General features: G+C 43.2%; 1 long non-coding RNA gene across 1 annotated transcript; it reads left to right on the top strand.

Moving 5' to 3' along the window:
• Positions 1-13671: 13671 nt before the first annotated feature.
• LOC117513385 lies at positions 13672-41921 on the top strand. Its single transcript, XR_004561601.1, has 3 exons — positions 13672-13682; positions 19665-19673; positions 41770-41921. It is a non-coding gene; the product is annotated as an uncharacterized LOC117513385 (long non-coding RNA).
• The last annotated feature ends 30168 nt before the right edge of the window (positions 41922-72089 follow it).

Genomic DNA, 72089 nt, shown 5'->3' with positions numbered 1-72089 from the left:
AGTGACCAATGGGGAGCTGGTCTCGGGCAACCAAAGGAGGTGTGGCGAGTTGTAGCTCTGCCCGTTATGGCGCCAAACATGGCCAGGTGTAAGAGTAGCTTCAGTGTGTCACACATATATATTATGGGTCTGATGCTGTTTTGGTAATATATGCCGCACACCCTGCAGACGTGTAATATTTTTCGTTACACTCTTATTTCTTATGAGCGCTACAGGGGAAGCGAGGTGCTAAGGCCCTTAATCTTTTCTATGCCTCTCCAGAAGGAGAAGGAACAAATCAATAGCGCCAGAAAAAAAGCATTTTTATATATGCAGTTATTAGGTCAAAGCTACAGTACGTCACACTTCATTTTTGCGACAGCTGAGGCCTCCAGCGGGGCAGGAACTCTCCCATCGCGGCTCCCACAGGGACATTATGAGAATCATAAATAATACGTGCTAATGAGATATGAATTGATTACATGGGGGAAAGCTTGACGCTCTCAATCCATCACCCTAAATGATGTTTAACAATAGATTACCAGCCAATAATTCCTCCAATATGAGATTAAATAAAATAGCAGGGCAGTTTTCAGCAGACGACCGCCACCTCCCTCCCCTCCCGCTTTCCAACGGGTGGAAATAAATCTGCTCAATTACTGTACCACCAATCCGTTTTTCAACGCTAAGGACATTATTATTTCATTTAGAGCTTGTTCATGCATCATGGATTATTTAATTTTACTCCGTCAATACGGAGAAGTGCAGTATTTTATTTTATCCACTGGGGTTTATGGTTTTAATGGCGTTTACTCGGCTCGGCTTGTAAACGCGAAGAAGCGGCGCGGTTTTAAAAAGCGTCTATATTCATATTCATACATTTGGTTCTCAGGGAGATACATACGTTCGCTCCACGCTGTCCTCGGGCACCTGACAGACAATGAGAAAATGGTTCGCTTTCAAACCTGTGATCAATTGAAACCACATTAGCTGTTCCTATAAGATGATTTGGAACATCACTTCAATCCCAAAGAACAATGAAAATTGGATAACACACATGCTCACTGGGCTCTAACTTAGCTGCAAATCATGTTAAGGTTTTCAGTGAAAGCAAAGTTGTGATTGGTTATTTCTCCTTAACTGCATCAGTTTGTACCTCTGAGGGTTTGCTTGTGATGATCGGTGTTAATGTGCGCTCTTATCGCTTTTCTGTGGCTCAAAGACACAAAAACAACACAAAGAGCGCCAGCGCTCGCGACAAAATTCCAAATGAAAGGTTTTGATCATGTTGGAAAGGGGAAAAATGCAGAAAGATGCAGAGGGAAAAAAAGTTCAAAAACAGGTTTTAGTGGGATTTATCAACTCGCCGTCTTCAGTACAATTCATTGACTCTTCTGTCATCAAAGCTGCTTCTGTCCCACAATGCAACAGCTGAACAAACTGCTACATCACAATAATTTAAGCAACATTTGTCTGTCAGTTTGTTTGTTGACTCTTCCCATGTTCCTGGTCCAGTTTCCACCAAATTGGTGGGTGGATTAAGGTGAACGTCAAAAATACCCTTCAAGGGTTTCTTTCAGCAAAGGTCAATCAATGACGTCGAAAGTCAAAACCTCAGATTTTCACTCTTGATTTCCACCAAAAATGGCACACAAATGGAAGTGAGTTCTGGAATTGCCCAGCAACCTCAAATTTGCCAAAGAACAATCATTGGGGCCAAGGTCATGTATGCCTGTGTGTTGGCTGACATGTTCATTGCCAGACCAACTTTGGTGGAAATATTTCCACCAAAGTCTAAGGTTGACCCAGAGATTTTGCCAAAAGAATACATTTTGCTAAAAACCACGATTAAGGAATTTGACTTTCAACCGGATTTGGGCCAAATGTGGCACACGCTTTGGTGGTGTCCAGAAGATCGCTGGCAAGGTCATGCAGTGGTCAGTCATTTGGGTGAAGGTCAAGGTCATTGTGGTGAAATGGCAGATTGTCATAATCCTTATCGTGTTCACACCCACAGATGCTATTACCTAGTATATGAAATCTGTTTAAAAACTTTAGTATGATGTAGCACGTTCTCAAAATATGATTCAAAGACCTCATTGTCTTCGGGAATTTGTAACAATAATTTCATTTGTGGGTTCTCAAGAATGTAGTTTGAATTGGACTGGAGGCCGTACTAACAATAGTTGCCACTGTGCTGTGTGGAGTTTAGCTCTTCTTTTTTTAAATAGAGACTTGCAGAAAACATTTATTGCACCAGATATTGCTGAAAGCTAACTTTCATCCGTATAGTCGCTGGGCGCAACATCAGGAGCCACTAAACAAGCACCAGTTATAACTGTACTAAAAATAATTTAAATACAATAAAATCAATAAAAAATGACTCCATATCAACAAAATGACTATACAAAATAATAACATTGCACAGCACCTTCATGAACATTAACATCACATTACCTCAGTTTAAATATCACATTTGCAGAATAACTGCAGTTGCAGAGGCACATCAAGATCAAAGCACGGAAAGAATTATTTTGAAATATCAGGAGTTGAGGACAAGGTGTGCGCCACATTTTTACCCTGTGCTGACTCCTGACGTCACTGGGCAGAGTGTGGGTGGGGCCGAGGTGGCTGGGAGTCCACTGAGCTCTGGAAAAATAAACAGGACTTTTCTTGACTTTTGCCAAGTGGTGCATCGCTCAGAGAGCAGTTATATTTGTTTCTGCCCCTTTTTTACCCACTAATCTGAAAAATGATCTGATCCATGACTAAAAACTGTGACCAAATCTGACCTGTGAAATTTGTGATCTGTTGCACGCTTAGAATTTGGAGATCAATGGGAATAGCCACTCAACTACAGCCACGATCAGACACCCCTTCTGCACATTTATCGCATAAAACATCTCAAGCACAGTTCTATGAATTTGCACCATTTCACCTCAAGGGTTGACTCATCATTCGCGGCTTTGCAGCGTCCCTCTTAATCCTGTCTTTGAAATGCCCGTTCACTCCTCTTCACCCTCCATCTGCTTGCTCCCTGCTTGGCCTCCTGTGGGTAAGGAGTTGAGTGGGCTTGTCTCTGGGCTGAAGTTGAGGCAGAATTAGGAAGAGGTGGCTGTCACAGTGTCTGATTAATGACCCATCGGTGGCGTGTCCAGCCACATTAGGGCTCCATGTATCTACCAGCTTCCACATGGGGCGAGGGGCTTTGTTCTGGGAGGAAATGGTGTCAGTGGCCCAGAGCCGTTTGCCTATAAAAAGATAAAGATTTACTGTCATCAAAAGCCAGATTAAAGCTCACAATGGCAACATTGATTTTTTTTTTTTCTTTCCAATCCAAAAATTCACATTTTGGGAAAAGCCATTCCAGGACTAGAGAGAGATATCATCAGCTTATTTGGAAAGGATAATATGGAATCTTTGCCCAGAATGAACTTTGAAAGAAGTAAATTGTAAATATTGATTTCTGAAATGAAGTGTCAATCTTGGTCCTGCCAAGATTATTCCCATCATGTGGCTCAACCCCCAGCAACGATGAATTCAAAACTGCTGACAAAGTGGAGTGTATAGGATTTCTGTTAAAAGCAGTCGGCAGTGCTTTACCGCTTGGCCGGCCTGAGCCCCTGCCGGTAATGGCTGTTCAATTTTATCAGATAACGGTGGAGATCTCATCAGAGGCGAAAAATGAAATGAACTGTGACTCCGAATCAGGATCCCTGCTCTTATCCCAGCAAAAATCATCCGCGCGAGGCCCAGGGCTTTCCATTATTTCAGGTCACTTCATTACAGCCCTGCACACAGGACCCAATTGCTCCAAACAAAGCAGGCCCTTCCTGTCTCACCCAGGGGTCGAATGTGAGGGGCCGTTTGATAGGCTCTTGACGTGTCCGGGGTTATCCCATTACCACTTAAGAGGGTTGCTGAAAGGCAGCAAATCTCACCCACTTGTTTGTTATCCTTTCTCACCCTTTTGTATCATGAGAGGTTTTATTGCTCACCTGATTTCTCACGGCGAAAAATAATTCATCTTTTCCAGCTGTGGTTTCAAAGTGGATTTTGTTTTTGTTTTTTTCCCCCATCTTTGTTGACCCTTGTTCCATTTACTGTCATACGGACGACGATAAGGTGAACAGATACACGGTGGCAGGTGGAATCAAATCCTCACGAAACCAAGCCAAGTTGTTTTTGCAAAGTTTGCTATTAAAATGAGTAAGAGTTGAGGTGTGGGTAATTAAATCACGAGTAACGCCTGATTACAGCCGCTTATAATCTATTTGTCGTCAATGCGTGTGTACGTACGTGTGTGTATTTTTCTTTCGTGCAATAATGAATGAAATAAGCTGTTATCGCCAAGGAATTTGTAGGTTTGTGAGTAATTACAGTTTTTGTTCCAGCCTCCATAGGCTCCATATTGATCTGCAGGAGGACGGTGGTCGATACACATGGGGTGGGGGGGCATCTGAGAGCTACATGGGAGAAAAATGACATTGGTCCAAACAAGGAGATTTGTAACGGAGCGATAAGACAAGCGAAAAGGTGCGGAAATCATGATTGAGGGCTCTCAGTGTTCGGATGACTTCTTTGATAACATTCTTCATCGAAAATGTTGTTGTGAGCTCAAACTTTTCACTTTTTATTCCATTTAAACAATTCAGTAAGAAGTTCTGTGAGCACAGATTAAATTAAAACAACAAGGAGAACAACACCAGCCCCCCCCACCAGTATCCTGTATATGAAGGTTGCAATTTAAAACAAAATGTGTACAGAATGTTTTTGTGACAAAAAACTCCCAATGAGTGAAATCATTTTCTTTAAATACAAACCAACTCTTTCAAGCACAGTTTTAAGACTCATTCATGCTCCACTGTTAGCTTGCATCAGTTAGCAACAACACTGCTAGCTTTAACGTTAAATAAACACTACATAGGTATTTTCCACTTAATTCTGAGTTGCTATTATACTTTAGAGAACCATGGATTATTTTCTTTGACAATTTAGTGTTTGTTAGTTAGAATATCTACAATTATCTTTCATTTGCTAACTGCTAGATTGTTAGCGTTAACATTAAAGGAAAACTAAGTAACTTTGGTCAGTTTTTTTGCTATTTCATCTGTTTTTTGATTGTATTCTTCTCTATTCGCCCAACTGAGGTTTCAAATCACACCAAATCTCGCAAAACTTCAGAGAGTTCACCGCTCTGTGAGATCTCAGTAACATTGAGAAATGCGCTGCACTTTAACCGCTGCACACGGACAACAGGACTTGCGGATTTGAAGTGTTTACTTAACTTTCATTTTGCAGATTTTGCACACTGCATAAGTCATGTCAAGCTCCTTCTTACACAGCAAATAATAAAAATCCAAAATGCACCCAAACATTTTCCTTCAGCAAAGACGGTGCTGGCTGAATTAGCTCTTCATCCGCCATGCTAAGCTTCAGCTCATGAATGTTTGAAGCACACCGGAACCCCCCGCCCCTCGTGGAGACGCTGTAGTACGGAAGCCGTTGCCTGACAAACAGTACACGCAGCAGGTAAGCAAGGAAATGTTTAATAAAATGCTTTTAAAAAATCGATTCTTGGACATTTTGGATCGATTCAGAATCGTAATAAATAAGAATCGCGATTCAGACGTGAATCTATTTTTTCCGACACTCCTAATAAACTTCTTTGCATATTGTGCCTAAAACTCTTGTGAATATATTATTTGGGTTTTTAGATGTTGTTATAGTGTTTGTTTTATGTAAACATGTGAGAAGCTGGGGTTGTCTCTCCGTTATTTTCAGTGGGAATCCCTGTGAGTCATTGTGGTGGAAATTGATGTTTGCTCTTTAACGTCCTGCTTATTATCCTTTACAGCACTGTTTGACCCGTTTGTTCCCGAGTAATATATATAAAATGTCTGAAATATGTTTCGTGTTTATTATATTCCAAGCAGATTAAATGTAGCAGACACTGATTATTTGGAATATTTGTTTTAGTAAGTTTTCAGGGTCTCATGCATGCAGTCTCTTATTAACATAATGAAAAGCATAAAAATTTACATTTTGTAGGATAATGTTCATTTGCAGTTGTCGTCATGTGGATTCTCTATGCTGTTTTGACTGCAGTGACTCTCCGGCGCACAAGGGATTATGGGATATCTCAATAGGGTGAATGGAGCTCCCCCTACAGCTTTTGCTTTTTTCTGGTGTCGCAGACCAAACGGTCCCCCCTAAAAATCGGTCCGCCCTGCCTTCACTGCGCATGCGTCATTAGCCGTAGTTCACTGATTATCACCTTGTTTCTGCTTCAAACTGCCTCCACTCATCATCTATCTCAGCGACACATATCTGAAGCTTTTGTACAACAATCATTTCCACATAAATTCAGCCTTATTTCATCATAAAAGTGGCTAAACGAGCTGTTTATTGCGCGTCATTTCAAAGCGTCAAGGAATTTCGCAGAGTGAGTCACAGTCAGTGATTAAGACTGAAGGTCAGCAACCAGGATCAATCAAAGATGAGTGATCAACTGTATGAAATAGGATCACAGATTGAGTGATTGGGATGAAAGATCAACATCAATAGTCAGGATCAAAGCAATCAGCAATCACAGTCAAATTCAGTGATCAAGAATGAAGGTCAGTGATCAGGATCAAAGATGAGTGATCAACCAGATTAAACAAGATGACAGATTTTTAATCAGGATGAAACAGGATCACAGATTGAGTGATTGAGATGAAAGATCAACATCAATAGTCAGGATCAAAGCAATCAGCAATCACAGTCAAATTCAGTGATCAAGAATGAAGGTCAGCGATCAGGATCAAAGATGAGTGATCAACCAGATTAAACAAGATGACAGATTTTTAATCAGGATGAAACAGGATCACAGATTGAGTGATTGGGATGAAAGATCAACATCAATAGTCAGGATCAAAGCAATCAGCAATCACAGTCAAATTCAGTGATCAAGAATGAAGGTCAGTGATCAGGATCAAAGATGAGTGATCAACCAGATTAAACAAGATGACAGATTTTTAATCAGGATGAAACGGGATCACAGTTTGAGTGATTAGGATCAAAAGACCATCAATCAGGATGAAACAAGGTCACAGATTGGGTGATCAGGATTAAACCAGTTCTCACAACCACACAATAAGCCAGGAAGTGCAAGGATCGTAAAGACTTGGGCATTGAGGTATTAATGCCAAACACCTCTGTTCAGAGTCTTGACTCCACAAAGTATTCCCAGGCATCTCCTGAACTTATAGACTGAGGATCCAGAGACATGAACGACAAGACGCCAAAGACTTGAATATCCACAAACATTTCTTTGACTTGTTAGCTGACATTCGCCACATTTATCCATAGCCACTAAACAACTATTTGTGACATTTTAGAGAAAGTTTTAGATGGCCACAGTTTTGATAATATAGACAAAACTAGAGTTCTGGGAGTCCGCTGGTGAAAATGGGAATATTTACAGTAGAGAATAGCACACAATCTTGGCTAATATAACTAAGGCAAAGCCTTGGACTGAACATTGATGTAGGTTGATGTAAATATATTGTGTCAATTGTATGTGATACACCATAGTTCAAAATTGCTTGTGTGTATGAAGGTCTTGAGATGAAGGTACTTTAAATAGACTGACAAGATTTGTTAATGATAAACTATTGTAGGCTTTAATGGTACATACATGTGGGTTCATTTAAGGTCTTCATGAAAATATCAAGTAGAACATCAAGAACAGAAAGTTCTGTATTCTCGAGATCGACAGATTTATTGGATGATCAGTGTAATTTACAACAACTGTAAATAATGTTTCTGTGTCGGCTGTCAGTTGTCCAGGTGGTTTCCATAGTAGAGAAGCTTGAATCTTCGACTGGACTGGGTTGCTTGACGAGAGGACATTTCGCTTCAAATCGCAGAAGCTTCCTCAGCTAAAATTTTTGCTCTGGAAGTCTGACTTCTGTCTGACTCTTGTAGAGACGAATGAACAGAAGCCAACAAAAGCTGGCGTTTTAAACCTAACCAGACCCCTCCTACTGAGAGGCAGACTGCTATAGGCTAGTGACTAAACAATAGCTCTAATTAGCAACTATTTTGCTCTAGTTAGCACTCTCCTAATGACAGGGCAGCTGTCCCTCCTAATGATGGGATGGATGCCTTTCTTGATGGCTCCCTTGATGACTCTCCTGATGAGGTGAATGACTCATTACCATGAACAAAAGACTGAAACTCCTTTGACCTGAGTACCCCATTGTAAACAGGGGACAAAGCCGGTCTCAGACCCCCTCCCCGGTTAAGACTGGGTTTCAAACGTTTCACAAAGAATGCCTCCTTGACCCCTCTCTCAAACCATTTCTTCTCTCTGGCTAATATTTTAACTTCCTTGTCCTCAAACGTGTGGTTAGTGTCTTTAAGGTGGAGATGAACTGCAGACTGAGGTCCACTGGCGCCCTCTCTGCGGTGCTGGTATAGCCTTTTGTGTAAAGGTTGCTTAGTCTCACCTATGTAGTGTTCGTTACAGTTTTCCTGACATCTGATATAATGCACTACATTGCTCTGTTTGTAACTAGGGATCATGTCCTTAGGGTGAACTAATTTCTGTCTCAAGGTGTTAATCGCTTTAAAGTAAACTGGGATTTTGTGCTGTCTGAAGATCCTCTGTAGTTTCCCCCCTATTCCTGCTAAATAAGGGAGAGACACTCCTCTTCTTCTTGTCTCTGTCTCCTGTCTATCTGGTCTCTTTGTACTCTGGGACTTCTGCACTTTGTCCAGGGACCATCGTGGGTACCCACATACTGTGAAGGCTTTCCGGACACGTTGTTGTGGGGCTAAAGAACAACAACGTGTCCGGAAAGTCCCAGAGTACAAAGAGACCAGATAGACAGGAGACGGAGACAAGAAGAGGAGTGTGTCTCCCTTATTTAGCAGGAATAGGGGGGAAACTACAGAGGATCTTCAGACAGCACAAAATCCCAGTTTACTTTAAACCGATTAACACCTTGAGACAGAAATTAGTTCACCCCAAGGACATGATCCCTAGTTACAAACAGAGCAATGTAGTGTATTCTATCAGATGTCAGGAAAACTGTAACAAACACTACATAGGTGAGACTAAGCAACCTTTACACAAAAGACTATACCAGCACCGCAGAGAGGGCGCCAGTGGACCTCAGTCTGCAGTTCATCTCCACCTTAAAGACACTAACCACACGTTTGAGGACAAGGAAGTTAAAATATTAGCCAGAGAGAAGAAATGGTTTGAGAGAGGGGTCAAGGAGGCATTCTTTGTGAAACGTTTGAAACCCAGCCTTAACCGGGGAGGGGGTCTGAGACACACTTTGTCCCCTGTTTACAAGTAAGTAAGTTTTACCCAAGTTACCCAAGTAAAGCTGTGGAGATTTTCAATACTTTAATGACACAAGTTATGGATAAACATGCTCCTATAAGAAAGCGAGCTGTAAGAAATATCTCTGCTCCATGGTTAGATCAAGAACTTAAGGAATATATGGCCGAAAGAGATAAAACCAAAAAGGAAGCACTGGAAAGTAATAATCTAGTATAGTGGAATAAATATCGTAAACTAAGAAATTATGTGACTAAATTGAATAAAAGGAAAAAACGTTTATATTACCAGAGTAAGATTGGAGATGCAAAATGTGATCCTGCAAAAGTGTGGGGAATATTAAATGAGATATTAGGGAAGAAAAAAATAACAGCTACATATTTAGAATCAAATGGTGTTTATTTAACTACGCCAAAAGATATTGCAAATTATTTGAGTCAGTTTTTTAAAGATAAAATTGAGAAATTAAGAAATGACATGGGACCAGTACACGACGAAAATATTTCTTATAAATTAATAAGGAAGTATATTATGAGGGAGAAAGAAAGCAAATTTAAGTTTAATAAAGTCACACAAAATCAAATTAAAGAATTGCTCCTAAAAAGTAAGGATAAACCAGCTGGTATTGATAACCTTGAAACTAAATTAATAAAAATGGTGGCTCATATAATTGACTTACCAGTTTCTCACATAATAAAAAAGTATAAACGTTTAACTAAAGGTATTTTCCCACACAGTGGAAAACTGCAAAAATAACTCAAACTACAAGGAACCATTATCAGGTAAAAATAGTAGACCAATACGTTTATTACCTATGTTAAGTAAAATTATGGAAAAGGTGGCATATGACCAAATCCAATTATATTTTTCAGTTAATGGGTAAATACTATTTATCAGCATGCATATAAAAAGGGTTATTCCACTTCAACTGCACTCACTCAAATAACAGATTATTGGCTACATGAAATTGATAATCAAAATCTCATAGGTACTGTATTTTTAGATTTAAGTGCAGCTTTTGATGTGTTGGATCACAATATTTTATTGAATAAATTGAGCTGCTATGGATTTGAGTCATCGGCTTTAAAATGGATTAAAAGTTATTTAAGTAATCGAGACTATAAAGTTTTTTTTTCCAATGGTAGCTATTCTGAGATTGAGGTAATGAGTTGTGGAGTGCCCCAGGGCAGTTGTCTGGGACCCCTGTTATTTTCTATATTCACCAGTGATTTTTCATTTGTATTAAAACATGCAACTATGGTGATATACGAGGTCTGTCAATAAAGTAACGGTCCTTTTTATTTTTTTCAAAAACTATATGGATTTCATTCATATGTTTTTACGTCAGACATGCTTGAACCCTCGTGCACATGCGTGAGTTTTTCCACGCCTGTCGGTGACGTCATTCGCCTGTGAGCACTCCTTGTGGGAGGAGTCGTCCAGCCCCTCGTCGGAATTCCTTTGTCTGAGAAGTTGCTGAGAGACTGGCGCGTTGTTTGATCAAATTTTTTTCTAAACCTGTGAGACACATCGAAGTGGACACGGTTCGAAAAATTAAGCTGGTTTTCAGTGAAAATTTTAACGGCTGATGAGAGATTTTGAGGTGATTCTGTCGCTTTAAGGACTTCCCACGGTGCGAGACGTCGCGCAGCGCTCTCAGCCGCCGTCGTCAGCCTGTTCAAGCTGAAAACCTCTACATTTCAGGCTCTATTGATCCAGGACGTCGTGAGAGAACAGAGAAGTTTCAGAAGAAGTCGGTTTCAGCATTTTATCCGGATATTCCACTGTTAAAGGAGATTTTTTTTAATGAAAGACGTGCGGACGGGTCCGCGCGTCGGGACGCAGCCGCCGCGGTGTGGCGGCACAGGAAAAACACCTCCGTGTTGATAACCATTTGTAAAATCCAGGCGGCTTTTGATGGCTTTCAGTGGAGTGAGTATATCAGAAATTGTTTAACAGCAGGACATGTTCCAACTTGTCCTTAAGGCTTCCAACGGAGGTGTTTTTCCTGTGGCGGAGCATCGCAGCGGCTGCGAGCCGACGCGCGGACCCGTCCACACGTCTTTCATTAAAAAAAATCTCCTTTAACAGTGGAATATCCGGATAAAATGCTGAAACCGACTTCTTCTGAAACTTCTCTGTTCTCTCACGACGTCCTGGATCAATAGAGCCTGAAATGTGGAGGTTTTCAGCTTGAAACAGGCTGACGACGGCGGCTGAGAGCGCTGAGCGACGTCTCGCACCGTGGGAAGTCCTTAAAGCGACAGAATCACCTCAAAATCTCTCATCAGCCGTTAAAATTTTCACTGAAAACCAGCTTAATTTTTCGAACCGTGTCCACTTCGATGTGTCTCACAGGTTTAGAAAAAATTTTGATCAAACAACGTGCCAGTCTCTCAGCAACTTCTCAGACAAAGGAATTCGACGAGGGGCTGGACGACTCCTCCCACAAGGAATGCTCACAGGCGAATGACGTCACCGACAGGCGTGGAAAAACTCACGCATGCGCACGAGGGTTCAAGCATGTCTGACGTAAAAACATATGAATGAAATCCATATAGTTTTTGAAAAAAATAAAAAGGACCGTTACTTTACTGACAGCCTTGCAGATGACACAACATTGTATGCATCTGCACCAACTGTAGAACAACTCAGTAACATCTTAAATGACGAGTTGGCAGTAGTGGCACAGTGGATTCAAAATAATAAGTTAGTAATTAATGCAGAGAAAACTAAATGTATGTTACTTGGATCACAATATATGTTAAAAATAAATAAACAAAAATTACATTTAAAGTTAAAGGAAACTAAAGTTGAACAGAAAGAAGAAACAAAATTATTAGGTGTAATAGTAGACTTTAAATTATCGTGGACTAGTCACATAAATTATATGTTGCAGAAAATGGGTCGCAGTATGGGTATGATCAGACACTGCAGAAAATGTATTCCACAGCATTTAACCAAACAGTTAGTTCAATCATTAGTGCTCTCCCAGATGGACTATGCTTCTGTGGTTTGGTCAAATACAATTGAAAATAATTTGCACAGGTTACAGGTTGCCCAGAACAAAGCGGCACGAATTGTGTTGAGTTGTCCATATAGAACCAGTGTAACATCAATGCACAGTGAACTGGCCTGGCTAATGGTAAAATGCAGACTGAAATATTTTTGTTAACATTTATTAGAAATGTTATTATAACCAATAGTCCAGAAATTATTTTTAGTAAATTGTTATTTTTCTCTGATGTTCATAATTATGTAACTCGTCAAAGCAGCAACACAAGAGGTTTGCTCCCTGTGTGTAGAACGGGTCAAATGCAATGCACTGTTGTTTATCGTGCCATGGTCGCCTGGAATGCACTGCCTACTTTTTTGGCGTCAGAAACAAACAAAAAGTTGTTTCAGAAGAAGTTAAAACTTTTCCTATTCACACAATGATCTAATGTATATATATGTTTTTTTTTTTTTTTTTTACTGTTATGAACTTCTAATTATGATTATAATGTTTATGTGTATGTATGTGCATGTATGTGTGTGTGTATGTATATATATATATATATATATATATATATATTTATATATGTGTGTATGTATATTTATATTTATTTTTAATTTTATATTTTTTTGTACATTTTTCAAATGAGCTGTACTTTTTCTTGCATGTTACGTTATTCAGATTTGATTTTAATGGAAGTGGAAATTCATGAGTTTAGAGTTAACAATGGGCTTTCATACTTAAGGAGAGTATGTGTGTGTGTGTGTGTGTATGTGTATGTATTGAAAAATGAATGTAATGAATTTTAAAGGACCCCAGGAAGAATAGCTACTGATTTTCAGTGGGTAATGGGGATCTTAATAAACTAACTAACTAACAATGGGGTACTCAGGTCAAAGGAGTTTCAGTCTTTTGTTCATGGTAATGAGTCATTCACGTCATCAGGAGAGTCATCAAGGGAGCCATCAAGAAAGGCATCCATCCCATCATTAGGAGGGGCAGCTGTCCTGTCATTAGGAGGGTGCTAACTACAGCACAATAGTTGCTAATTAGAGCTATTGTTTAGTCACTAGCCTATAGCAGTCTGCCTCTCAGTAGGAGGGGTCTGGTTAGGTTTAAAACTCCAGCTTTTGTTGGCTTCTGTTCATTCGTCTCTACAAGAGTCAGACAGAAGTCAGACTTCCAGAGCAAGAATTTTAGCTGAGGAAGCTTCTGCGATTTGAAGCGAAACGTCCTCGCGTCAAGCAACCCAGTCCAGTCGAAGATTCAAGCTTCTCTACAACTGTAAATAATATATTTATGTCGCTGACATTAATGAACTAAGCTCATCACCATGTCATTTAGGTCCTTCAGACTTTTTTCATTAAAATGGTTCTGGGGAGCATTAGCATGGTTAAACCCTTCAGCTTCTGGGGAGCTTCGCCTCTCAGACCCCCACAGCCTGGGCCCTCTTCAACTCCACCCGCCATTTTAAACATTTTAAACCTCATTCGATGTTTGGTATGAACTACGAATAAAACAAGTCCTGAGCGTGTCCCTTGTTTCACTCACGATCCCCACAGCAGATTGGAGTTGGATTTGGCACAAATTTTATGCCGGATGTCCTTTCTGACTCAACTCCACATTACATGGATAACAGACAGGGGTGGCCTAGAACCGTAAACCATCCACACTGGAAACAAGCGCACTTAACCACTTGGCCACCACCCCTGCCCCAAGCTAAGAATGAACCCAACATTAAAAATGCAAATAGATCATTTAGTTATGTAAAACTGATTTTAGGATCTATGTTTGGTCGTCACACTTTCAGTTTACTTGATCCTCTCCAGAGTTCTTTTATTTTTCATCTTTTTAAACAGTTCAATGACTTTTCAACAGACCTACAGTACTTATCTGATCTTCCGGAGCTGTCTGAGTGGATTATTTACCCGTGTTTGATCATCTCAGCAGACGCTGCTTTAAATGTCACAGACACATTGCATTTTTTTAAATCTTGTTTTTCAGTGACACATCATTCAAACACACTGTAGACGCCGACCTGCCGAGAGAAGTTTTGACTCTGTGATGCTCTGAGATATGTTCAGTCAATACAAAATGGATGAATGCAGCTTTGTGAAATACGCCGGCGACTGACTAAAAGAGACAGAGAGTTCCCCCAGAGTGTGTGGAATGCTGTCTGGAGAATGTTAACTCCACTTCAGAGGAAGTCATTTGTTTCCATGAAAATAATAAAATCCATTGCACTTTTCTATGTGCTACTGTACGGCACAGTTCCAACATATTTTTGCTCAAGAGCACCGTGTCTGTGAGATCAAAGAGATCAATGTTAATTTGATGGTAGAGGTGATGTTCAGGTGAATTAGGCTTTCTGGATATGAATTAAATCCAGCGGGGCAGCTGTTGGGGTGGTGCCACGGGAACCAGTGGATGAAACTCGTGATTCAATCATTCAGATGTTCTAAGCCGGATGGTTGGGGTCCTGCAAGTGCACAGTGGAGTTGGGGGTCGAGTTCACTAAGTGGAATATTTCATTGGATGGATCACATCTATTAATATGTGCGAGCTTCAAATGTCTGGATCTAAGTTGGATACACTAATGAGTGTCTGTGTTGAAAGAGTTAAGGATGCAGGTGTGGGATGAATTCATGGTGTTATCATGTCTGAATGGGAGTGTACTTGCTTTGAGATGCATGCTTGAGCCTTAGAATTCACTAAGAGACCAACTTTGGGAGCGGTTGGAGATGCATCTGGATTGGACTAAGCTATGGGAAATGTCCTACCTCAATCCCTGATCTGGCATCAGTACAATCATGAACTTACGAACACTGAGACTCTAATCTTCAACCCATCAATGGGTGCTTGACACACTGTTGAATCGTGACCAGGAAAGCATGCCACTTGGAAAAAATGTCATGGCTGACGTTCCCTCACAATGCAAGGGATACTCCTCATCTGAGTCTCCCTAAGTACAGTAACCATCCCTTTGACAAAGTCATTCCAGCAGTACCCAAGGATCCTGCAAAGAGACATAGCACCTCAGGCATCCACTTGTTGCCTCAGGTCACTGGTCAGCATCCAAGTCTCACAACCATGCAGTGACACAGGAAGCCCCAGGACCTTAAAGATCAAGAATGTCATTCTCCTGCAGATGTATCAGCTTAGCCAAACACCTCTGTCCCGTGATCTCATGACTCAATAAACAATTCCTAGGAGTGGTTTAATGTCAAAGCCGAGGACCCTGAGACATGAACATCATCACTGTTGAGAATGAGTGAATGTTTCTATGAGTTCAACACCTGGCTGAGTCCAGGAAGTCATGAAAGCCTGGAGTGCATTTACATATTGCATTCATGGGCAAATAAGTTTACATTGATGAGTCACATTCCCCCTATATACTCACACACACAAACAAACACACATACACACTGGTGTTAGTATGCTGCTATGCAAGGTACTCAGCAGCACACTGGGAGCAACTTGGGGATTAAGGACTTTGTCCAAGGGCCCTGTGTGATTTTCCAGACTGACAAAGATCCTCTGGTCAAAAATCCTCTGGTTTAACCACTTGACCACCACCAATATGAAAAGGACCAAGATTTTATTCATATATCTACCTCAGAAAAGATACAGTTCAAACAAATCATTGGAAGTGTAATATTACTGTAAAGTTCCAAACTCAACTGTAGGATGTCTCCTATGTTTGTTTTGGAATCATTCATCCATTCATCCATTTTCAGAAACCACTGTTTTCAGTTAAGGGTTACTCAGGTGGGGTGGTGGTGGGGCACTGGAGCATGGTCAATGGGCAAAAGGCATCGTACACCCTCACCTGGCTGCCAGTCTATCACAGGGCAAACATATAGACAAACACATTCACACCTACTGTTAATTCAGAGTTTCCAATTCACCAAATCTACATGTTTTCTAATCATGTTAAATGATTTCATCATGAAAAGTACTGCTGGCGTGGTGGATTAGTGGTTAGCACTGTTCCCTCACAGCTTTGTGAGATCACTTCCCACCTGGTCTTCTCTAAGTGGAGTTTGCATGTTCTCCCTGTGTTCCTGTGGTTTCTTTCCGGGTGCTCCACTTCCTCCAACAACCAAAGACGTGCAGGTTTGATGAACTTAGTGACTCTAAATTAAACGTAGGTGTGCGTGCATGTGTTTGTTTGTCCATCTGTGGCCCTGCGACAGACTGGTGTCCTGTCCAGGATGAACCCCACCTCATGCCCTATCACTGCTGCAATAGGCTCCAGCCCACCCGTCACAAATACTGGCCAATGATAAGGAAGTCCGCAACTCAGAGCAGAATAAGCGGCAGAAATATACTTTTAAAACTCACATTCTGGCTCTGTTTCTTGGATTAATGTAATTTTTATGTACTTCCAGCACATTTAAACAGTTAGTACACATCTAAGTTTTAATTAATTCCAAAGTAAAGCTCAGGTACTTTGTTGAAGAGTTTGGTTTGAACTTCGTTATAGTCATTAAGTTGCTCGAGGTGGAGGGTTGTTGTATTGTCCATGTGCTCCGGCGTTGTCACACTGGAAGAACAATGCCCACAGAGATTCCTCCGTTTGAGAGACACATGCCATGTGGAAGTCCCTGAAGAGGTCGGTTTTCACTTCCTAAAATTGGCCTCGGGTCTGCTATCTCCTTGGGTGCTCTGGCCTGATCGAACAGAGGACATTTACAACAAAAAGAAAATGGCTTTATTTCCCCCCTTTTATCTTATCCTCTCAGAGAGTAACGCAAAGTTGACTTTAATAGAAAGAAAAAAAAAAGAAAAGTCTTGAAACAAAGTTGAAGCCTTTGGTTACGTTTCAGAGCACAGGGCAATTTAAAAGCATGAAATGTGGAATTAGAGAGGATTTGATACATTTCAAATTGAGCAGAGAGGGACACCATCAGTGGCATTGCACCTTCAGGCATTACTTAAGTAATGTCTTGTGGCATGTTTGAAGCATTGGAACCAAGGGCATAGAAATGAGGGATTTATGCAGACGCCACGGAACTTTTATCTGGCTTCTTCAGTCTGAGTGCACGCTCCGCTGAGGAAAAAAACAAGCCGGAATACAAGTAGATTCAGATCATAGCGAGTATGTGTTTGAGCTATCTGGATATTCACTTTAAACAACATCTAAATCAAGCTGTTCTCAACGGACCTCATCCACTCCTTATCGAAACACAGGCGGTGCCAGATAACTTGATTTGCTTAAGGAATGGAGGAGATATTAACAGCACTTGACTACGGCTGCGGCCCCTTCTGTTGTTCGCATTAAACCCATCCAGCACTTCATTATACCTTCACTCTCTGGAGAGTCTCCGAGTACAGTCCCTCTTTATCTCCTCTTTCCTCCCGTATTTTGCTCCCTCGTTCTGTCTCTTTGTCTCTCCGCCTGGCGATACAAGTATCCCGGTAGCAGACAAGAGCATCATCAACATGCGTGGTGTGCCGGTGTCATGCAGATAGCCCCGATGTTGGTAATAGAGGGAACAGCGATCGATTGGGAGCAGGAGATGGCTGCGGCCGAGGAGCCCGTGTTTGGCTAGGCCTAATCCTGATGACTAATGTTGCTGTCATAATAGCGCGGATAGTTTAATGCGGACACTTACCTCTGTGATGAATGGCGTGTTGCTGACAGAAGGCCAAGCAGCCGTCACGACTTTTGAAATATTAATATCATTGCAGATGCAAAAACTGTGTTACAGAACGGCGCCGAATGATCAGCGAAAGCCATCGAGGATGAAGTTGGACTTCATCCCTTGATTGTTTGATTTTAGACATTTGGAAAGTCCTTCGCCAAAGTTACAAATCTAAGAACAGATTTCTCAGTGATTATGTATTTGTGCATCACACTCGAAGCTCTGATGACGCTGTTAAGAAATGAACCCAAACGGAGCAATTGTGGATGTTTCTTCTGCTTCCTGTTTCCCTTCTGCAGTTGGCATTAATCAAAATCCAAAGTCCAAGCATGTGCCCTGTAAAATGCAATGAGTCAACTGATAGACGTGTCCATGACCTCCAGTTTGGAGCACAATAACTCAAAAACAACAAATGCATCCTTCCAGATAAAAATTCAGCGTAATAATGACAAATTCATGAACACCTGTAAACTTTGATGGCAAATAAAAGTATATAAAGTACATAAAACCACCACTGCTGAGAATAGAACAATAAAGCCTAAAACCTATTTCCACTGTGTTCCTCTGCAGGGAGACAAATAAATAGAAAATAAATCAAGACACACAACAAACAAAACAAACAAAACTAGGACTGCAAACAGTCATATACAGGCCTTCGTTCCGCGCGACCGCCTACCCAGGCCAGTGGGTGCCCTTGAGACCAAATGTGGGCATGTGCATGCAGGGGTAACCACTCATCACACAGTTAAAATTTTAAACAAATAACACAATGCATCAAGGATTTATGACATGTTGATTGTTCATCCACTAGGGGGCGCTCAGTGTACAAACAGAGGGGCTGGGTGTGTTCAGGGGCCAACCGTCATCATACATGTGAAGTTTCAAGTCAATCAGGCAAAGCATGAAGGAGTTATCATGACTTGATGTTCCATAGCAAAGGGTCAAAATGGCGGCGCCATAGCGGCCACACCTTTCAACATAAAGAAAAGCTTTCGATAACTTTTGGTCAGTATCGTCTGTGGGTGATGTGGAAGAAATTTTAAGTGCACTGGACAAAATCCCTAGGAGGAGTTCGTTCAAATACAACATGTGGAAATCATGCCAAAATGAGAAGAAAATTCAAAATGGCCGACTTCCTGTTTGGAGTAGACCCATGGTGCAAGAGACTTTTTTGTACATCTATGCAAGTCACACATGTACCAATTTTCATCTCCCTACTCCAAAAAAAACCCCTATGGGGAGGGGTTTTTGAAAGTTTCAAGGGGGTGTTATTGAGGCATTTTGCCCCGCCCATGGGCGACGCCCCTATGAATTGTAAGAGGTTGTCATGCTCAACCTGAGTATCAATTTTCATGATGATGTGCCAAAATTAAAGCCGTCAAAAGGAAGAACGTAATTTCATGGCGAATGGGCAATATTCGGCACACCGCCACACGGACGCCATTACTCATAACTTCATGGCGTTCATTGCGTTTGTTCACCAACTTGTTCTGCATGTTTTAGAAGTGGAATGAAGTTGATTGGGTTAAGTATGTGACATCAGGACCTCTTAAAGTAAAAATAGGACATTTCCCACCACCACCGGGGGGCGCTATGGCGGAGGTGGGAACGTAAGATATGTAGACGTTCAGGGCGGAGCTCTCATCGTGTCCAGCTAGTTTGAAGGATCTACGATGAAGTATGTGAGCGTGACAGCCGTTCGAAGTGAAATGGCGTGCTCCGAAAAGCTCGCCAAAGTTTGACGACCCCTAGCAGCCACGCCCTTTGACTTAATTAGAATCTTTTGATAACTTTTGATCACCATTGTGTTGTGATGATGTTGACCAAATTTGAAGACGATCGGATGAAATCCCTAGGACGAGTTCATTCAAATGTAAGTAGTGGAAATGGTCAAAAATGGCAAAAATTTGCTCAAAATCGAAACTTAAAATCAAAATGGCCGACTTCATGTCGATATTTCACGATGACAGTAAGAGACTTTTTTGTGCGTCCTGTCATGGTAAATATGTGTACCGAATTTCGTGAGGCTACGACGAAAAAAGCCCAATGCTGAGGGGTTTTTGAAAATTTCTAGGGGGCGCTATTTCGCGATTTTGCTATGACCTTGTGCGCGACCCCCAAAATATCAAATTTAGGATGTAACCGGACCACGCTGCAAAGTTTGGTGAGTTTTTGAGCATGGGAAAGGGCCGAAATTTGGATTTTAAAAGTGTAAAGAATAATAAATAATAATAATAACTAGGACTGCAAGCAGTCATATACGGGCCCTCGTTCCGCGCGACCGCCTACCCAGGCCAGTGGGTGCCCTTGTGACCACATGTGGGCATGTGCATGCAGGGGTAACCACTCATCACACAGTTAAAATTTTAAACAAATCACACAATGCATCAAGGAGTTATGACATGTTGATTGTTCATCCACTAGGGGGCGCTCAGTGTACAAACAGAGGGGCTGGGTGTGTTCAGGGGCCAACCGTCATCATACATGTGAAGTTTCAAGTCAATCAGGCAAAGCATGAAGGAGTTATCATGATTTGATGTTCTATGGCAAAGGGTCAAAATGGCGGCACCATAGCGGCCACACCCTTCAACAGAGAAAAGCTTTCGATAACTTTTGTTCAGTATCATCTTTGGATGCTGTCAAAGAAATTTGAAGTGCATTGGACAAAATCCCTGGGAGGAGTTCGTTCAAATACAACGTTGAAATCACGCCAAAATGAGAAGAAAATTCAAAATGGCTGACTTCCTGTTTGGAGTAGACTCATGGTGCAAGAGACTTTTTTGTACGTCTATGAAAGTCCCACATGTGTACCAATTTTCATCTCCCTACTCCAAAAAACCCCTATGTGGAGGGGTTTTTGAAAGTTTCAAGGGGGCGCTATTGAGGCATTTTGCCCCGCCCATGGGCGATGCCCCTATGAATTGTAAGAGGTTGTCATGCTCAACCTGTGCATCAATTTTCATGATGATGTGACAAAATTAAAACCGTCAAAATGAAGAACGTAATTTCATGGCGAATGGGCAATATTCGGCACGCCGCCACACGGACGCCGTTAGTCGTAACTTCACGTCGTTCATCGCCTACGTTCACCAATTTATTCTGCATGTTTTAGAAGTGGAATGAAGTTGATTGGGTTAAGTATGTGACATCAGGACCTCTTAAAGTAAAAATAGGACATTTCCCGCCACCACCGGGAAGCGCTATGGCGCAGGTGGGAACTTAAGATATGTAGACGTTCAGGGCGGAGCTCTCATCATGTCCAGCAAGTTTGAAGGATCTACGATTAAGTATGTGGGCGTGACAGCCGTTCGAAGTGAAATGGCGTGCTCCGAAAAGCTCGCCAAAGTTTGACGACCCCTAGCAGCCACGCCTTTTGACTTAATTAGAATATTTTGATAAGTTTTGATCACCATTGTGTTGTGATGATTTTGACCAAATTTGAAGACGATCGGATAAAATCCCTAGTACAAGTTCGTTCAAATGTAAGTAGTGGAAATGGCCAAAAATGGCAAAAATTTGCTCAAAATCGAAACTTAAAATCAAAATGGCCGACTTCCTGTCGATATTTCACCATGACAGTAAGAGACTTTTTCGTGCGTCCTGGCATGGTAAATATGTGTACCGAATTTCGTGAGGCTACGACGAAAAAAGCCCAATGCGGAGGGGTTTTTGAAAATTTCTAGGGGGCGCATTTTTCGCGATTTTTCTGCGACCATGTGCAATGCCCCCAACATATCGAATTTCGGATCCGGCCGGACGACTTTGGAAAGTTTGGTGAGTTTTTGAGCATGGGAAGAGGCCGAAATTTCGATTTCAAGAGTGAGAATAATAATAATAATAATAATAAATAATAATAATAAACAGCACAATTACAGTAGGGTCCTCGTAGGACGTTGCCTACTCGGGCCCTAATAATAAGAAATAATAATAATAATAACTAGGACTGCAAGCAGTCATATACGGGCCCTCGTTCCGCGCAACCGCCTACCCAGGCCAGTGGGTGCCCTTGTGACCACATGTGGGCATGTGCATGCAGGGGTAACCACTCTTCACACAGTTAAAATTTTAAACAAATCACACAATGCATCAAGGAGTTATGACATGTTGATTGTTCATCCACTAGGGGGCGCTCGGTGTACAAACAGAGGGGCTGGGTGTGTTCAGGGGCCAACCGTCATCATACATGTGATGTTTCAAGTCAATCAGTCAAAGCATGAAGGAGTTATCATGACTTGATGTTCCATGGCAAAGGGTCAAAATGGCGGTACCATAGCGGCCACACCCTTCAACATAGAGAAAAGCTTTTGATAACTTTTGGTCAGTATCATCTTTGGATGCTGTCAAAGAAACTTGAAGTGCATTGGACAAAATCCCTAGGAGGAGTTCGTTCAAATACAACATGTGGAAATCATTTCAAAATGGGAAGAAAATGCAAAATGGCCGACTTCCTGTTTGGAGTAGACCCATGGTGCAAGAGACTTTTTTGTACATCTATGCAAGTCACACGTGTACCAATTTTCATCTCCCTACTCCAAAAAACCCCTATGGGGAGGGGTTTTGGATAGTTTCAAGGGGGCGCTATTGAGGCATTTTGCCCCGCCCACGGGCGATGCCCCTATGAATTGTAAGAGGTTGTCGTGCTTGACCTGTGTTTCAATTTTCATGATGATATGACAAAATTAATGCCATCAAAAAGAAGAACGTAATTTCAGGGTGAATGGGCAATATTCGGCACACCGCAACACGGATGCCGTTACTCATAACTTCACGGCGATCATCGCATGATGGTCTAGTGGTTAAGGTGTTGGGGGTGGGCTTGAGTCCAGAAGATTATGGGTTCAAATCCTCGCCTGACTGGAAAATCACTCAGGGTCCTTGGGCAAGGCCTTTAATCCCCTATTGCTCCCGGTGTGTAGTGAGCGCCTTGTATGGCAGCACCCTGACATCGGGGTGATTGTGAGGCATAATTGTAAAGCGCTTTGAGCGTCTGATGCAGATGGAAAAGCGCTATATAAATGCAGTCCATTTACCCTACCTAGCTGACCTAATTAAACCTTATGTACCGGCCCGGGTTTGTGTTCTCAGGGTGCAGGACTACTTTATGTCCCTAAGGTGAATAAAACGTCTGCGGGTCACAGAGCTTTCTCTTATCGTGCCCCTGTTCTGTGGAATGATCTCTCTGCATCAATAAAACAGTCAGATTCTGTAGAGACTTTCAAGTCCAGACTTAAGACGCACTTATTTTCCCTTTTGTATGGCTAGCATACTGTCATAGTATAGTTCTACACTTTTTACTTTTTTAATTCATCTTATTAGGAAACAGAGCATGCCGCAGCCTCAACTTTACCTAAATTCTGCGTCTTTTAGTGAAGCTTAGGGCTAGTGGCCGGCAATCACCTTAGTATTTCTTCTGTTTTTCTTGTTATTTAATGCTGACAAATTATACAGTATTTCTTGTGTGAAGCACCTTGAGGCAACTCTGTTGTGATTTGGCGCTATATAAATGAAAATAAATTGAAAAAAATTGAAAAATTGAAAAAAAAAATTAAAGTTTTCAACATGCTTAAAATCGTGGTGCTAAAATTCTGGCAACAGTTGAGCTCTGCTACTGCTGTGTCACCTTTGCTAATATGTCATTACTACTCAGTTATTGCTCAGAGTTGATTGTTCGAATCACCTCCTCTGGATCTCTTTTAATGCCACACTGGTGACAAGTGACACAATCACAGAGTTATGTTGAGTTTTTATAGGCTACGTCACAAACTCCACCAAGCTGCGCTGCGCTACTAAAACACCTGCCCTCCAATGGCGAGAGCTGAACAACGTCTTATCGTAAGCCGGGGGGCCGTCGCCCTCTGCTGATCGTAGATTTGGACCCCTGGAGTGAACCTTCTCCTGCTCTTTTCCTCTTTCACTTACTTCTTTGAACAGAACTCGTGTAAAAGTTGCAAATAATAAACTTCTACTTTAAGCCTAAAAATGAAACAATCAGTGAGACACTGACATCACAATCTTCCAGGATTTCTAAAAATCAAGGTTTTCCTATTTGTTTTATTCTGTCTTACAAATTGAAGTAAGTGCTGCAGCTCATAACTTTCTCATTTCTTTTAATCCTTAAGGCAACAAGGTTATTGTGAAATGTGTTTTTGTAGCACAAAAGACTTTTATCGAATAATTGCAAATCTTGTTTCTTTCAGAAAGCAGCCTTTATTTTATGGAAAAGTGAGTTGATTATGCAAAATATCAATGTATTTGAATGCAAGCTGGAATAAAAGCACAATAAACGCAGCTTTAAATCAGCACTGAGATGGAGAGCAGCAATTATATCGGCGATATTGTGTTCAGTGATAATTGTCTGCAGCATGGTCATGGATACACCTCCAAGAAGGTCTGTAACCATGAGCAGCCAGCGTATGAAGATCTCAGCTGCTTGTTGTGATAGAGCACATGGTTTGGTGACCTAAAATGGCGACGTGTAAAAACCTCCCTGTCTTGTCACAGCGTGCATCACGCTCTCCAAGGAATGCAAAGAATTACAAAAAGTATCAAAGTTCATGATGGGAGAAAAGGTCATTTTTAAGCATCTTGAAAATCCAACCTTGGTTAGAACAAGACCGCAGCACGATGACGGAATTCCCAGCATGCAGTGCATGTTTGGCATTGCTCTGGACTCGCCGGTGCCTGTCTTGTGTTATCTAATGTTTGCACAAATGTTAAAGCTGTACGACCTTTCACATTTCACAAAACTCACAATGTTTAGTTTCTTCTGAAATATTTTTTATTTTTGGAAGATGTTGCAAAATTACAGCTTGTTTTAATGAAGCAAACATATTTATCTGGTGGGAATTCCATAGTGAGTATTGTTTTTTTCTCTGAACGTTGTTGTGCAGACAAACTGCAGGAGAAAGCACATGTTCGCGTGTGTGATGTTTGGAGATGACCTTTGACCTGAGCCACTTCCTTTCCCGAGGTGTACATGCTGACATCCATAAAATGTCTTATAAATGAATGAATAAATAAATGAATGAATTTAATCACTTCTGAGGTGTTATTTGCTTCCTAAATAGCACTTTTACCCCCTCTGAAGTGTTTATTTCTCACTAACCTTTGCAAAAGTTGTGAGAAGTCTATTAGATTTATGCAGAAATAAGGTGTTTTGGCACATTTTCCACCATCTTGGGTCCTTCCCAGAAGAAAAACCTGTCCAATTTTAAATAACATATCAAATGATGCAGATCTGTTTAGGTGTCATATAAAACAAATAATTAATGTTTTCCATTCATGCAATGGAAAGAATATTTCTATTTGTAAAATGATACAATGTAGCATTCAGTGACATGCAGCCAAATATTCTTAGCGTTGTACGCATAAACATTCATTATTTGTGTGCTAACAGATTACACAGTCGATCACTCAGTCAAATGAATGTATTGATTATGGATCCTAGACATAACTATATTATATAATAAAGGTTAGTGGTTAGTTATAGGTTCAGCTTAATTTTTTAGTGGTTTATTTGCTTAATGCTATCACAATGAACAAATTAATTTTTTTTAACATAATATTGATATGTGATGAGTTGGGTAGCCCCATCTAGTGAGAGGCTGGGAAACGCTAACCCAAACCTTAACCATAACCCAAACACAGATAAATGTTTCATGATGACGCAGAAGGGAAGCAGTGGGGAGGTGATGGTCTAGTGGATAAGCGTAGGGCTTGAGACCACAGGATCCTCAGTTCAAACCCTCGTCTGGCCAGAAAATCACTAAGAGCCCTTGGACAAGGTCCTAATCCCCAAGTTGGTCCCAGTGTGTAATGAGTGCCATGGCAGCACCCTGACATCGGTGTGTGAGTGTATGTGTGTGAATGTGAGGCATCAATGTAAAGCATTTTGAGCTTTTGATCTAGATGGACAAGTGCTATGTAAATGCAGTCTATAGTTCTGTGTGTTGTCAGAAAGAAATGACAGCCGTTAATAAGCGTGTTTCCCTGCGCATCGCTAAATGACGCAAAGGGGCAACGGAACAGATAGTTACAGAAACGGAAAGGAGCAAACCAGCCAAACTAACTAAGTAAACCATCTGCCACAGTCTGGGTCTGGTTCACCATGTTCTCTAACTCTTCCTGGGATATCTTGAGGCATTTCCAAGAAAAACTGGGAAATAATAATTCCTCCATCATGTCCTGGATCTCCCCCAGGACCTCGTCCCAGTTGGACGTGCTTGGAATACGTCCCTAAAGGGACAAATTGAACTGAATACACGCCATTTGAAATTTGGTTTGAACAGGCATCAAACACGGGATGGATCAAAACCAGGAAAACCAAGTCAACACAAGAAAACATCCGCGTTTAAGAGCAAATCAAAAAATCGAAAATCTCACAAATAAGTGAAAATATGGGAAAAAAAGAGCTCAGGTTGAAAAATGTGTAAGTTCCCCTTTAAGCAAAGTGTAATATTAAAATGATTTGGTTCCGCAGAGCAGCGGCGGTTTGAACGATGACATCCCTCATCTGTCTCCACACTAATCCATTTACTTCACGTTGAGATGGTTTGATACTCTAAACTGTTTTCTGGCCACGCTGGGACGTGTGTACAGAAACTTAAATTGATTTGATTCCCAACTCCCTTATCTGGAAATGTTTAGGAACAGAGTAGTTTTTTTTATGATTTATTACTTCAAAGCCATAAAGTCTCTTGTTGACACAAAACCAAAGAACTCACTTACTCGTTATCCTGCTCCGTCTATCTCCAAGGCCGCCACCGCCGCCGCCACCGCTCGGCCCGCCGCTACACTTCCTTCCTTGACTCAAAAAGGCATTCTGATTTTGTTGACAGAGGCTGTAAGGGGAAATAATGGAAAAGATAAAAACTCCAATTATGATTTTTTTTCTGGAAAAACATTCCTCCTGTATGACAGATTGTACGATAAACGGCGTATTTGGAAGTCGCTGAAGATGCTGTGATTACTTCAGGTGCAAATAGGCTGACCTTTTTTTTTTGTAGGATGCAGTTGAATGGTCTCTTGATGCATCAATGTTTTTCGATGCATGAAATGATATGAAGTGCATGTCTAGATATTTCCTTTGTCTTAATTTTAAATGTTATCTTGCATTCACTGCGGAGCCCTTTACCAGCTCTGTCTGCAGCCGGGCACATTGTTTCTGCTGAGACCTAAAGAGCAATGTATCCAAGCTGGAATGGACTAACACAACCATTTGACCTTGGGTGGCTTATTTGCTCCGGTGAGACAGCCTAAATATTTACCTGTCATTGTTGATGATACTCCAGGCTTCGATGCCCTTAATGGTTTTGATGGAGAAGAAGGGCCTTTGCAGCACCGGGGTGATGGAATTGCAAAATTAAGAGCAGTGAATTGGGCTATATCTTTAGGACACTGCAGGCTTAATTCTGTGTCTTATAATACAACTGCCTTAATCTGTAAAAGACTGGAGCCAGATAGAAGTGCAGCAGAGAATTCCAATGGAAAACAATGTGTCAACCGTTGGAGTTTAACCTTGACAAGGTCTGTGCAGTGGACGTGCAATCTGGCAAAGCGTAGACGTGCAGGTCCGGGCTTACAGATGGAACTGATCAGAAGTCACTTTTCCAGCACAGCAGCACTCCTTACAGTGCGTTCCTCTGCCAAGTCATGGCGGCTCCAGACGTTGTTTTTGTTGGTGGGGAAAAATGGGGTGTGATTATTTAGTGTTGATGGTGATGTAATTTGCAGCAAATATGCAAAAATGCATTTTGAAGCAAATGCCACGCACCCACGAGATGCTTGTAATTAACTGACGCGTGCTGTGGTAATCCCTCAGAAGATCGTCTCTTGATCGATTCCCAGATGCGTTGGTGGACGGTGAAAATCAACACTGTGCGTGGGTTCGTTTAACGTGGGAATGTCGTTGCACGTTGACAAACACACAGTACTTGCAGATCCTTAGTCTGGTTTGATAGATGGAAAATGCTAGACCAGTGGTCAGGGCCGGCTCAAGCCTTTATGGGGCCTTAAGCAGAATTTCATTTGGGAGCCCCCCTACCATCACCTCAGCACCAGATGCCTCATTATTCCATAGGCTACACTGTTATGTGTGTAATGTACCCACAATCATTAGCATTATTTGTAATTATCTCACATCATACAGGTGTCATTCTTGTTTTTAACCTTAAAGGGGTAGAAAACTCATAAATATGTTTTAATTAACTTCTACATACAGAGTGATGTATAAGTATGGCTCATTAATTTAACTATTTGAAAGTAACATCAGCAGGCAGGAGACTGCATTTATAGTAAACACGTTAAATAGTTTAATTTCTTTCAGATGTGCAAAATGTTCAATAACCAAATACAAAATAGAATCAAATGACATTCACATTATCTTACAGAAAAAGTTGTAATCAAAATTAAATACTTAAATAATCAATCAATCAATTTTTTTTATATAGCGCCAAATCACAACAAACAGTTGCCCCAAGGCGCTTTATATTGTAATTATGTAAAACCCCAACGGTCAAAACGACCCCCTGTGAGCAAGCACTTGGCTACAGTGGGAAGGAAAAACTCCCTTTTAACAGGAAGAAACCTCCAGCAGAACCAGGCTCAGGGAGGGGCAGTCTTCTGCTGGGACTGGTTGGGGCTGAGGGAGAGAACCAGGAAAAAGACATGCTGTGGAGGGGGACAGAGATCGATCACTAATGATTAAATGCAGAGTGGTGCATACAGAGCAAAAAGAGAAAGAAACACTCAGTGCATCATGGGAACCCCCCAGCAGTCTAAGTCTATAGCAGCATAACTAAGGGATGGTTCAGGGTCACCTGATCCAGCCCTAACTATAAGCTTTAGCAAAAAGGAAAGTTTTAAGCCTATACAATAAATACAATACTTAAAAAATCTCCAAAGTGAACACAGAAATCCACAACATAACAGCAATGTGTGCATAGCAATGCACAAACATTGCACTGGGGGCTATTGCTTTAACTTTGGCCTGCAAACCATTGAGAGCTGAGCTACGTTTCCCACCTTTTGCACCAAATTAATCTGAGGAGTTGATCTTCACTGCTGTTTAACTCTACGTTTTTCTTCGTAAGGAAGACTATCAAATGGCTTCGCCAAAATCCGGTCCACAACATTCAAATTGTCTGCCGTTATGTGCAGCTTGCTACCTAGCTAGCTCGCTAGCTGGGACTGGCGCGAGGCTCGTGTGAAGTTTGTCCGCCTGTGAGCGCTTTGTGACGGTGGAGGAGCTCAGCAGCACCCGCTGCTCGGTAGGGACAGAAACTGAGATAGAAGACAGAAAGAGTGATAGAAGTCAGTCTCCAAACACAAGCAGCCACAAAAAAACACCAGAAATAGAAGCTCAATTTGTCGCTAGTCGTTTTTAACAAAGAAAATGCCGCTAAGAGGATTAGGAAAGTCTGCGGTTCAACTCAGAACAGAATGAAAATTAAAAGATGCTCCCACGGATGTTTACACCAAAAGATCGCTGATTCGCTCATTTCGCTGTCAATCAAAAAGGGATTCAGCCTCAGACAGATCATCCAATCATCATGCAGAAGCTGAGCGTCCGGGCCAGCCGAGGCCCGCCCACTGCCCCATAGACCCCCAGACACTCTGAGCGTCCGATGGGCGGGACAAAGCCCAGCATTTATCCAATGACTCGTCTCGTTTTGCTGCACTCTTTGTGTCACTATTGAACTCTGTGGACGCTCACACTGTTTAAAGCACTGTGAAGCTGCGGGTTTGAGTGAGAGGAAAGCTGCGTTGTTCCCAGTGATAAGAAGCTGATTCTGAACAAAAATTGAGCGCGTTGTAGCGCATATTTAGTCAATGACATGTACACAAAACAGTATATATTTGAACACTTATTTTTTTTTTACATTTTGCAGTCTTAGAGCAATCGCCTCTGACTTTAAGACACCTAAAGCACTTTACACTAAACGAACAGAGCATTTCGCAAATAATGACAACAAAAATTGTAATATTGGACATGCAAACCTACCTTTATCTTGTTGTTTTTTCTCATCTTCCAACTTCTTTTTTCTTTTCTCCGCTCCAGAGGGATAATTTCTTTTCTGAGACATGACTTACACTCACTTCATTCCTCACGATTAGTCATCGACCTCCTGACCCAGCGGTGCATCTAAATTTGCCCAACGGTGGCAGCAGCCAACAGGAGGCATCAATTAATCTAGTATTGGTATTTTGTCAAAATGAATTAATTTTTTTCGAGTGTAATACAATTTCGTTTAAATTATTCAATATTATTTTAATTTCATGTATATATTTACTTTTTTATCACAACGTCTCGGTGCTCTGGAATACTTTGGACGCCTACTGTCCTTGGGGTCTGAGGACCTACAGCAGCCTTCATCCACCATCACAGCCGTTGGGTTACAAGCCATCACCTCCTCCACCTGATCCACCATTGAGGACTTCTTGTTTCACCTGAGCCCTGTTAGCTGTTGCCTGTTCAGGGTATTGCCTGTTGGGCCGTCATGATTGTCACAGTTGCCCCTTGTGTTTCACCTCAACAGGCAATACCCTACTTGATATGTTACCCAGGTGTCACAACGCAGATGAGAGTGGCATTGGTGGCCACCAGACCTAGGCTTTGTCAAGTCACTTCTGGTGGGTGCCACATCCACCAGACCACAGCACTGTCCCCTGTCCCAGACAGCAACCAACCAGATAGACAAGCAATCCTTCCTTGCCACTTGAAACTATCTATCTGCTGTAGTCAGGTGAAACACGAGCATCCCCTTGGTCTTCTCCAACACTGAGGCACCTGCATGCTGGATCGTGCATACATAAACGTGTCACATGGCCAAAGTGTGGTACCCAATGATCCTCTGAAGAGAAGACATTTAGTCTTCCCCTTTGGTCCTTAGTGTCCAAGTCTCAGTCATACAGTAAGAATGGAAGCACCAAGACCATTTGAGCTGGACCTTTGTTTTCCTGCAAAGATATCTGCATCACCAAAGGCTTCTGTCCACCTCCCGGTAGACTTCATACATTCTTCTTAGCCATCTCCTGCTCTCCAAAGACACAAACGTGAGCGTCACTGCAGAGGTCAGTGACTGTCTCCACGAGTTCCAACACTTTTGCCACTTCTGAAGGCCGACTACAGGAAGTCATTGAAATCCTTATCTGGGATTGACCTGGAGCTTAGGTTTGATCCAGGCCCATCACAACCCCAAACACTTCGATTCCTTGGTCAGCTTCCCCAGCCTTTGGAAATGAAAGAAACATTTCATGCTATATGTAAAATGAGATGTTGAGAGAGAAGGAAGAAGTGTCTTTTTTGGCTACATTCCCATAAAATCCTTTTCACAAGCTTGTGTAGACTATTGACTGCATTTTTTTGAATTTTAGAATGTAATCACTGTCAGGAAGAAGTAATGTTTGATTCACTGATGTGCACAAACACTCTTTCTCTCACAGGCCCCATATGCTACATACCCATGTACAATGTAATCACGAAGAAACAATCAGTGTGTGGAAATCTCCTGTCACTGTCAGCCTCGCCTGATCCTATTCCAGCATCCAGTAACCATCCAGCAGGTGGCAGACATGTCTTTCTCAAAGTAAAGTTGCTTTTTTAGCTGATCTGGTGTATCGAGGTTCACCAGATGTGAAAGGGTTTGTCTTCATTATATGCCGTTTTAACTTAGTGAGTTATGCCATATTAGTCTTTATTGTTTTTGAGTTATTGCGTTAAGAACCTGGAGGACTGGACAAAGGAGGGTGCATGTCTAAGCTTTAACAAAGCCAAGGAAGAGATACAACTAACAGCATCAGCCACCATTCTGACAGGACATTTTGGTATTTGGGAAAATATACAGGTAGAACAATAAAAACAAATGTCACAGTCAGGAAATAGTCTTCTCTCCTATAGGTGGCGCTATCCTCCACTCTTTATGAATTAAAAAACTGGCAACCTCCCGTTTTCATTTTCACCAGGTTCTGGTTTGCGGACCAGTTTGTTTGTCAAGGAAGAGATCTGTTTTCAATCACGGAATCATACCAAAGGAAACAGAATCAGGAATAAATGTATCTATCTTGTGAGTTACATGAGTTACGTGAGTTATGTGAGTTATGTGAGTTACGTGAGTTATGTGAGTTACGTGAGTTACGTTGCTCGGTTGATTCTGGTTGAGTGCAGAAGCAATATTGTTGTGAAAGTGTAGTGACACGGACCCACAACAGGGGCGTTAATGAACGGACAATGGATAAGCCAAAAAGTAACAATTTAATGTTGTGAATTGCACAACGGAATACAGACAATAACAATTGAGGAGTACAGTCAATCATACACAAGGTGACGTTTGGGCAGGCTCGAGGATAGAAGACGTCTATCCAGAGAAGAGCTGGATCCCACACGGCTTCCACCGCCAGCGGATCTGAAGAACACCGGAGCCGCCAAGTCCCGAGTCCCAGGTGGCCACCGTCTCCAGCTGTCAGACCTGGTACTGCTGGCAGAAACAGAAACAGTTAATGGTGGGTGTGTGAAGACACACCCAGTAATCCTTATTTGCTCAGTTCCTCCGGGAGGGAGAACCTCCACCTCCAGAAACAGAATGACCCATGCAGCTCCTGTCAGTCACTTCCCTGGAAGGAATGAGAGGCGAAGACATCGCACTCACACTATCCGCCAATCCAGCTTCAGACCGTATCCACAGGAAAACGGCTGCAAAAAGAGTTCAGACTATCTGTCAGCGTTAAATACAGCAGAGAAATTACCTTGAGTGGTAGCTGATTTCTCTGCGAGGAGGTGGAGTTGCAGTCCGGCCTTTATAGTGATGGTGATGAGTGACAGCTGGTGCAGATGATAAGTGACAGCTGTCACTCCCAGTGGCTCCGGCGCCCTCTCGTGCTTGAAGCCCGCACTCCAAGCAGGGCGCCATCTGGTGGTGGTGGGCCAGCAGTACCTCCTCTTCAGTGGCCCACACAACAGGACCCCCCCTCAACGGGTGCCTCCTGGCGCCCGACCAGGCTTGTCCGGGTGCCGGGCGTAGAAGTCGGCCAGGAGGGCCGGGTCCAGGATGAAGCTCCTCTTCACCCAGGAACGTTCTTTGGGTCCGTATCCCTCCCAGTCCACTAAGTACTGGAACCCCTGGCCCTTCCGACAGACGTCCAGGAGCCGGCGCACAGTCCAAGCCGGCTCCCCGTCAATGATCCGGGCAGGTGGCGGCACCGGTCCAGGGGCACAGAGCGGAGAGGTATGGCAGGGTTTGAGGCGTGACACATGAAAAACCGGATTGGACTGAGGACTTTAGTGATGGTGAAGGGTCCTATGAATCTGTCCTTTAGTTTCTGGGATTCCACTTGCAGGGGGATGTCCTTTGTAGATAGCCAAACCGCCTACCCGGGTTGATACGTAGGGGCCGGGGCACGCCGGTGGTCTGCATGGGCCTTAGCCCTCGTCCGGGCTTTGAGCAGGGCAGAGCCGGCGGTACACCACAGCCGACAGCACCTCCTCAGATGGGCCTGGACCGAGGGCACCCCGACCTCTCCCTCCACTAGCGGAAACAATGGGGGCTGGTATCCCAAACATACCTCAAACGGGGAGAGGCCGGTGGCAGATGAAACTTGGCTATTATGAGCGTACTCGATCCAGGCCAGATGGTTGCTCCAGGCCGTTGGGTGCGTGGAGGTCACGCAGCGGAGGGCCTGCTCCAGTTCCTGGTTCGTCCGCTCTGCCTGCCCATTCGTCTGTGGGTGGTACCCAGACGAAAGACTTATGGTGGCCCCCAGTTCCCTGCAGAAACTCCTCCAGACCTGGGAGGAGAACTGAGGACCACGATCTGAGACAATGTCCAATGGAATCCCATGCAGACGCACGACGTGGTGGACCAGGAGGTCTGCAGTCTCCTAGGCTGTCAGGAGCTTCGGGAGGGCCACGAAGTGGGCCGCCTTGGAGAACCGGTCCACTATCGTGAGGATGGCAGTCATGCCCTGGGACGGCGGGAGGCCCGTGACGAAGTCCAGGCCGATGTGAGACCAGGGGCGATGAGGCACGGGCAGAGGCTAGAGGAGGCCTTGGGTCTTGTGGTGGTCGGCTTTGCCCTTGGCGCAGGTGGTGCAGGCCTGGATGTACTCCCGGACGTCGGCTTCCAGAGACGCACACCAGAAGCGCTGCCGGACCACTGCCACGGTTCTTCGCACCTCCGGGTGGCAGGAGAGCTTGGAACTATGACAGAAGTCCAGGACTGCAGCCCTGGCCTCTGGTGGGACGTACATCTTGTTCTTCGGTCCAGTCCCCGGGTCCGGGTTCCGTGTCAGGGCCTCCCGAACGGTCTTCTCCACATCCCAGGTGAGGGTGGCCATGACAGTGGACTCGGGGATGATGGTTTCTGTTGGGTCTGACAGCTCGGTCCTGACTTCCTCCTCGTGCACCCGGGACAGGGCGTCAGACCATTGGTTCTTCGTCCCGGGGCGGTATGTGATCTGAAAGTCAAAACGCCCGAAGAACAGTGACCAGCGGGCTTGCCTGGGGTTCAGACGCTTGGCGGTCCGAATGTACTCCAGGTTCCGATGGTCTGTGAAAACCGTGAATGGTACCGAAGCTCCCTCCAACAGGTGTCTCCACTCCTCCAGAGCCTCCTTCACCGCAAGAAGTTCCCGATTGCCGACGTCATAGTTCCTTTCAGCCGGGGTCAACCTGTGGGAAAAGAAGGCACACGGGTGGAGAACCTTGTTGGACTCCCCGCTCTGGGATAGCACGGCTCCTATCCCTGAGTCAGAGGCGTCCACTTCAACTATAAACTGGCGAGTAGGATCGGGCTGCACCAGGACTGGTGCAGTCGAGAACCGGCGTTTCAACTCCCTAAACGCGGCTTCGCACAGATCCGACCAGGTGAAGGGGACTTTTGTGGAGGTCAGGGCTGTCAGGGGGCTAACTACCTGACTGTAGCCTTTGATGAACCTCCGGTAAAAATGAGCAAAACCGAGGAACTGCTGTAGTTTCCTACGGTTTGTTGGTTGGGGCCAATCTCTCACCGCCGCAACCTTGGCTGGATCAGGGGCGACGGTGTTGGAGGAGATTATAAATCCCAGGAAGGACAAAGAAGTACGGTGGAACTCGCACTTCTAGCCCTTCACAAACAGCCGGTTCTCCAACAACCGCTGCAGGACCTGACGTACATGCGTAACATGAGTCTCAGGATCCGGGGAAAAGATGAGTATATCGTCTAGATATACGAAGACAAACCGATGCAGGAAGTCCCGCAAGACGTCATTAACCAAGGCCTGGAATGTCGCGGGCGCATTGATGAGGCCGAACGGCATGACCAGGTACTCAAAGTGACCTAACGGGGTGTTAAATGCCGTCTTCCACTCATCTCCCTTCCGGATCCGAACCAGGTGGTACGCATTCCTAAGATCCAGTTTTGTGAAAATTTGGGCTCCATGCAGGGGTGTGAACACTGAATCCAACAGAGGCAAAGGGTATCGATTGCGAACCGTGATCTCGTTCAGCCCTCTGTAATCAATGCATGGACGGAGTCCGCCGTCTTTCTTGCCCACAAAAAAGAAACCTGCACCCATCGGGGAGGTGGAGTTCCGGATCAGCCCGGCAGCTAATGAGTCCCAGATGTAGGTCTCCATTGATTCTCGCTCAGGATGTGAGAGGTTGTACAGCCTGCTGGACGGGTACTCAATGCCCGGGATCAAATCAATGGCGCAATCGTACGGTCGGTGCGGGGGAATAGTGAGTGCCAGATCTTTGCTGAAGACATCAGCAAGATCATGGTACTCCTCCGGTACCGCCGTCAGATTGGGGGGAATCTTGACCTCCTCACTAGCCGTCACACCAGGCGGAACCGAGGATCCGAGACATTCCCGGTGGCATGTTTCGCTCCACTGGGCCACAACCCCAGACGGCCAGTCAATCCGGGGATTGTGCTTTATCATCCAAGGATAACCCAAAATCACACGGGAGGTAGAAGGTGTTACGTAAAACACAATCTCCTCCCTGTGATTACCAGACACCACCAATGTCACTGGTGTCTGGTGTGTGATTAGTGGAAGAAGGGTGCCATCTAGTGCCCGTACCTTCAAAGGTGAAGGTAGAGCCACTAGAGGGAGCCCGACCTCCCTTGCCCATCTGCTGTCCAGCAGATTCCCTTCCGACCCCGTGTCTACCAGTGCTGGGGCGTGAAGGGTCAGATCCCCACTCAGGATCGTAACTGGGATGCGTGCTGATTTACGGGGTTTCCCCGCGTGCGTGTTATGGCCCACCCTTAGCCCAGTTTCTAAGGGCGGGCGTTGTTGTTTAACCGCTTTGGGGCAGTTCCTCTGTAGATGCTCACTCGAGCCACAGAACACAGAAAACACTCCCCGCTGGCCAGCCTCCATTGTCTGTTATTAGATTTAACTTTGGCCCTGCTCGTGTCCATAGCTTCGTCAGCAGGGGGAGCTGTTGCCACACGAGAGTCACGGGCTGTGGAGCGTGGGGAAGGCGGCACCCTTTTGGACCCGGAAGGAAGAGGGACGGCTCGTACCTGGCCACGCCCCCCGCCCTGCTCCCGACCCTCTAATCCAGGGGTGGGCATCGAGGGCCGAGACACTGCAGGTTTTCCATGTAACCAATCACCTCAGCAGGTGGGTTGCTGATGAGCTTCTGCTCTGAACATAAACACCTGGTTGTCAATGAAATCACCTGCTGAGACACCTGATCATTAATGAAATCACCTGCTGAGGCGATTGGTTGCACGGAAAACCTGCAGTGTCTCGGCCCTTTATGGCACATGATTGCCCACCCCTGCTCTAATCGGTTATCTAATCATATAACCAGATCAACAAGCCCATCGAAATCCCACGGTTGGTCCTTAGCCAGTAGATGCTCCTTCAGGACCGGAGACAGTCCATTTACGATGGCGGTGCGGAGCACAATGTTGTTCCAGCTGGACCTCGCTGCCGCGATGTGGAAGTCAACTGCATACTCCGCTGCACTCCGACGCCCCTGTCTGATTGACAGCAGCAAGTTTGACGCAGATTCGCCTCTATGGGGGTGATCAAAAACCTGTTTGAACTCCCTCACAAACCCAGTATACGTTGTTAGGAGCTGTGAATTCTGCTCCCAGAGCGCCGTAGCCCAGGCGCGTGCCTCTCCTCGAAGCAAATTTATTACGTAAGCCAGGACTCGTCTGACTCGTACATGACGGGACGCTGTGAAAAGACGAGCGAGCACTGCATCAAGAAGTCGGCGCACATCTCGACACAGCCTCCGTACGGCTCCGGAGGGCTTATGTATGCTTCAGGGGATGCTGGGGGGGTTCGTTGAACAACCAGCGGAACGTCTGTCTCAGGCCTCCGGTCAGCAGGAGGAAGTGCTGCAGCAGCGCCCTGAGCATGCGCTTCCACCTGGGCGGTGAGAGCCTCCATCCTCCGATTGAGAACAATGTTCTGCTCAGTGACTAAGTCCACCCGAGCAGTGAAAGCGGTTAAGATTTGCTGCAGCTCACCTAACACGCCTCCTGCTGACGCCTGTTCACCTCGCTCTTCCATTGGCTGTTCAAGCGATGGTTGACGCCCCTCGGGATCCATGACGCTGGCCGAGAAATCCTGTTGTGAAAGTGTAGTGACACGGACCCACAACAGGGGGCGTTAATGAATGGACAATGGATAAGCCAAAAAGTAACAATTTAATGTTGTGAATTGCACAACGGAATACAGACAATAACAATTGAGGAGTACAGTCAATCATACACAAGGTGACGTGTTTGCAGGCTCGAGGATAGAAGACGTCTGTCCAGAGAAGAGCCGGATCCCACACGGCTTTCACCGCCAGCGGATCTGAAGAACACCGGAGCCGCCAAGTCCCGAGTCCCAGGTGGCCACCGTCTCCAGCTGTCAGACCTGGTACTGCTGGCAGAAACAGAAACAGTTAATGGTGGGTGTGTGAAGACACACCCAGTAATCCTTCCTTGCTCAGTTCCTCCGGGAGGGAGAACCTTCACCTCCAGAAACAGAATGACCCGTGCAGCTCCTGTCAGTCACTTCCCTGGTTGGAGTGAGAGGCGAAGACATCGCACTCACACTATCCGCCAATCCAGCTTCAGACCGTATCCACAGGAAAACGGCTGCAAAAAGAGTTCAGACTATTTGTCAGCGTTAAATACAGCAGAGAAATTACCTTGAGTGGTAGCTGATTTCTCTGCGAGGAGGTGGAGTTGCAGTCCGGCCTTTATAGTGATGGTGATGAGTGACAGCTGGTGCAGATGATAAGTGACAGCTGTCACTCCCAGTGGCTCCGACACCCTCTCGTGCTTGAAGCCCGCACTCCAAGCAGGGCGCCATCTGGTGGTGGTGGGCCAGCAGTACCTCCTCTTCAGCGGCCCACACAACAAATATCTCAGAACTGTTCTGGAAACTGGAGATCGAGATCAGTGAGAGAATGGTGGATGTGAGGAACTGAATGTAAGAGTGTTCATGGACTACGATATGATTCAAGTTTTTATTTTTTTTAATGGAATTATTTGATTCAGTGTAATTTGGCCCAAGTTGATTTGGTGTGATGAAATCCAACATGTGTCATTGCTTAATGTGGAAATAAATTAGAATAAGACAAAACTGGTTTTGCTTACATTTAAGTACGTATTTCATGAAAAAACAGGGACATTCTTCTGGTTTTTACTACTGTGCTGCAGCACGTTGGTGCTACTTCTGCTCACCACTAGGAGCAGCACAGCATAGACAAAGACCCGAAGAAGAAGCCAGCCATTGTTAGAGTAACATAAATTACACAGCATAACATGTTTGCTTTAAACGGCTCTGACAGCGTTAATAAACTAACTGGAACATGAAGTTCAAACAGCGACATTTATACAGCCTCACGCTATCCAGTGTTGATTTTGTTTTCAACTTGCACAGATAATAAATGAATAAATGAATATATTTATTCAGGAGAGACCAATTATGCAGTACACAATATTTTAAAATTGTCACTATGAATCTCTTTCGTGGGTTCCTTACACACTCAGTTATTACAAAAGCATACAACATTAAAATGAACTGATATCAGTATAAAATAAAATAAGTAGAATAAAATTGATGCAGGCAATACTATTTGCCTTTCAGGTTGCATTTAAAATCAATTAATTAAGAAGTAAAATTATGTATGCAGAGCAATTTGTACGCTTTAGAAATCTAGAAATGTTCCTGTGACAAGTCTGGAGCCTCGGGCCGACCTTTGACAAGAGTTTGAAGACGCGGACATAGCAGCGAAACAAGCTTAACTGATTTATAATATTATTAACCGATTTATAATAGTATTTTTTCTATACTCGCTTACTACTGCGTGGGCATGAACTCCGAACCTCGTTCTCGCTTGGCTGCCAAACCCAGGTAGCCTGATTACACGAGTTACACGAGTCATGTAGGTTTATGTAGGTAGGTCAGTTTCAGGAGATTGTGTGCAACAAGTCCTCAAAATCTTGTCTGATTTGTTTCACTTCTTCTTCTGTGGTTAAAACACAGGGCTAATTTGCAGTTAGCATGCTGTATGCTAATGCAATAAGTTTGTCTTGGTGCTTCTTATGAACATGGAGACTTCAATGTTCCACCTTTTAAAGTCATCTAAACGGCACTGATCGCTCATTTTTATGTTGCAGTTTGACATATGTACCATGTTGGTTGGTTTAGCGGTGGCAGCCAATCAATCCCACAATGCACCACACAGATTCATTCATTCATTCATCTTCTACCGCTTAGTCCAATTAAGGGTCGCAGGGGGCTGGAGCCTATCCCAGCAGTCATAGGGCGTGAGGTGGGGTACACCCAGGACAGGATGCCAGTCTGTCGCAGGGCCACAAACAGACAAACAAACACAGACACACCCACACACACACACCTATGGACAATTTAAAGATACCAATCCACCTAACCTGTATGTCTTTGGATGTGGGAGGAAACCAGAGCACCCGGAGGAAACCCACGCAAACACGGGGAGAACATGCAAACGCCACACAGAAAGGCCACGGGAATTGAACCCACGACCTTCTCGCTGTGAGGCAACAGTGCTAACCACTAAGCCACCGTGGTGCCCTCACCACACAGATTGAGATGTGCAATTCATTTAAGAGTTGTATCCTGATTTGAATGGTAAATGTCAATCTGGTGGGGTTATGGTTGGGGTGACTGAAATTCTTGTGGGAGCTGAAGCCACATGTCCCCCTCAGACTCACCGATGTATCGAATCCCCTTTGGTGACGGTAAGACGTTGGGGCGCTCTCACAGTCGCACAATGACCTACTTGGGCGGCCTAACAGCTAACAAGCGAATGCCAGGTGATGCCCAACATTGAAAAGAAACGTTCCTCAGGTTCCAGCTAACCTCCTTCTCCGCCTCTTCCTCGTCACTCAGCAGACTCTTGGCGCTTTGAGTCTCATAGCGACGCACCAGAGGGATTGCTGATCCCCATTTCAGATAGCGGCCCTCAGTCTCTTATCATTTACAGCTGTCCGGCAGCAAACAACAAAACCAAACAAAACAAAAATTGATAGAAATAGATGAAAGTGAAGGGGGGGTGGGGGGGGGGGGGGGGTGGAGTAGCTCAACACAAATCCCTTCACTCCCGTCAAGGTTTTACTCCCACAACACCTCTGTGGCCTCTTTACTGCGATAACCATCAAAATCATAACTGTTTACACTGCTGTCACTTCCTTATCCTCAAAGCCACAAGTTTTCAATTCCAAGATTGATTTGTTTCAGGTTTGCGTTTATCTTTTTTTTTCCCCACAAAGGAGGACTGAAAAGAGCTCAGGCGTTTTCATTCAACTTTTGATTGCTCTTTAAGTCCAAGCTGCTTTTTCTGGAACCGGGCGGAACAGGGTGGACCTACCAAACCGCTACAGTCCTAGCCCCAGACGCACAGTAATGCGCAGGCGAGTCAGTGTACCATCTGGCTAACACAATACGGCAACGTAATGCATTTTTAACCCTCCCTAATTGGCGAAGTCATTTCATTATTATAAATATTAGGTATGTGTAATGGGGAACACTAATTCCTTTGACTAGACTAAAGATTCCCGCCTTCAAATAAGCATGCTAATCTAATTAGAAAGCTAGTGGAGCCGAACGACTACATTTTCTCATACTTAGCGTTGGAGAGCCACAGCTTTGTGGAGCAGATGTGCTGTGAAATTAATTTCCTCTGGTGTAACCGGAGACGTTCTCCTCGCCCTCTCTGTTATGAAATTTCCATTTCACAGATGATAACCTATTATCACTTTATTCAAGGGAAACGTGCTAATGGCCGGGAGGGAGACTGAATTATTCATATTTGCTCATTTCTATTCGGAGGCGCGGCCGTGCTCTTTTCATGCACTGAGAGAGGGCTAATGTAAACATGACCAGAATCCTTGTAAATTGGCTTGTAGAGGAGGCTGTTAGCATAGCGCCTGGGGACTGATGCTAGACAGGGATAACAGCTGATATCTGTAAAGTACAGGCTGTGCGTGTGTGGGAGAAAGAGGAATAGAGGATAAGTGTGTGGTGGGCAGAGTGAACCAACGAGTGCAGGGTGTGTGCACCTGAGAAAATGCTGTCAACGCGCACGCTAGCAGGTGCTAATAGAAGCTAACTGGACCAGGAAGCGCTTAGCTTTGCCGCTAAGTGTGCATTGGAGGAATGTGAAACCGGCTGGGAACTTTCCACTAGTCCTCGTATTAAGAAGAGCATGTTGAAGTTGTTTTTACATTTACGATAAGATAGATGTTGCACTAAAGTAAGTTAGGTAATGTTACAAAAGTGTGACAATAAAAAAAATGTAATGATGGTGAATTACCATTATTTATTGATTTTTGCAGCAATCTGCTCTGATCAGACTGATACCGTCAGATCTCAGGAGCTAAACAGTGCAGGACCTGGTTAGTACTTGGATGGGAGACCTCTTTGGAACACCAGTGGCTGTGTGTGTTTGTCCAGCTAAAACTGGAGTTGCATCAAGAAGGGCATCAATGTAAAACTTGTGCAAATATCAATGTGGATCTGGTAGTGGTCCTGCCCATTCGGCTGACGTGAATGAGACAAAGTTGCATGCCAGGTTTTACAACTTTAGATGCTTCAGCTAAAGCATTGGTTGAGTTTCGTTCATTAAAAATATTTTGGTCATATTTGCTTTTTGCAGTTGTTTGGGGATTTTGGTCTCTATCATCCACCGGGTGCAGAGCAGCGCACAGCACAACGCGACTTCCACTCAGTGCAACAACAACCTTTAAATAGTTCTTTTGCACTCATACTTGCACCCACAGGGGCATTGTTTTTAAAATTAGGTGTGGTCAAGTACACAGCAGGTGTGTATCATCCATCACAATAACGTGTTTGTGTCTTAGACCACAAAAAACAGATCTGGCACTCGAGACCTCTTTTACAAAGGTGACCTGGTCAAGAAAGGCAGCAGGACACATCATAATAGACAAGTTAACAGCATCAAGAAAACATTAATAACAAATACGAGGTCTGTGAGAAAAGTATCCGACCTTATTATTTAAAAAAAAAAAAACATATGGATTTGAATCACGTGTGTTTACATCAGCCAAGCTTGAACCCTCGTGGGCATGCGTGAGTTTTTTCACACCTGTCGGTGACGTCATTCACCTGTGAGCACGCCTTGTGGAAGGAGTGGTCCAGCCCCCTCGTCGGAATTCCTTTGTCTGAGAAGTTGCTGAGAGACTGGCGCTGTGCTTGATCAAAATTTTTTCAAAAACTGTGAGGCACATCCGAGTGGACACCATTCGAGAAATTCAGCTGGTTTTTGGTGAAAATTTTAACGGCTGATGAGAGATTTTGGATTGTTTCTATCGCTGTAAGGACTTCCCACGGAGCGGGACGTCGCGCAGCACTCAGAGGCGACGTCGTCATCCTGTTTCAAGAACCTCCAAATTTAAGCCTCTGTTGACCCAGGACGTCGTGAGAGAACAGAGAACTTTCAGAAGAGGTCGGAATCAGCAGTTTATCCGGACATTCCACTGTTAAAGGAGATTTTTTTTACTGAAAGACGTGAGGACGGATTGGCGCGAACTTCTGAAAGTTCTCTGTTCTCTCATGACGTCCTGGGTCAACAGAGGCTTAAATTTGGAGGTTTTCAGCTTGAAACAGGATGACGACGTCGCCTCGGAGCGCTGCGCGACGTCCCGCTCCGTGGGAAGTCCTTACAGCGATAGAAACAATCCAAAATCTCTCATCAGCCGTTAAAATTTTCACCAAAAACCAGCTGAATATCTCGAATGGTGTCCACACGGATGTGCCTCACAGTTTTTAAAAAAATTTTGATCAAGCACAGCGCCAGTCTCTCAGCAACAATGAAAATCCGATGAGGGGGCTGGACCACTCCTTCCACAAGGCGTGCTCACAGGCGAATGATGTCACCGACAGGCGTGAAAAAACTCACGCATGCGCACGAGGGTTCAAGCTTGGCTCATGTAATCACACGTGATTCAAATCCATATAGTTTTTAAAAAAATAAAACTGTCGGTTTCTTTTCTAATAGACCTCGTAAAATACAATCATCTTGGTCATTGTGAGTTGTAACGATGTGTGGGGGAAAAAACAGATTAGAATTTAAAGACACATAGTGTGCAAAAGAATTCCATTTGCAGTCTCTTAAAACAGAGTGGAAGGCCTTCAGAGAAGTTAAACCAGACCGTTTCAGTTCAGACTGAAGGACATTCCAGTCAAAGGGGGCAGAAAGTGAAAGCTTTCTTTCCTGTTTCAATGCAGACATGAAGTACATGGAAACATAACATGTCGTTAGAACGCAGACTGTAACGGCTTTCCAATCTCTGAAGTAAACTGGATAAGTACAGCAGATCGGCACTAATCCAATAAGAGATTTATAAACCAACGTCATCCAGTGTGCCTTACGGTCAAATAGGGCATGCCAGCTTTGACATGCAACTCACAGTGCTGTGTAAGGCGTATATTATTTAAAGAGTAATATGTATATTACTTAAAGAGTGCAATACTCAGGTGAATTACAGCCTGCCTCGTTTAAGCGTCGGGTCTGAGCACGGTTTGAAAAACATAAACAGGCGGTCTGTTTATCAAGGAGATACAGTAACCATTTTCTTCGAATTGGTGAGTGTCAGTGTGTAACATCATTTCATACCTCTGTCACTGGGCACGTCCGATACATGCAAAGGGTTTTTAATGGAAATACATTGTGATCAGACAGGAAGGTTTGTCCAATGTGAGTGAAAATCCGTTATACAAAATCCATTATATACGGTGTTTATTACATGGAAACCATACAAAGGCATTGAGACTTTTGTTTTGTCTGGTGAGTGAGAACATCCGGTTTATAAGATGATAGTTTTGGTGAGTTTTATTGTATATCTTGACATATACTATCCAGTGATTTTTTTAATTTTTTTTTATTCTTTTTATGAAAGTGACAGCAAGCTGGATCCATCTGCTTTTGGAGCAGTTTAGAGTTTTTTCGGACAGAATTTTCTAAAATCATGTGATGTGACACACTAAGTGAACCACCGTCATGTTGGACAATGTTCACTTTGCCTTTACCTCAAGATAAGGATGGTTTATGTTTGAGTATTGAAAACAGTCAACCAAATTCACTATGAAACTATCAGCTCTGATAAGTTTGAGTACATTTGGTGCAGTCAGTGTGAAGTCAGTGGACGCAGGAAATCAACAAAAAACACACAGATTGTGTTTAAAGTACATTGAAACAAACAGAAAACTTCACAAACATATGCCTGCCTCCCATGGCCACCCTTTGATAAAATCGTGGAGCTGCCCCTGGCTTGAAATGCTTGATTTGTCACATTAATTCAAAACTTAAAAATACAAGATTAAACCTCTTTCGTGACAAAGTTTGGTGATATTGCGATTGTCTTGTCGGAGCACTGAAATATTATTTTCAGGAAAACCTACAAATATTTACTACATGGAAAATTTTTCAAGATTTGGGGTTCCAAATGAAAAACAGTCATACCCACAGTATCGTGTTTTCCAGATCAGAATCTTTGCTGCAAGTTCATCAAAATAAGTTATTTTGCTTTTTCCCAGTGTTAACGCGAAGAGATTGGACTAGAACTGTACCAACTTTACGAGTGAAATCAAAGTCCCATTCTGCTGTATGTTGCCAGACAACAAAGTATTTTGTCCGTCTGAGCCAAACATTTGGAAAAAACATTACGACTCCAGACTGTTTTATGAGAGAAATCAAGAGAAGAAAAACAGGACATGTCTCCCAGAACTTAATTCCCGCTCTCTTCTTTTACAGCCAATAATAAGATTATATTTGAGCTGAAATGTCCTCATCCCTTCTGTCCCATTATAGGAATCATAATGGATGCTGTTGTCCATCAGAAATATGGGAATCTACTTTGAGGACATTTACATTTCCCCAGCCGGTGGCCGTGTGAGTATCATTAAGAATCCAGTTACATCACAAGTAACATATTTTATAAATGTATAATGTGATTTTTAGCTTATTTGGAAACATTTTTTGTCATTCTGCATGATAAAATAATAATCACAAATTCAGAGATCACTAGGTGGCAGTGTAGCATACTATAATTACACACATGATACATAAATATGTCTCTCTCTCTCTCTGTTTCTCTCTCTCTCTCTCTCTCTCTCTCTCTCTCTCTCTCTATATATATATATATAGATAGATAGATAGATAGATAGATAGATAGATAGATAGATAGATAGATAGATAGATAGATAGATAGATAGATAGATAGATAGATAGATAGATAGATAGATAGATAGACGGTGCGTGGCTGGAGACAGCTGATTGTGAGAGACACTGAATTGTGAGTTTTCCAGTACAATTGATGCTATGCTTCCGTTCTTCTACAAAAGCCTCTAAATCCTGCACAATGTAGTTTTAAATCTGACGTCTTGCTGGGCCAAGTGTAAATTCATCTTTATTTGCACTTAATATTCCCTTGTCAAATTCTTCTGAACATGTCTGCAGTGGGGCCAGGAAGGAGCCTGCTTCCCGTGTTGAGAACCCCTGTGTTTCAGTATTTAGTATCTCAGCGTAAACACAATTAAAATAAGAGGCGACACTGACTTCTGATAGACTTCAGCTGTAAAACGTTGAGCTACTTGTCCTTGTTATTGTTTAATGGATCATAATCAGCACTGAACGAGAGCGAACGAAATATCAAACAAACACATGACTCACAAACGTCTCTAATAAAGTGACTCTCAAGTCTCGAACCGCAATTATTTTTGAGGACCTCTCTATTATAGCGCTGCTTAACGCCATCCATAGCAATCCAAATCCTTATCAATATCAATTTACTCATATCAATAAAGATCAGGCTCCCTCTGGATCACTTCTCACTGGCATCTGTCTGACCCCCCCCCATCATCGCACACAGCAGCTCTTGACTTTGGCGTCAATAAGGCCGGCTGTCCTTGTGAGAGTATCGACAGTTATCAAAAAATGCCCTTGATGTAATTTCATGCCTGTCGACGCTCATGGGCCATATGCTAAGGATTATGGGACGCCTGCACGCTGCACGAGAGCATGGCACCACTTTGGTCACTCTATGGGAGCATTAAGTGTTACAGCAGAGTGTCCACTGAGGGCAACCATCAACCTCGTCCCACCACAGAGCAACCGAGGGAATCTCCTCCCAACATATTACGCCCGAACGTCCACAGCGCCGCAGTATATGTGCAGCCTCCAATGTCATTTACATTTCCGAGGTATCCACAAATGCACTGTGAAACAGACAGTGAAGTGCTCTGCAGAGGGCATTCTGGGCCTGTTCAGTCCCCCTGTTTGGTCTCAGAGTGTCATTGAGCAGCAGAAGCTGATGATAGAAATGTAATAGCAGTTTTCTGCTGCTGCTGCTGCAAAAAACCCCAAATTAAATAAAAAACACATGTACAAAGTGTGAGTGGCACGGAACCGCTGCAGACAGTCGAGGTTTGACAATGTGTTGCTTGTAGTCAGGTCTTGCAGGAACGCACACCCTACGAGCTCCAAACATCACAATATGAAGTAAATCTACATGTGCCTGTTGTGGTGTGATTTCACAATGTATGACTTCATCATATGACTTCATTGGTCATTCATACCAATCAATCACAAATATTTTGCTGATCAGTCAGGGATGTATGTTTTAGATCATCCATCTAGGCTTCTTCGTTGCTGAGATATATACAAAAAAGGGTATTTTTCAGACTAAGTTTTCCTTGACCTTGACCTTTAACCTCTCACCAAAGTACTGCAAAGTCAAACCACCTCTAGATGTCCAAGTCATATTCCCACAGAGTTCGATCCACCTCCGCTTCTTGGTTGTTGAGATATACACAGAAGTGTATATCTGACCTTTGACCTTTGAAAAGTACTCCAAAATGTAATCTCTCTCTCTCTCTCTCTCTCTCTCTCTCTCTCTCTCTCTCTCTCTCTCTCTCACACACACACACACACACACACACACACACACACACACACACACACACACACACACACACACACACACACACACGATTCACTTCCAGTTTCCTCCAACACTGGACATCTCATCTTTATCCTATTAATAGTAATTAGGTGATAATAATAATGATTTAGATTTATTATTGCGAAATTGCCCAAAGTGCTTAGAAGTTGCATTATTATTCATTTACTTGTGACAGTACCTATGGACATGAAGACGCTACGGGCTTTGGCAGAGGGCTAGACCTACTATAACATACATAAGGATGTGGTCATCTTTTCTTGGATAGAATTTCCTGGGAAGCAGCACCATTGATTGGCTGGTGCAGAACTGACTTTGACCTTTGATTTGATTATTATCTCCAAAGACCTTGATGATCTTCTCAATGACTGACCTGTGGGTGACTTTCTACTGATGAGAAATTTATGATGGACAGACTGATTTAATTCCAGGCTGTGTGCAGCCCACAAGCTGCTAGTTGCACACAGTATGTATAGCTGTTATACTAACACAGTGACTCAAATTACATTAACACTCACTATAATAAACATTTATGTACAAAAAATGTAATAAAGAAAATGCAAACTGTATGTTATGTTTTGTGACCTTAAATTTTTTTTTTTTAACAGGTATGACTAATACTCATACAAATAATAGGTAAGACCCTTTGGCTGTTCCCTTGTTTTCACTCTGGGTTACCACAGCAGATCCAAGGTGGATCTATGTCTTACAGCACAGACTGGATTGGTTTAAGTACTGCAGTACTTCTTTTTCACATATTTGCATCCTTTTGTTACCTTGATTTTAATCACCCCACCCATCCTTCTGCATTTGTGTTTTTTTTTTTAGTTGAAGCGCCCTGTTTTGCTGTTTTGTAAGCATGTGCACATCCTGATCTCTCATAATATTAGTTAAAATCAATGTGCTGCTTTTTTAATTATTGCTCATGGTACAAAGCGGGGAAGGCTCATTTAAGAGGGGATCAATATGGGAGAGCGATTGGTGGATGGTGGAGCTGTACATCAGGCAGCTTGATGTGAAAATCATTGGGGCCTGTGCAGGCTGCGGCTCGTGCTGATCATCCTGGTTAGCCCCCCAGCTGGTTGCAGGGCCCGGGTAATGGGTGAACCCTCCGTGAACCAGCATCCTTAGCCTCTGCAGCACCTCAGCGTGTAGCCTCACCGCGACGCAGAGCAGGAATAACACATCATAAACTCGTATTTCAGAGAGAATCACACACACACAAAAAAGTAAGGCAGAAAATTCAGCAGCATCTCTTCTTCTCTTTCCATTGATTATCTGTGCCTGGGATTATTGTCTTCTGATTTGGGCGTGTTCTCTCACTTGTCTTCCTCTTTTCCCTCTTCCCTGGACACACTGGTGCATTGTTCCTCGCCGTGCACTTCTATTATCTCAGCTATCTGTCCCCTGACCGCGACCAGCACTGACTGCAGGCTGGAGCTGCTCTGCTCTGTGGGCTTTAAAGAGGTTAATAACTTGGGCCTGCGGACATTATTTAAGGCTGGACAAAGGAAATGTAACGCTCCCCTGTTTCTGTTGCTTGAGCTTCACCTTTGACCATGAAATCATCTCTCCCACCCCAACCCACATGACAAACACGACCTTACATCCACCGCGTCCTTGCTGCCTTTCTCCTCATCTTCTCACATACTCTCCACCTCCTCTCGGCTTTAGCGACGGCCGATTCAGATCTCCTTCATCATGCAGTTTAGCCCCTCTGGCGCTAAACTGATACAAATGACGTTAATCTGGGAAAGTGTGAACGGCAGCGTTTCACAGCCTCTCACTGTTATTTGTCACCATTTCTGTCTCCACAATGGCTCCATTCTGCACGGAGAGAGGGGCGAAAAAAGTTAAAAGCCCAAATAATTGTTTTTGTCATTAGCTCACAAAGCGTTCATCATGCAGTTTGCATATCAGCGTCCAGTGGATGATTTATTCCAACTCTTCGGCAACCAATGAGATAGCTCTATAGGGGTATCAATCCCGATAAGCGCATAACGTGCCGTCAGCATAAAGCTGGCATTTGGAGCTCACAAACGGACAAAAATTCCTTATTCACTCGTTAACGCCGTTTGAAATGTTGTTACTAATCTGTGGTGCCGAGTGGGACGGTTTCAAACCCTCAGATGAACGTACACGACTAATAATCTGTCTGTCAACAGGGAAAACAGTGCATCTTACAAGCACAACCGCCATTACCAATCACTGATCACTACCGATCACTACCGATCATCATGATCATTACTGATGATCACTGATCATTTCTGATCATTGCTGATGATCACTGATCATTACTGATCATCACTGATCATTACTGATCATTATTGATCATCACTGATCATTACAAATCATTATTGATCATTACTGATCACTGGTGTTTTGTAAATGCCATCATTCTCTTAATCATTAAAATAACTGCAGCATAAGGTCAATAATGTCATTTTGTATTTGTTGCTGTGTTTGTAGTAATTGATTTGGGGACACCCCCCCCCCCCCCCCCGAAAAAAAACAAAAAACAATCATCAAACATTTTTTTCTGGATCTACACTAAAATTTCACACATTTATAAATACGAGGGCTGTCCGTAAAGTAACGGTCCTTTTTATTTTTTTCAAAAACTATATGGATTTCATTCATATGTTTTTACGTCAGACATGCTTGAACCCTCGTGCGCATGCGTGAGTTTTTCCATGTCTGTCGGTGACGTCATTCGCCTGTGAACACTCCTTGTGGGAGGAGTCGTCCAGCCCCTCGTCGGAATTCCTTTGTCTGAGAAGTTGCTGAGAGACTGGCGCTTTGTTTGATCAAAATTTTTTCTAAACCTGTGAGACACATCGAAGTGGACATGGTTCAAAAAATTAAGCTGGTTTTCAGTGAAAATTTTAACGGCTGATGAGAGATTTTGAGGTGATTCTGTCGCTTTAAGGACTTCCCACGGTGCGAGACGTCGCTCAGCGCTCTCAGCCGCCGTCGTCAGCCTGTTTCAAGCTGAAAACCTCCACATTTCAGGCTCTATTGATCCAGGACGTCGTGAGAGAACAGAGAAGTTTCAGAAGAAGTCGGTTTCAGCATTTTATCCGGATATTCCACTGTTAAAGGAGATTTTTTTAATGAAAGACGTGCGGACGGATCCGCGCGTCGGGACGCAGCCGACGCGGTGCGGCGGCACAGGAAAAACACCTCCGTGTTGATAACCATTTGTAAAATCCAGGCGGCTTTTGATGGCTTTCAGTGGAGTGAGTATATGAGAAATTGTTTATCAGCTGGAGATGTTCCAACTTGTCCTCAAGTCTTCCAGCAGAGGTGTTTTTCCTGTGACGGAGCGTCGCGGCAGCTGCGAGCCGACGCTGCAATCCGTCCGCACGTCTTTCATTAAAAAAATCTCCTTTAACAGTGGAATATCCGGATAAAATGCTGAAACCGTCTTCTTCTGAAACTTCTCTGTTCTCTCACGACGTCCTGGATCAATAGAGCCTGAAATGTGGAGGTTTTAAGCTTGAAACAGGCTGACGATGGCGGCTGAGAGCGCTGAGCGACGTCTCGCACCGTGAAAAGTCCTTAAAGCGACAGAATCACCTCAAAATCTCTCATCAGCTGTTAAAACTTTCACTGAAAACCAGCTTAATTTTTCGAACCGTGTTCCACTTCAATGTGTCTCACAGGTTTAGAAAACATTTTGATCAAACAACGCGCCAGTCTCTCAGCAACTTCTCAGACAAAGGAATTCCGACGAGGGGCTGGACGACTCCTCCCACAAGGAGTGCTCACAGGCGAATGACATCACCGACAGGCGTGGAAAAACTCACGCATGCGCACGAGGGTTCAAGCATGTCTGACGTAAAAACATATGAATGAAATCCATACAGTTTTTGAAAAAAATAAAAAGGACCTATACTTTACGGACAGACCTCGTATTTCAACTAAAAATATGTTTTTTTCTATAAAGATTGATGTAATATTTATGGATGAACAATTGAAAGTACCCCTCTCCTACCTCCCGCAAATGAGCCCTATGTCACAGTGTTATCTGTGCAAAATAGCATTTCAAATATTAATATAGCAGCCAACAACTGTTTTCTATGCAGGTGCTCTCAGTACGTTAGTATTTGTTCGTCAGCATTTACCAGATTTACGATCATCCAGTGACTTTGTCTTCATGGATATGACTACCGTACTTTGTGAGTGTTTACATAGCGTTGGGCTGCTACGCCGGCACGACCCTGGGGCTGACGGTGCAACGGATCGGCTCAGCAGCACAAGTTGACTGAGGAGCAAGTGGAAGCGGTGTGACTGGAGGTGGAAGCCGCGCCTGTCGCGTTTGCTAACAGATAAGCTAAAAGCTAATCCTTAAAAAAAATGTCTCTTCCGTCTATCTTCTGCTCCAATGTTCACTCCCTGGGGAACAAAACAGATCATCTGCAGTTGGAATTAACATCAAATCCACAGATGAGAAGCTGCTGCACATTAATTCGGACAGAGACATGGGTTAACTCATCAATCACGGACAGTGCTGTTAGCATTCAGGGGCTAGCTACATGTCGTGCCGGAGCTGTGCACTCAGCGTTAAATTCCAGGGTGTGTGTGTGTGTGTGTGTGTGTGTGTGTGTGTGTGTGTGTGTGTGTGTGTGGGGGGGGGGGGGTTATACATCAACAACAACTGGTGTAATAATGCCAAGTTCATCTCAAGCCATTGCTCACCAGCAGTGGTGGGTCCAACCGCTAATTATCGAAGATAATGTTTTCATTATCGGATTAGCTTTTCAGATAACTTTGAAAACCATTATCGGACTAATTGTCTTCTGATATGTTTTGATCCGGTAATTTTTAGGCCGCGAACATATTTTTGCAGACGTAGTAAACAAACCTTAACAGTTACAAACATTTATGAAGTCTAAAATCAGTTGAGTACCTACCTCAACGATAACGGCCCTTTTCACATGGGAGAGCCTGCTGATGTGCGCGCTGCACTCCAGCCGTGGCAAAGGCGATAAGTATTTGAACACCCTGCGGTTTTGCAAGTTCTCCCACTTAGAAATCATGGAGGGGTCTGAAATTTTCATCTTCGGTGCATGTCCACTGTGAGAGACATAATCTAAAAAAAAAAAAAAAACCAGAAATCACAATGTATGATTTTTTAATAATTTATTTGTATGTTACTGCTGCAAATAAGTATTTGAACACCTACCAACCAGCAAGAATTCTGGCTCTCACAGACCTGTTAATTGTTCTTTAAGAAGCCCTCTTATTCTGCACTCTTTACCTGTATTAACTGCACCTGTTTGAACTTGTTACCTGTATAAAAGACACCTGTTCACACACTCAATCAATCACACTCCAACCTGTCCACCATAGCCAAGACCAAAGAGCTGTCTAAGGACACCAGGGACAAAACTGTAGACCTGCACAAGGCTGGGATGGACTACAGGACAACAGGCAAGCAGCTTGGTAGAAGACAACAACTGTTATGATTATTTATTAGAAAGTGGAAGAAACACAAGATGACTGTCAATCTCCCTCGGTCTGGGGTTCCATACAAGATCTCACTTTGTGGGGTAAGGATGATTCTGAGAAAGCTCAGAACTACACAGGAGGACCTGGTCAATGACCTGAAGAGAGCTGGGACCACAGTCACAAAGATTACATTAGTAACACATGATGCTGTCATGGTTTAAAATCCTGTAGGGCAGCAAGGTCCCCCTGCTCCAGCCAGCACATGTCCAGGCCCGTTTGAAGTTCACCAGTGAACATCTGGATGATCCAGAGGAGGCATGGGAGAAGGTCATGTGGTCAGATGAGACCAGAATAGAGCTTTTTGGAATCAACTCCACTTACCATGTTTAGAGGATGAGAACAACCACAAGAAAACCATCCAAACCGTGAAGCATGGGGGTGGAAACATCATACTCTGGGGGTGCTCTTCTGCAAAGGGGACAGGATGACTGCACCGTATTGATGGGAGGATGGATGGGGTCATGTATTGAGAGATTTTGGCAAACAACCTCCTTCCCTCAGTAAGAGCACTGAAGATGGGTCATGGCTGGGTCTTCCAACATGACAATGACCCCAAACACACAACCAGGGCAACTAAGGAGGGGCTCCGTAAGAAGCATTTCAAGGTCCTGGAGTGGCCTGGCCAGTCTCCAGACCTGAACTCAATAGAAAATCTTTGGAGGGAGCTGGAACTCCAAACCTGAAGGATCTAGAGAAGCTCTGTATGGAGGAGTGGACCAAAATCCCTGCTGCAGTGTGTGAAAACCTGGTGAAAAACTACAGGAAACATTTGACCTCTGTAACTGCAAACAAAGGCTACCGTACCAAATATTAACATTGATTTTCAGAGGTGTTCAAATACGTACTTATTTGCAGCAGTAACATACAAATAAATTATTAAAAAATCAGACATTGTGATTTCCAGATTTTTCTTTTTTTAGATTATGTTTTTCACAGTGGACATGCACCTAAGATGAAAATTTCAGACCTCTCCATGATTTCTAAGTTGGAGAACTTGCAAAATCGCAGGGTGTTCAAATACTTATTTTCCTCACTGTATACATTTTTATGTATTTCCACGTGAGGACAGCAAGCGCACGCATGCGCCACATATTGTAGAGTTGTAATGTCATGCCCTTCAAAACACGGTACGTGTTCTCCAGCTGTAACTTGCGGGTGCAGAGATCTCAACAGCTGCTACTGTTTGCGGCTATGCCCACCTGTTTGTTCAGCACACAGAACAAAGTGTCACTCTCTGTTTCTGTAATTACTTATTTTAGTTATCTGTTATGTAATTGTGCATGTAGTTATTGTAGTAATTATTCATATACTTGTCTTGTGTTGTGTGGGCCGCTGAAGAGGAGGTACTGCTGGCCCACCACCACCAGAGGGCACCCTGCCTGGAGTGCGGGCTCCAGGCACCAGAGGGCGCTGCCGCCTCACAGGAGCAGCTGGGGTGACAGCTGACACTCATCACCTATGACAGCTGTCACCACTCATCTGATCTGCATCGGTATATCAGCAAGACGTCATCTCCACCTCTTTGCCGAGATATCGTTCTACCGAGGAGGTAACGAACTCAGCCGTTGTGTTGTCTTTCAGACAGTGACTTTGTTGCTTGTGTTTTGACAGTGGTTGGTGAGTACTTGCAGCTGGAGACTGTACTGAACCCTTTTTTGATAAGTACTCACATTTTCCTGACAAGAGGTGGAGGTGTTTTTTTTCACCATCCGTGTTGCTGGGTGCAAACGCACCCACATCTAACTATTTTTGTTCCTCGCCAGCAGTACCAGATCCGACAAGCGGAGGCAGTGGCCACCTGGGAGTTTGGGACTTGGCGGCTCCAGTATCCCCGGGGTTCGGTGGCGGAGGAAATCGTGTGGTTCCGGTTCTGCTTTGGACAGACGTCTTCTATCTTCGAGCCTGCCCACATGACAGCTTTGTGAATTGACTTTATTATTTTCTATTGTGATCTGTCGTGCTTGTTGTGCTTATTTCACAACAGTAAAAGTGCTATTTGACTTCCTCCATTGTCCGTTCATTTGCGCCCCCTGTTGTGGGTCCGTGTTCCAACACTTTCACAACAGTCTTGGCTGTGTTCTCTGCGTTTTTAATGTAACACGTCGTGTGCAGTGAGCCGTCATTTCCAGCTGTCAGTGAGTGGTTGGCCAGTGATCAGCTGAGAGGCATCTTACTGTGGTGTGTGCGCTCAGATGTGGCTGGCTGGTACCCATGTGATCTTGTCTGTACATAAATATCAGCACGTCATGCAAGTGTGCCCCCCCCCACTCCACATGTGTTGATGGGGGAGCTGACCCACTGGCACGCCACATGTGTTGGGGGGGCAGTGGGGGGGCATGACACACACGCACGCCACGTGTTGGGGAGGCAGGGGAGGTGGGGGGTGCGATACACACGCAAGCCACATGTGTTGGGGTGCGGGGTGGGTGTGAAACACATGCATGCCACATGTGTTGAGGGGTGAGCCAACACACTGGCACGCCACATGTTGGGGGGGGGGGGGTGAGTTTGGCACAGCCACACCCATCTTTGTTGGTTGATGACACCACACTTGCGGGGCAATTCCACAATTTTCACAAACAGTTCAAATGTGGTCATCTGCTCCCTACTCTCGTACCAGAAGCGCAAATAGCCCCACCTTTTCTAAGTGTCCAGTGAGCAATGTTGGATGTTTGTGTGTGGCACCTGGGATTTAGTTGACACCTCCCGAGAGAGGGATCGAATGGGCACTCGCAGGGCATGCACTGTCTTTTGGCCGCTGGTGTGCGCGAATGGTTGTAGCGACAGCTGTCCGAGGTGTTTGAGGCGGCTCCGATTTTTCACGAGTGGCATTTGACTCTTCCTTCATGTGCCATTCTGCCTTAATTGTGTTATCTGTGAAGGGGCCCTAAAGAAAGATCAAGATCTGCTACACTTTGACCAAAGGCCAAGGCTGCTTTATAAAACTAAAAACTGGAGAATATATTGACAACACACATCTTTAAAGTTAAAAAAAAAATTCACTTTTTAATTTACATCTTACATTTACAGAATGTGTTGTCTTTCCACAGAGTATCACAGGAGCTCTGAAGGAAACTGAACACGGTTTGACTTCATGGACATGTGACAAGTAACAACCACATGCCTGCAGCACTTAAAGTTTAAAGGAAATGGCAGGTGACACTCTGATTGGTTGATTTTCAGCCCACAATACGCCCTTGGGTAACAAACAGAATAAATCACACCTGTTTGCATTCAGTTTATGTGCTGTCTAGACAGTAAAAAGTACTTGGTTGTGCCCCAAACCCACCTGGACCAGGTGGTATGTGTGCGCCATCAACTTGTGATTTAGATTAATTTGTACAAAAATATATAGAAAAAGGATGAAAAGTAATTCATGAGAGTGAATGGGACAAGCTCACTGGGAGTTTAAAAACATCCACTGCTCAAAATAGGAACAAAACTGCAAGAGCAACCTACTTTCTTTGTCATCAACGTTTGTATTCATGCATGTACCCTTTAAATATGAAATTCATAATTTGATATGGATGCATATTTCCAAGGTGTCCAACAGGTGTCAGTCTTCACCAGGTGGCAGGCACATTTATGGGATATTACAAAGTTTTTTTTTTTTTATCTGGTTCATCAGAGTTGACCCAGTTTAAATCAGTTTGTGCTCATTATCTGCCTTTTTAAACAGGAGAAACACAAGATGAGACCATTAATTCTTTTTCAGTTACCGACTACATAAGCTGGCTGGAATGGACAAACTCACCCACTTGTCCACTTTTTTGCTCTTAGTAGTGCAGGGACCAGCAACATCTGCAGAAAGGGGACCAGTGGATCCTCCTCCTCAAGAAATATGGTCAGTAATGATGAGTTACCAGAGTATAATCTGTCCAATTAGAAAGTAATAGGAGTTCACGACGGTGACTCTTTGCTCTACATCACATTCTGTAGCTCTAATGTAACGCTCAAGTCTCGTTTGGCTGCTGTTTTTTTCAGATCATTGCTGTATATCATCAGTATCATTCACATGCTTGCATACACGCGGCACTCGTTCATTCACACTGAAGGCGGGGTTACTGCAGGGCATCAATCATCTGTCCATAAGAGCACTTCATTTACTAATTAAAATCTCTAAAGAAAAAAAAGCTACATTGATGAAGCACTAAATTCTTAATCACAAGTTTTTACCAGCAGCTGATGATTCACATCCGCAGCACATCAATCGCGATGAACTGATGACCAAAGCCATTTATTTTGTCTTTAGTTTGCATCTTACGCAACACAATGCATTGAAGCCTGAAGACAGCGTCGTGGGGTGGATGTGCATTTCTTAAAAACATTGGGAAAATGAAAGTTATCAGGTTATCAGAGGGCTGATGGACACCACAACATAAATTTGTAACTGACAGACTGCAGTCTGTAAATATCCAGAGATCATCTCCTCCTCCATCACCTTCAGCACTGGGGAGGGGGGGCAGTGCTGGGATCAGCATCAGCAACAGCGATGAGTCCAGCTACAGGCGGGAGCCTGAACACTTTGAAGGTTGGTGCAAAAACAACAACCTGACAACGGGAAGAAGATGAAGGGAAGAAGATGAAGGAGATGATCGTGGACATTAGGAGGAACAGACACCTAACCCCCACTCCCAACCCACTCCACTCCAAAACATCGGAAGAGCAGCTGTGGAAGCAGTTGACACCTTCAGGTATCTTGCTGTGAAAGTCACTAAAGACTTCACATGGAGCAACAACACCTCAGCCCTGGTCAAGAAGACATACCAGCACCTGTACTTCCTCAGGAGGCTGAGGCGCGCTGGACTTGGTAGTTCTGATCTGGGAGCCTTCTACAGGTGTATGGTGGAGGGTGTTGTGTGCTCCTGCATCACTGTGCGGTACGGCAACAGCTCTGCAACGGATAAGAAGGCTCTGCAGAGGGTTGTGAATGCTACACAGAGAATTGTGGGAAGCAGCTCCACACCCACCACCATGAACATTTGCACAAATAGATGCAGGAAAAGAGACTCCAGCATCAAAAAAGACCCCACTGACTCACCCACCCATCCCTCAAGTGCAATGTTTGTTCCTCTTCCTTCAGGCAGGAGGCTGCAGAGCATCAGGTACAGAACCACCAGAGTGAGAAACAGCTTCTTCCCAGAGTCACTGGTTTCAAAAACCTGACCCAGCACCCAGTCCATGCAAGCACTGAAGAGGGAAGGGAGCCAGAACACATCCCTGATGAACACCAGTTTGACACAGCACTCACAGTACCGATGTAGAGGGTAGGTATGATGTCTGTCTGAGGCACCATCCCAGTCAACTGATTCGAACCCTTTGTGAAAATCAACACAGGCTGCAACGAGTCACTGCTGATGTTCATGCGTGCATTTACTGAGTACTTACAGACAACATGGGTGAAAACTTTCAGAGTAATTCTGATCGATGCACCAACTAACACACATGGTTACAAACACAACATCTTGATGTATTCCAGCATTTAACGAGCTCAGAGTCAAGTGCGACATTTGCCCGCCCTCATCATACGCTGACACTGATGCATTTTAAAGCCCAAAAATGCTGATTAGACAGATCGCAAGCCATCCAACAAAGACATTTTTCATGATCTAAACAAATGCACGTCGCGTGCTGTAACTGACGTTGCAACGAATCTGCAGAACGTGGCGCTTTCATCGAGATTGAGACAAGTTTCTCTTTGATGGGGGAATGTAAACGTGTAATTTATACCTGTCTCGTCTTTTATCATGATAAAGCAGTTCATACTGCGGGACGGGGAAAAGAGAAACACCAGCAGTCGCTTCATTCATCGCCTGTCCTCTTTCATTCACACGCTTGTGATTCTCCGTCGCGCTCCTCTCAGCGCCCGTCAAGACGCCCGGTCGGCATTGAAACAAATCTCTCATATTCTGCTTTTTGATTTCATTCTTTCTCCCCATCGTCTCTCCTATTAGCTTATTCATTCCTCACATGTGACTGCCAGCCTGTTAAGGTCATATTAAACCAAAGCAATCCACTTTAAATGGTTATCTACGACGCGCATTAAAAAGCTCTTTGCTGCCCTTTAAATATTGTGATTGGGTTATGGGGGGGTGTCGTTGCTTTGGAGCGCTGATCGCTCTCCCAGGAGCCCGCTTCGGAATATAAATTGAGTAATATTATAAAGGCGGGCACTCCAGAAGGACTGGGTAATGAATAGGATTCATGATCTGAGAAGGAACAGGAGGTCATGCAATGAAGTGAAATAGTCTAATAACTCCAGTCCCAACCCAGGCAGATGATGATACATTAACTGTGAGAAGCATGTATTCCTGTTTTTACTCTCATGTTTTGCACTATATAAGGATTACATGTTATCCAACACTGTGAGGACCCCCCCTCCCCCAGCACCCCCATACACACACAACAGATCCTGATTTTTAAAAACGTTTCATTTTGACTTTAATATCACCAGCGCCGTAAAGGGTCACGTCAAACCTCTGCCAATCTTGTAATCTCCACAAAAATAAATGGTATTAAAAATCAGATTTGCATTCCTCATGCAATGATCTTTGACTAATATCTCAAGAAATGCACGAGATCCAGCCGGCAGATCAGACAACAGATTACATCGAGTCAAGACCTAAATACACAATATTAAGATTTCACATGTAATCCTTTGTGATTATGATTTTTTTTTTTGTTTTACAAGGAATTACATTCATCATCTTACACTGTAAGACACGTTCACGTGAGCTACACAACCCAGAGATGCTTTTCTGTGTTATCCAATCAGAACAACACAAATCTGATGCCATTGGCCTGATGCTTCTCTGTAACTGACCTCACTCACCAGCACCTGCGGATTATATTCAGCGCTCAACTGGGATTAAAGTTAAAGCTTTATTCCTTGGGCATAATTTGTCAGAGACACAAGGAATACCTCCTGGTAACTGACTGCATTCTTTCAATGTGGCTAATCATCATGCAGATCCTGTATGCGGCATAATAGTTGAGTCACTAAACTTTGAGTCCAAGTCAAGTCTCAAGTCCCCAGTGTTCAGTTCTCAGTCTAAATCATGAAACAAGTCTCAGAATCAAGGCTCCATTATCTTCAGTGAAATTATTATGGCCATTATGAAAAAAAAAAAACATTCAAGCTCTTGTCTCCAAGTTCCAAGTTTGAATGTAATCAATCATTGAGTCTGAGTTCAGGTCATCAGTGCCAAAGTCCAAGTTCAATCACAAGTCAGGAAAATGAGGACTCGAATCTGACTTGAGTCTGCATTCCGGACTCAAGTACTACCAATTTTACATTGCAAAAATTATTTTGTACAATCACTGCGCGGTGTAAAGCAAACAACAAATTAACACATTGTAACAATGTATAATTTTGTCGCAAAATTCAACTATCCTACTTTTAACTCAACTACATTAAACTAGCCGCCTATTGTATAGAAGGGGCTAGGATAGTTTTATATACGTTTCAAAAAAGCTGGGACAGTGGTATGTTTACCACTGTGTTACATCACCTTTCCTTCTAACAACACTCAATAAGCGTTTGGGAACTTAGGACACTAATTGTTGAAGATCTGTAGGTGGAATTCTTTCCCATTCTTGCTTGATGTAAGACTTCAGTTGCTGAACAGTCCGGGGTCTCTGTCGTATTTTGCGCTTCATAATGCGCCACACATTTTCATTGGGCGACAGGCCTGGCCTGCAGGCAGGCCAGTCTAGTACCCGCACTCTTTTACTACGAAGCCACGCTGTTGTAACACGTGCAGAATGTGGCTTGGCATTGTCTTGCTGAAATAAGCAGGGATGTCCCTGAAAAAGATGTTGGTTGGATGGCAGCATGTGTTGCTCCAAAACCTGGATGTACCTTTCAGCATTGATGGTGCCATCACAGATGTGTAAGTTGTCCATGCCATGGGCACTAACACACCCCCATACCATCACAGATGCTGGCTTTTGAACTTTGCATTGGTAACAATCTGGATGGTCTTTTTCCTCTTTTGTCCAGAGGACACGACGTCCATGATTTCCAAAAACAATCTGAAATGTGGACTCATCAGACCACAGCACACTTTTCCACTTTGCGTCTGTCCATTTCAAATGAGCTCAGGCCCAGAGAAGGCGGCGGCATTTCTGGATGCTGTTGATGTTTGGCTTTCGCTTTGCATGGTAGAGTTTTAACTTGCACTTGTAGATGTAGTGACGAACTGTGTTAACTGACAATGGTTTTCTGAAGTGTTCCTGAGCCCACGCGGTAAGATCCTTTACACAATGATGTCGGTTTTTAATGCAGTGCCGCCTGAGGGATCAAAGGTCACGGGCATTCAATGTTGGTTTTTGGCCTTGCCACTTACGTGTAGAAAGTTCTCCAGATTCTCTGAATCTTCTGATTATATTGTGTACTGTAGATGATGGAATCCCTAAATTCCTTGCAATTGAATGTTGAGAAACATTGTTCTTAAACTGTTGGACTATTTTTTTCACAGTTGTTCACAAAGTGGTGATCCTCACCCCATGTTTGCTTGTGAACAGCTGAGCCTTTTGGTGATGCTCCTTTTATACCCAATCATGACACTCACCTGTTTCCAATTAGGTGATCTTTGAGCATTTATCAACTTTCCCAGTCTTTTGTTGCCACTGTCCCAACTTTTTTGAAACGTATTACAGGCATCCATTTCAAAATGAGCAAATATTTGCACAAAAACAAAGTTTATCAGTTTGAACATTAAATATCTTGTCTTTGTGGTGTATTCAATTGAATATAGGTTGAAGAGGATTTGAAAATCATTGTATTCTGTTTTTATTTACATTTTACACAATGCCCCAACTTCATTGGAATTGGAATTGTATATATACACACAAAAACACTCATGTGCAAAAGTTTTAGGCACATTTAATGAATCATAAAAGCAATAAAAAGTATGAAACCTGATAAATATTCATAAATAAATTAAATGTGTGATGAATTTCAACTTTGATGACAACAGATATGACATTTGGTTTGATTTAAGCGTTATTTTTGGTATATAAGTTGCACCAAAGTATAAATTGCAGGACCTCAACACTATTTTAAGGATAACATGACTTAAATTATGAATAATTGTGTTTTACAATCATGTTAATATTGCATGATCATATGCAACTGTGTTTGTGTGATATTCTTCTAGCCAGTACACTTACAAAGAAAATATTATTGTTATTGTTATTACTACTATTATTATGGAATAAAAATATAATTCACATATTCACTTTGTTGGAACGGATTTCATGTTGACATGCAAATGAAAAAACAGGGTGGGGGACATGAAACACTACACTTCTAACGCTGGGATGTCTAAAACTTTTGCACAGTATATATAAGCATTGGGAACTGAAGACACTAATTGTTGAAGCTTTGTAGGTTGAAGCTTTGAAGCTTTATGTATATATATATATATATATATATATATATATATATATATATATATACACATACATAAAAACAACAAAACCATTGCATTGATTGGTTTGTATCTAACCCAGTCTCTGATAGCATTGTAACTGATGTATCTGATGTATTGTTTCATAAGACAGACACACACCACTAAAATATAATCCTTATGTGTAGTTTATTTTTAAACTTGTCATTCCTAAATGGTTAACGCTATATTTTTGTTTAACCCCTGTAATTAAACCTGAAAGATGATACTTAGGACACCTGGGGTCCAAGTCAACCCAGGGCTATTATTGATATTTTATCAACTGTTACACTTAATTAACTGAAAATTTTTGGAATTGTTACCAATGAAATTGTCTTCAGTTGTCTTCAGTTGGACTATTCAAACTATTCAGACTATTCATAGCAAAATTTTGAACTTCATGTCATTTTTTCATAACCACTGAACCTGAACTATCAGAGCAGCTTTTATTTAGGTTTTCTTTTCGTATCATAGGAACTGCAGGGAGTCATGGTACTGATTTTTTTGTATTGAATAATCAAATTCAAATATATATATATATATATAGAAGGCTTTCAAAATGAAATGTGGTTCATCAGCCAGATACTCAAAAGTCTTTTTTTTTTCAAAATAGTTGCAAACTGACCAAGTTTAGTTATATTACAGTACCTGCAAGAATGGCATCAATAAAAAACATGTTAATAGTATTAAAAATCAATAAGTTCTGGTGGGTCCACATGGAGCCCAGGTGGGCAAATTAGTAAATTTTGGGATGGTATTCATGAGGGTTAAGCACATCTTGAGTGTTTAATTTTAAGTCCATTGTAGTGTTTACAAAGCAGAACCCTGTTGGTCAATGGCACCGGTGGTGGTAGTTGTTGTTAACCTGGACGTTGACCAATCCTGTGTAGAAATTTGATTTGTACTCTGCATCTTTATTATGTTCCTGTCCAATTATTTATGGTCCTGACTGTATGTCCTTTGGAAACCTGCATCCTTGACACTGTATTTAAATTATTCTGGAACATAAATGTTTGTTTCTTCAAACTTTCTGAAGGATCTTCACACGACTTATGAGTTTGTGATATTTGACTTTCTGCTTCTGGAATTCCAAAGGAGAGAATCTCAATCAGATTGGTAAAGATTTTCGTCTTATATCATGCTTTGAGAAGATGCTGGTGGGATTTCTCCCTGTCAGTGGATCTTGATGGAGTGTATAGGGGTAGCGGAATGAGTCGGGCTTCTCACAATCAGGCAGAGGGAAAATGGCTAATTCCACTTGTGATGACACCGGCTCGGCAAGCACAACAGTTTTCAAGTGCTGACACTGACCAGTAATGACTGAACGAATGGATGGAGAATAGCAAAGGTGTGTGTGTGTGTCGGTGGCTGGGGGGAGTGTGTGTGGGTGGACATCGAGGATAGAAGAGTCAGTAAAAGAGACACTCGTAAGGTATGAGAGAGAGAGAGAGAGAGAGAGAGACACAGCTGCTTCTGCACAATCGCCTTTCAGTATCTACAGTCCCAGGCCAAAGCACCATTAATACAAGTGTCAGGCGAGTGAGCCGAATCAGGCACAAGACGAGCGCTTTGAGTGGCTTGAGGAGAAAAGGCCCAGGATCCTTTGGGGGAACAGGCCTGTCCGAGGTGCCGTCCATTATTCTGGTACTTTTGTGGTGCTGCCTCTCCGTCCATCCTCCCGCTTTTATTCCCGTGAAGATTAAATTGCACATGATGTCTAATGTCTCAGGTCCTCCACTTGTCGTAGGTCGACGACCTCGGTGCGCATCAGATAATAGATACATCCTCTGTTTGTCTTGTGGTGAAACGCTCGTCTGCCACAGTCCAGTAACCCACCATTGTCACACAGTCTGAAGCAATTAAGTAAAATGGTGGATAAAGCCTCAGTGCGTCCTTTCAATATTTATTACATCCTCTTTGTGAAAAGAGCTATTTAGTCGCTGTATCTAAAATGATCACTAATGCAATTACAACTGCATTTAGAATACACATTAAGGGTAATCTTCACCCCTTAGAGAGGGCCCCAGCATTCCAACAAGACCCGATAACACGTGTAAGTTACAAAGGATGTTACATATCTCTGTGAATAACAAATTAAGACGCCTCAGTAAAGATGTCGGCTAACTCAACCACATGGGGTGTGCAGCCAGTACATTCTGAGTGCCAATCCCAAACCCGGATAAATGAGAAGGGCTGCAGTGTAAAACAAACCACAATAAAGATGCAGAGTACAAATCAAATTTCTATACAGCATCGGTCGAGGCCCAGGTTAGCAACGACCTTCACTGGTGCTGTTGCAAACAGGGTGCCGGCGGAAATTGAGCTACTGCTGGGCGAAGAAAAAGAAGAAGAGGAGGAGAGTGTGTCCAGACAGCGGGACAGTTTCAATTTCAATTTATTCCATTTATATAGTGCCAAAATACAACAAAGTTGCCTCAAGGCGCTTCACACAAGTAAGGTCTAACCTTAAGAACACAGGTGACAGTGGTAAAGAAAAAACTCCCTCTGATGATTTGAGGAAGAAACCTCAAGCAGACCAAACCTCCATTCCCTAATAAAATCCATCCATCCATCCATCCATCCATTTTCTTCCGCTTTATCCGGAGTCGGGTCGCAGGAGCAGCAGCTCAAGCAAAGCTGCCCAGACCTCCCGATCCACACACACCTCCCCCAGCTCCTCCAGGGGAACCCCAAGGCGTTCCCAAGCTTAGAAAAGTAAAAGCATAGTAACATACTATGCCAGTATGCTAACCATATGAAAGGGAAAATAAGTGCGCCTTAAGTCTGGACTTGAAAGTCTCTACAGAATCTGACTGTTTTATTGATGCAGGGAGATCATTCCACAGAACAGGGGCACGATAAGAGAAAGCTCTATGACCCGCAGACTTCTTATTCACCCTAGGGACACAAAGTAGTCCTGCACCCTGAGAACGCAAAGCCCGGGCCAGTACGTAGGGTTTAATTAGGTCAGCTAGGTAGGGGGTGCCAGATGGTGAACAATTTTACAGGTTAGTAGCAGAACCTTAAAATCTGATCTCACAGGGACAGGAAGCCAGTGAAGGGATGCCAAAATGGGTGTAATGTGGTCAGACTTTCTGCTTCAGCAGCATTTTGAACCAACTGGAGAGCCCTCATGCTGGACTGCGGTAAACCAGAAAATAGAACATCGCAGTAGTCCAATCTAGAAGAAACAAATGCATGAATCAAGGTCTCAGCATCAGCCATAGACAGGATGGGACGAATCTTCGCTATATTTCTCAGGAAGAAAGCAGTCCTTGTAATATCTCTAATGTGGAGGACAAAGGACAACGTAGGATCAAAAATTACCCCAAGGTTCCTCCCTTTGTCAGTATAATGTATGACACACAGGCCTAGGCTAAGCATTAGCAGGTCAAATTGATAACGATGTCTCACTGGACCAAGAACCATCATTTCAGACTTATCAGAGTTTTAAAGTAGGAAATTTCTAGACATCCAGCTTCTCACTGATGCCAGGCAATCTTCTCAGGATTTTATGTGGATGAGATTACCAGCAGTTATCGGCATGTATAACTGAGTATCATCAGCATAGCAGTGAAAGGTAATCCCAAAATGCCATAATATGTGCCCAAGGGGTACTATATAAAGGGAGAAAAGCAGGGGCCCTAAGACGGACCCCTGTGGAACCCCACATTTCATGTCACTAAGGTTAGAGGTAATGTTATTGTACAAAACACAGTGACTGGTCAAGTATGATGTCAACCACACAAGGGTACGCCCAATAATCCCAGAATGATTTTCCAGTCTATCGAGTAGAATATGATGATCCACGGTATCAAACGCAGCACTAAGATCTAACAGCACCGGAACCGTAGTGGTGTCCGAATCAATTGCAAGCAGAAGATTGTTCATCACTTTAGTGAGAGTCGTCTCTGAGGAATGATACTTTCTAAAAGCACACTGCAGTGGCTCAAAAAGATTATTCTCAGTAAGGTGGTCACGAGCTGCCGTGAAACCACTTTCTCCAGTATTTTAGAGCAAAATGATAGATTTGATATCGGCCATTGTATGTTTGTGGATTTAGAGTAAGCTTGTAATTTCAATTGGATGTTTTTGATATCAGATCTCTTCAGAGGATCCTTGGTCACCTTTGGAATGACTTTGTGTTAAATGAAGGGTTGTGTGGGGAGACTCAGATGAGTAGTATCACATGCAGTTTGAGGGAACATCAGTCATGACATTTTGGCCATGTGGTGCCTTTCCCTGGGCATGATCCAGCTGCCTTGGTGTTTAGGATTCCTGAAGGCCATGGAAATATCCATGACTGGTTGTTTGCCTGGGTTGTTGCCATTCAGGACGAAGGTGGTTCCATGACATGATGGATACAGCGACACCAAGTGGAAAACTTTGATGTTCCATTTGAGGCATACCTGCAAGAAGAATATGCAAGAAGAATACGTTGCAGTTCCTTGAATGGCTTCTTGAAGTTCGGCTCCAGAAAGGAGCTGATTCCCATAGAAGCCCGTGTCTAAATGTACAACATTCTTAAAAAAATAAACAGTTTTACAGCTTGGTAGCAAAAATATATTCTGGACTTGATACGTAGGTTCCGTCTCCATGACAACTGTACAGGGGTGATTTTTTTTTTTTTCTGATTAGGGGTGTGGCTGCTTTGAGTGACATCTTGCTAAAGTGAGAGTTCACACTCAGAGTGTTGGTCACTCAGAGCCGCTAACCATAGCTGCTAGTTCCTGTGGAGGACTTTTTTTTGTTTGCATTTTATTCAAAATTTTTTGTAATAATACAGCTTTTTGTGTGGATAATTCTCCTCATAGATCATCTTAGACATATAAGATGTAGTATTTGCATCAAGTGAATGTTTTTCTTGTTCAGTATTGTATGCTAACGCAGTTTGCATTTTTAGATAAGTTGATAGCTTATTGATGTTAGATCCAGTTAATCCACAATTATTGAGGAAATAAGCGGGTCATAATTTTTAATGCCCACACCACAGTGAACCATGATCACAACCACGGTCCAAAATAACCATGGCACTCAAAAATACGATTTAATGAACACCTGAACTCAGGTTAGCCTGTTAGCTTAGCTTGTCGCTAACTGACAGATGATAGGCCTGATAGATGATGTACAGTGTCACGCCTGCTCCATCCTGTGTACTCAAATATGGATGGTCATGAAGTAGGCGCAGTTTATTTAGTCTATGGGCAACATGCGACACCAGTGCATGCTCCCAGACTTGACTTGTATGATTTTGGTCATGTTTTAACAGGGTCAGACTGGGAACAAATTTCGGCCCTGGCATTTTTCCTCTGGACCAGCCCACTATTGGCCCAACGAATCCACCCCTAAACACGCACACCCACCCGTCCATACCGAACCCCCAATGAACAAGTACTATACACCTAAACACCATGAACACACACCTAAACACACACTTTCACTGTTATTTCACCTTGATCATAGTACAAAACGCAGACCCGGTGCCACGAGGCGGTGTCCTGATAACATTAAAGACAATTACATATTTTGACGAAATTACAAATTTAAATGACTATATATATATATATAAAACATCATTAGGTTTATGTCACAGAAATCCTACTTTACAATCACAATGCAGTCATTGTTAAATTATTTCCTTTTGCATTTATAATAAACATTTGTATTTATTTAGTGTTTGTTTTTCTGGTTGAAATAAGATATAAATAATCTACCAGACTTCAAAAAATATGCAAGTTTCCATGTTATTTTATTTGTCTAAAAATAAATTTCTGAGGTTCCTTATGTTAAACAAGAAATTATCTAATCTGAAATAACAGGTGGTTTTAATACAGATGAAAGGTTTCTTAAGAACCATTTATTGATTTATTCACCTGTTTTAATTACAAGTGTTCTAAACTTTTTTTTAACAGTAATCATAAATTTTGAGGTAACAACAAAAAAACATTTCCAATTATTTTTCTTCAGAAAACTGCTCTATAAATGAGCAGTCCTGTCACACATTAATGTTTTGTACAGATCAGTGGTTTCTGCACCAATCGGATTGGTCCAATCCATTTTGTAGAGATCAGTGGTTTCTGCCACGAGTCTTCCGTGTTTTGGCCCGACGCGTCGTTCCTATTGGACAATGCGAAGGTACGTCACAGCTCAGAGTGTCGAAAGTTGGCACACCTCATCTTGACAGAACACCGGCTCTGTGGTATGCAGGAGATCACTTGACTGAGCGTCTATACGTTCAAATAATAATTTAAAAAAATACTGTCATCACTCTTCACTCTTAGTCAGTCTCTTACAACGGTGCAGCGTAAATACACGAGTTTTACAGGAGCGCACGTCTCCTCCGGTGCACACTTTTTTTTTGACCCCTTATATATATGTGGGAGACCCCTGTGATATATATATTTTTTTTTTTCTGGCGCCGAGTCTGACAAAACGGAAGCAAAAGCACACAAGCGGGAAAAAAAGTTTTTGTGTCTCCAAAGTGTGTGTGTGAGTGAGTGAGTGAGAGAGAGAGAGAGAGAGAGAGAGAGAGAGAGAGAGAGAGAGAGAGAGAGAGAGAGAGAGAGGTAATGTGTAACCACTGCTAGGATTCACACAGCAACAAATTAAGGAGCTGAAGTCTGTAGTTGTTGCATTTAAAGATTAACAAAAGTAAAGCACAGTTAATTAACAAAAAAGAAACGATTCCAACCTTGTATCAGTAGAAGAGCGGAGAGAAGTCCAGGCGCCGAGGACTCAATCCATTCACAGGGGCGGGAGCGGCCGCCTGCTCTTCCTGCAATCTGAATGGCCACCCTGTATGCTTCTCCATTGTCATTGGCTGTTGGTCATGTCAATCGTGCTCGATGTAAGTCTCCGTTGTGTGATCAAACGGAAACAAAACTGAAACCTAGAATAAGACTGCGCCGTGTATGAAACACTACAGAACTTTTATTTTGACACAAATTCAGGAAGTGGCTCTGCAGCTGCGCCGATTAAATGCTGTAGCTTCACCGATCACGGATTTTCCCCGTGTTGACAGCAGCGCGCGGTTCGAGAACACTGTATATTTCCATAATCTCTATAAATATGGGACGGCCGGCCCACGCACGTCTAAACGTGCAGCAGCCCAACGGGCAAATGCCCAAAATCACAGATTACCAGTCCGAGCCTGTGTTTTAAGAATGTCTGTCAACATCTTTGACTTAACATGGACAAGATGTTAAACTTTGTTTGAAACATATAAACTAAAACTTGTGAGCTCAAAATAGAGGCGTTAATTCAAGCAGGAAAGATGCTCTTAGCATAAACCTCCAGGAGACACTGCTTCCTGCTGAGCTGTTCATCACTTCAGCTGTCTGCTGTGACAAAACATCTCCCCACGACATATGTGTTTGAATTGTGCAGATTTGTAACATTTTAAAGCAGCTTTAGGGACTGGGCATCAAAGGTATGAAAGGTAGGATTATAAAAGGTATTTGCCCACTCTCTGGACCAAACGGAATGATCCACCTCACTGGTCTTGGACTATGACTGTCACGTGTGAAAATTCAGGTTCAAATAGCACAAGAGCTCCAACCTTTTAAGGTTTTACTATATGACAGCAGCATTTCAGCACTGGACAGCTCTAAAAGATTCTATGCTGGAGATACGTTGGATTCGGCAGTCTGTCAGTCAAAATCTTTGACTCTTTGAAAATAATTGTAAAGATGTCGTGTGGCAGTCCCTCAGTGGTGAAGATGAGTGTCTCTTGGTCGATTCCCACAAAGGATATCTACATCTGGGTGTTAATCTAGACAAACCTGTTCGTGGGAATGTCATTGCACACCATCAAGCACATGGTCTTTGACAGATCCTTAGCCTGATCCGAAGACTGGGTAATCCCAGATTGGGGTCTGATGATCTGCCATCACCATCTCTGCCTGATCTGCCATTGAGGACTTTTTGTTTCACCGCAGCCATGTTAGCTGTCTCGTGTTAAGGGTTCCAGTTGGGCCTTCATGGTTACTGTAGTGGTCACGTGGCACATGAGGTCTCCACTGTACTTCACCACATCAGGCAGTCGTCCGTTACCCAGGCATCACGGCATGGATAAGTGGGTGGATTTTCACACTCCTGTAAAGATGGATGCAGACACTTTATGCACAAAATGGTTAAAATGATCTTCTTATGGCCTCAGACAGTGGACTCATCTCTGTGCTTGTCCTGTTAGACCTCAGGGCTGCTTTTGATACTGTTGACCATAAAATTTTATTACAGAGATTAGAGCATGCCATAGGTATTAAAGGCACTGCACTGCGGTGGTTTGAATCATATTTATCTAATAGATTACAATTTGTTCATGTAAATGGGGAGTCTTCTTCACAGACTAAGGTCAATTATGGAGTTCCTCAAGGTTCTGTGCTAGGACCAATTTTATTCACTTTGTACATGCTTCCCTTAGGCAGTATTATTAGACAGCATTGCTTAAATTTTCATTGTTACGCAGATGATACCCAACTTTATCTATCCATGAAGCCAGAGGACACACACCAATTAGCTAAACTGCAGGATTGTCTTACAGACATAAAGACATGGATGACCTCTAATTTCCTGCTTTTAAACTCAGATAAAACTGAAGTTATTGTACTTGGCCCCACAAACCTTAGAAACATGGTGTCTAAGCAGATCCTTACTCTGGATGGCATTACCCTGACCTCTAGTAATACTGTGAGAAATCTTGAAGTCATTTTTGATCAGGATATGTCATTCAGTGTGCATATTAAGCAAATATGTAGGACTGCTTTTTTACATTTGCGCAATATCTCTAAAATTAGAAAGGTCTTGTCTCAGAGTGATGCTGAAAAACTAATTCATGCATTTATTTCCTTTAGGCTGGACTATTGTAATTAATTATTATCAGGTTGTCCTAAAAGTACCCTGAAAAGCCTTCAGTTAATTCAAAATGCTGCAGCTAGAGTACTGACAGGGACTAGAAGGAGAGAGCATATCTCACCCATATTGGCCTCTCTTCATTGGCTTCCTGTTAATTCCAGAATAGAATTTAAAATTCTTCTTCCTACTTATAAGGTTTTGAATAATCAGGTCCCATCTTATCTTAGGGACCTCATAGTACCATATCACCCCAATAGAGCGCTTCGCTCTCAGACTGCAGGCTTACTTGTAGTTCCTAGGGTTTGTAAGAGTAGAATGGGAGGCAGAGCCTTCAGCTTTCAGGCTCCTCTCCTGTGGAACCAGCTCCCAATTCAGATCAGGGAGACAGACACCCTCTCTGCTTTTAAGATTGGTCTTAAAACTTTCCTTTTTGCTAAAGCTTATAGTTAGGGCTGGATCAGGTGACCCTGAACCATCCCTTAGTTATGCTGCTATAGACTTAGACTGCTGGGGGGTTCCCATGATGCACTGAGTGTTTCTTTCTCTTTTTGCTCTGTATGCACCACTCTGCATTTAATCATTAGTGATCGATCTCTGCTCCCCTCCACAGCATGTCTTTTTCCTGGTTCTCTCCCTCAGCCCCAACCAGTCCCAGCAGAAGACTGCCAATCCCTGAGCCTGGTTCTGCTGGAGGTTTCTTCCTGTTAAAAGGGAGTTTTTCCTTCCCACTGTCGCCAAGTGCTTGCTCACAGGGGGTCGTTTTGACCGTTGGGGTTTTTCCATAATTATTGTATGGCTTTGCCTTACAATATAAAGAGCCTTGGGGCAACTGTTTGTTGTGATTTGGCGCTATATAAA

Source organism: Thalassophryne amazonica, chromosome 7, assembly GCF_902500255.1.
Source record: "Thalassophryne amazonica chromosome 7, fThaAma1.1, whole genome shotgun sequence".
Lineage (NCBI taxonomy): Eukaryota > Metazoa > Chordata > Actinopteri > Batrachoidiformes > Batrachoididae > Thalassophryne > Thalassophryne amazonica.
The sequence above is the reverse complement of the archived record's forward strand: the minus strand, read 5'-3'. Positions and strand labels throughout refer to the sequence as shown.